The sequence below is a fragment of the Vigna unguiculata genome, chromosome 11, assembly GCF_004118075.2.
Source record: "Vigna unguiculata cultivar IT97K-499-35 chromosome 11, ASM411807v1, whole genome shotgun sequence".
In the NCBI taxonomy this organism is placed as follows: Eukaryota; Viridiplantae; Streptophyta; class Magnoliopsida; order Fabales; family Fabaceae; genus Vigna; species Vigna unguiculata.
Genome location: NC_040289.1, coordinates 33,794,879 through 33,857,801, shown reverse-complemented (window position 1 = coordinate 33,857,801; position 62,923 = coordinate 33,794,879). Strand labels below are relative to the sequence as shown.

At 30.8% G+C, this 62,923-nt stretch overlaps 6 protein-coding genes and 1 long non-coding RNA gene across 10 annotated transcripts; 3 read left to right on the top strand and 4 right to left on the bottom strand.

Moving 5' to 3' along the window:
- Window positions 1–9,896: 9,896 nt before the first annotated feature.
- Window positions 9,897–11,197, top strand: LOC114168955. Its single transcript, XM_028053949.1, has one exon. It carries the CDS (start codon window positions 10,193–10,195, stop codon window positions 11,153–11,155), a length of 963 nt encoding a protein of 320 aa, XP_027909750.1. The 5' UTR covers window positions 9,897–10,192; the 3' UTR covers window positions 11,156–11,197.
- Window positions 11,198–17,108: 5,911 nt separating this feature from the next.
- LOC114169280 lies at window positions 17,109–23,206 on the bottom strand. 3 transcript variants are annotated; one of them, XM_028054353.1, is made up of 4 exons: window positions 19,203–23,206; window positions 18,631–18,923; window positions 17,684–17,835; window positions 17,109–17,350 (listed from the first exon to the last, which is right to left on the bottom strand). In XM_028054353.1, the coding sequence occupies exon 1, from the start codon at window positions 23,118–23,120 to the stop codon at window positions 20,454–20,456; it is 2,667 nt and encodes an 888-aa protein (XP_027910154.1). In that variant the 5' UTR covers window positions 23,121–23,206; the 3' UTR covers window positions 17,109–17,350; window positions 17,684–17,835; window positions 18,631–18,923; window positions 19,203–20,453. The 3 variants fall into 3 exon arrangements, with proteins under 3 accessions (XP_027910154.1, XP_027910155.1, XP_027910156.1); XM_028054354.1 differs by lacking the exon at window positions 17,684–17,835; XM_028054355.1 differs by lacking the exon at window positions 18,631–18,923.
- An 8,104-nt stretch (window positions 23,207–31,310) lies between these two features.
- Window positions 31,311–34,495, bottom strand: LOC114168513 (serine/threonine-protein kinase D6PKL1). The gene is made up of 2 exons (XM_028053362.1): window positions 33,804–34,495; window positions 31,311–32,132 (listed from the first exon to the last, which is right to left on the bottom strand). Exons 1-2 carry the CDS (start codon window positions 34,340–34,342, stop codon window positions 31,334–31,336), a joined length of 1,338 nt encoding a protein of 445 aa, XP_027909163.1. The 5' UTR covers window positions 34,343–34,495; the 3' UTR covers window positions 31,311–31,333.
- Window positions 34,496–38,770: 4,275 nt separating this feature from the next.
- On the top strand, window positions 38,771–40,794 carry LOC114170501. Of its 2 annotated transcripts, XR_003601085.1 has the most exons (4): window positions 38,771–39,108; window positions 39,615–39,917; window positions 39,996–40,083; window positions 40,416–40,794. It is a non-coding gene; the product is annotated as an uncharacterized LOC114170501 (long non-coding RNA). The 2 variants fall into 2 exon arrangements; XR_003601084.1 differs by having other exon boundaries at window positions 39,996–40,794.
- A 2,288-nt stretch (window positions 40,795–43,082) lies between these two features.
- Window positions 43,083–49,146, bottom strand: LOC114168333 (histone deacetylase 9). The gene is made up of 14 exons (XM_028053108.1): window positions 48,947–49,146; window positions 47,864–47,976; window positions 47,633–47,750; window positions 47,086–47,160; window positions 46,780–46,999; window positions 46,590–46,653; window positions 46,377–46,469; window positions 46,120–46,228; window positions 45,901–45,950; window positions 45,731–45,821; window positions 44,998–45,068; window positions 44,705–44,803; window positions 44,067–44,133; window positions 43,083–43,365 (listed from the first exon to the last, which is right to left on the bottom strand). Exons 1-14 carry the CDS (start codon window positions 48,981–48,983, stop codon window positions 43,283–43,285), a joined length of 1,290 nt encoding a protein of 429 aa, XP_027908909.1. The 5' UTR covers window positions 48,984–49,146; the 3' UTR covers window positions 43,083–43,282.
- An 817-nt stretch (window positions 49,147–49,963) lies between these two features.
- On the top strand, window positions 49,964–55,453 carry LOC114168382 (60S ribosomal protein L2, mitochondrial-like). The gene is made up of 5 exons (XM_028053167.1): window positions 49,964–50,142; window positions 50,254–50,323; window positions 51,917–52,056; window positions 54,316–54,413; window positions 54,764–55,453. The coding sequence occupies exons 4-5, from the start codon at window positions 54,323–54,325 to the stop codon at window positions 55,279–55,281; spliced, it is 609 nt and encodes a 202-aa protein (XP_027908968.1). The 5' UTR covers window positions 49,964–50,142; window positions 50,254–50,323; window positions 51,917–52,056; window positions 54,316–54,322; the 3' UTR covers window positions 55,282–55,453.
- Window positions 55,454–60,033: 4,580 nt separating this feature from the next.
- LOC114168907 lies at window positions 60,034–61,512 on the bottom strand. The gene is made up of 2 exons (XM_028053880.1): window positions 60,762–61,512; window positions 60,034–60,282 (listed from the first exon to the last, which is right to left on the bottom strand). The coding sequence occupies exons 1-2, from the start codon at window positions 61,459–61,461 to the stop codon at window positions 60,176–60,178; spliced, it is 807 nt and encodes a 268-aa protein (XP_027909681.1). The 5' UTR covers window positions 61,462–61,512; the 3' UTR covers window positions 60,034–60,175.
- Between the last annotated feature and the right edge of the window lie 1,411 nt (window positions 61,513–62,923).

Genomic DNA, 62,923 nt, shown 5'->3' with positions numbered 1-62,923 from the left:
AAGAAAAAAATTCATAAATTTATTATATTAAATATTGAAATGGTATTAATCTTTCATATAAATTAGGCTCATATTTTGTGTTTTGTGAAAGTTTTATTTGTCTTTGTCATATTCTATGAATCTCTTTCTTTTTGCATATGACATCATCATTATCTTTGGCACCATCTACTAATTTGAAAGTCATATTTCAACTCAAACGTTTTTGAGATATCTCCAATAATCAACGAATGACAATTTCCTCAAAAGATCTCTCTCTATATATATATATATATAAAATAAACTAACATAATTCTTAACAAACTCTAATAAGCTTATAAATTAGTTTCTCTTCCTTAAATAACTACAAAAGAAAAATTCACTCAAGCTATTTATATTATAACTGACATTTCTTGTTAACATGATATATCCAAAATTATGTACATACTAAAGATAATTATATTCGAATATTTCATTTCTTAAATGGTTTCAACCAACCTTATTTGATACATTACAAAGGAAAAGTTTTAATGGTTAGAGAATAATATAAAAAAATCATAGTACATGTATTAAAACGTGAGAATAATAACGTTAGGCGATATTTAACTATCACTCATTGTCCAATAATAAGGTGAATAGTGTCAGAAACAGTGGTAATTGGGTATAGTTTTAAATAATATAGTTGAGTATTAATGTATTATTCCTCTGTTTCTCTATCTGCATAAATTTGTAAAATCTGTCATAGCAAAATCTGTATAATTCTGCAATGAGATGGCGAACTTTTAGACTTAAGAAGATTGAATTTTTTTTTTCTTCAATGAAACAAAGTAGTAATTTAAATATATTTTCTTCTTCGATCTTTCGAAATCTTTCAAAAATAAAATAATAAAAAAATTCTAAACACGAAGCAACCAATACATCAAATTGATGAACCCTAATAATATTATCATATACTTCTACTTTTACTTTTAGTTACCAAAAGTAAAGAAGCTCCAAACTTCAAAAACAAATAATATCTAAATTGAGTAATTCACTTAATAATATTATCTTAACAAGATAATACAAATTGAACATAAAGAAGCATTTTTAGTCACCAAAATTCTTCAATGGATGCCATTGTTTATTCATTTTTAATTGGAAGAGATCTAGAATTTCACAAATTCAAAACTCTCTGTGATTGTTGTTTAAACTTGTTCAATGATTGAGTATATCATTTGATCCGTCCCATCACACGGAACTAGTTGTTGATTTTGCCGACACTGTCAGATATGATATTTTGATTATCTTTTATGATCAAAGAAGGTTTTGAGAAAGAAAAAAAAGAAAAGAAAAGGGTATGCAGAATTTTAAGTGTCACTTTCATTCATCAATCAAGTTAATTAAAGTTGTTGTTAATGAGAAAATGAACCCTTAACCAAACTTCCAAAAAGCAACACAAAATCCCATGTAAAAGAAGATTTTTTTATTCTTAACTGTCGTTGCAACAAAGATTCATTGATTACTTTGAGGTGCCTTATTTGCAGTTTTTTACTCATCTCTGGTTATATTGACGTAGGACTGTTTATTTCTATTTAAATATTGATGCTTTATTACTATTTATTTCTCTCCTCGCATTTTACTCTTAAAAATGTTAATCTCAATTTTTACTAATTCATTAATTTTTTAGTAGAATGAAAAAAATTTAAATGTTTTAAAATTATTCAAAACAATGTTATTTCTTTTACTAATTTTTTTATAACATTGGTAAATCTTAAAAAGAGTGGTACTAAAATGAATTTATAAAGTGAAAGTAAATCCAAGTGGTGAAGTCATGAGACATAAAACCATACCCGTGGCCATTGGATTCTTGTTGCGGAATGCTAGAATCAATTATGGTGAAGTGTATGCACCAATGGCAAGGATTGAAACCATTCAATTGGTAGTAGTAATTGCAACAAATGCTAATTGATCCTTAAACTAGTTTGATATGAAGTTTACAGTCCTTAATGTCCCTCTCAAAGAGGAAGTTTATGCCCAATAACCACAAAGTTTTGAGTGTAAGGATCAAGAACACAAAGTATATAGGCTAAAAAAGTCTTGTACAAGCTTAAAGAAACACAAAGGGCTTCGAATATAAGAATTGACAGTTTTCTAAACAAGTTTGATTTGAAAAGTGAATATATGAGCATGGTGTCCATGTAAAGAGTTGATAGAACAACAAGAAAACTGAAAAGGTTTTGATATTTCTGTATGTTGATGATTATTTGATCACTAGTAGTAGTGAAGATTTGACATACATTGCAAACCCAAATTGTTTAAAGAATTTGAGATGAATGGCCTAGGAAACTTGAGTTATTTTTTAGGAATTGAATTCAGAATGACACGATTTGGAATGGTCATGCACCAATCCAAATACACTTATGAGTTGTTGTTGAAGTTCAACATGCAACAGAACAATTCTGCAAGCACATTAGCCGAGGTTGGATTAAAGCTGAAAAAAAAAACTGATGAAGAAAGAGTAGATCCTACACTGTATTGGAGGATTTGGGAAGTCTGAGATACCTTATGCAATACAAGACTTGATCTCAATTTCCATGTTGGATTGATTAGTAAATACATGAAGGATCCTAAGGTGTCACGTTTACTTGTTGCAAAAAGGATATTGAGGTATCTACAAAGCACTATTAATTTCAGGATTTTGGTGCCAAGGAGATCAATTGATGAATTGGTTGAAGTAATGGGGTATTTTTATTCTAACTAGTGTGGTGATAAGAATGACAAGAAAAGCACAACAAGTTACATTTTCTTCTTTGGATAAGCACCAATCTCATGGAGCTCTACAAATGAATCAGTGGTAGCATTATCTTCCTATGAAGTTGAATATATAACTATATGTAAAGTAGCTCGACACATCCTAGTTAGATTCTTTGATGAGAAAGTTAAATGGAAAACAACCTTAAAGAATAAAGTTTCTTGTAGATAACAAATCAACTATAAATCTTGCTAAATCTAGCTTCTCATGGTAGACCAAACACATAGAAATGAGATTCCACTTCATTTGGGGACAAATCAACAATGAAAAATTGGAGATTGATCACTGCATATCAAAGATGCAGATTGTCGATATATTGACAAAGTCTCTAAAGTGTAAAAGGTTTAGAAATCTAAGAGAATTAATTAGAATTGTAGATATTATACATTTTTAACTTGAGGAAGAGTGTTAGTGTATAATCAAATCAAAGAGTTAGTTAATTTTATTTTTAAAATTGTTCCTATACTATGCTATATGTACACTCTTTTCATACAGAAATAACAACATCACTATGATTTTTTTTTATTATTTATGATACTATCCTCACTTTGTTAATAAATCCATGGATCCATAAAATTTATAAGAATTAAAATTCTTGATGGTAGTACGTGAAAAAAAAAATATATAGATGATCCTAATTGTAAAACGATAATACTTAAGCACTGAAATGTATAATTAAATCTAAACTATGTTTCAAAAATTAAAACTAATAACACTGTGTTTTATAACCCAAAATATTTTATTTATATATATATATATATATATATATATTATGTTTAAAAAATTGTAATTATTTTAACTTATGCACTATTTAAAAAATATAATTAAAAAATCAGTACAAGATCCACAGTTCTGGGCCATTGACTTTGTACTTGCACATGATTTTTATACAATAGATAAAATATTTCAACAAAAGAAAATAAAATTGCCAAAAATAGTCATTTATTTCACTTGCTGGTTGGTTTGTTGTCGTTATCGCCAAAACCAATCGCTGTAACATAATTAGAATAAGAATAAAGTCAATTGTCTATTATTCTAAATAAAGGAATCACATAACCAAACCAAAATCAGTTAAATTCAATTTGTAAGAAAGCTCTCATTTTTTTATTAGTTTACAATCAATTCATTTTTTTTCTTTAAAATCCTTTTTTTTACCATTATGATGTTTTCTTTAACAAATTTAAAAGGTATCTTCCACTTATAATAATGATATTATCACAATTACATATGGTGTATCACTTTAAATTTTTGTGAACTCATTTTAAACAAAATAAACTAAAATTAATGACATTTAAAATAGTAAGATTAAGTTAAAAAGATAAACAAAAAAAAGTTATGAAGTTCTTTTTTTTTAATTTTATTTCACATGTTTGCAACATTCTTGAGACAAACTTGTAACCGAAGAAAATGATGAACAAAACTTTTGTTTAATGTAACACAGACATTACATCAGCATATACACAAATGCATTTAAAATGTTTTTGATGTACCCTTCTAATAATTCTCCCAATTTAACAAAAACATTAATCAAAGATTGCTCATTTAATTTTTTTAAAGGGTGGTTTTAGTTAAACATTCACCTATATCATTGAATGCCATATTTAAAGAACTGTACTCTAAAGTCCATTGGGTTTAAGACATTATAATAATCTGTGACTTATCAAACCCAACATTAGACTATTCACTGTATTATTGTACAATTCAGGAAACAGATGGGTTTTACAAGACAGCTACTTCAAGATATGTTACAATAAATGTTTTTAATGATAAAAATATTTATAAGTAGGAGGGTTTATTTTTATATCAATATATCATAAAATTAAGGTGATGATTATACTCTATTTACATATTATAATTTAATTTGAATTATTTAATGTGATATTTAATTATGTATGTGAGTAAAACACATTTTACTTTCAAATCTATTATAATTATTTATAAGATTAAATAAGTTTTACATTTTTAAATTATTTATAATAATTTAAAGACAAAAAATATATTTAACCTTTATTTTTATATATAGTATTTAATATATATGAGAATGTGTGCACTTTTTGTATTAAAGTATTGACATTTTTGGAGAAGTGCAATAAAAGTAAAACCTTTTTCATGTTTATTAGAAATGATCCATATATGAGTATTAATTCATAAGTAAAAATGAAATTTCTTTACCTTTAAAGGTCAACTTATTAAAAAAGTTATATAATAATTGACTATAAGTATACCATTTTAAAAGAAGTTGGATAATAACTATACATATTTTCATGATCATTTATTTATTTATCAAAAAGATATAATTTTTTTCAGAAATCTTATTCTTGGAGTATTTTCATTTTAAAGTAATTTGAATTTCTCGCAACAAATGGCTTCACTTACTTATCATTTCAATCTATCTTGATAGAAACACAACCAAACTTTTTATTAATATATTAAGCAAAGATTAACTAAAACTGTGGTGGTTTTGAAACATGTAAAAATTTCTCTGGTCAAGATCACAAAAGACAAACATAAATTTCTCTGAAATTGGTTATATGAAGGGTTGTAAAAATGAAAATAAAAAACAGAAACATAAAAATTGCTGTGTACTCCTTGGCTAACAGTGATTTTGCAGAATGTGTTAAATAATGGAGAGAACATGTTGGCTAGGGCAAGGAGAGTTTGCCTAGTCCATAGCCTCATCATTCTTATCGGTTTCAAATTGTTTGTCTGCATAATTCAGTTTCTGCATAATATTAATATTCCTTTTGGAAGAAAAAAGAAAGTGCAACACAGTTTTGATTTTGAAGTTTGAATTGCCCTTGGGAAGGAACCAAAGAAAAAGTGGGGGAAAAAGGTTAAGGCTGGCCCAATTGATTTATTAATTACCAATATTCCCGCAGATAGGTAACAGCTTCCTTCAAGTTTCATCAACAACTTAGGATAAAGTCTAAGATCTATTGGTACCAAGTCTGCATTATTATGTGTCAAAAGAAATTCAAATTCCAGTTTGCCAGGAAAAGGTGTTTGATTGAAGAAAAATTTCTCAGTATTACATTAGGCCAAGGCACAATACTTTCCTTTTCAGTTGAATTCTATTCTTTCACTCACTTTTAAGGAAGAAACTTATTCTCGAAGAAGAGATGGTTGAGAATCTAAGTATGAGTCTAAATTACACATCAGATAAAAATAAAAAGTGTTGAACAACATATAAAGAAGAATACTCATAAATTCATTGTCTCGAGTTTGTCAGAACAATGATTTGAAGATAAATTTCCCGGTATTACGTAAGGACAAGGCACAATAATTTCCTTTTCAGTTGGATTCTATTCTTTCTCTCTTATGGAAAGAGACGGTTGAGAATCCAAGTATGAGTCTAAGTCACACATTAGATAAAAATAAGAAAGTTTAGCGACATATAAAGATGAAGACTCATAAACCCATTATCTTAAGATTTTGGGTTGAAAGCGGTGTCAATTCTTTAAGTGGGTTGACCTCAGATCTCATTGTTTTATCGCGTGAATTCTTCCCTCAAAACTGTCACCAATGGTCACCCTCACACTTATATGTATCATCATAATCATGACCCTTTGGAATCTTAATCTAACTACTCTTTAGCATGAAAAGGGGAAGAAGAAAACAGTGAGGTTACTCTAGAAAAAGAGTAGAGTTTATGGGGTCACATTACTAATTATTGTTTTACAAAGACACATGGATTATAATTGGTTAATCATAACACATCGATTTGATTCATCAGTCCCTACCATGGATCTGTAGTCTCTGTTACAATTACCAGCTAGCTGCTACAATCAACTTTTCAAAAGCTAATTAGATGGGATAGGATAAGTTAGCTATGTGGCTTTCTAGTTCTAAGCAAACAAAAAGGCTCAAGGAATTTCAAGGTTTCTAAATTCTAAGTGGAGACTCAATACAAGTATGCACCTTTTCTCAGGTAGCTTTATACACAAGCTGGAATATAATATAATAATACAATTTTCTTATTTCATTTATGGGTTTACTTGTTTTTGTTTTCATAGTGCAAGTTGTAGCTAGCTAATATTTTGGTGAGAGAAACATATGGTTTGTGAGGAATCTGGTTATTCCACTTTGTTAGGGAAAAGTTCAAAATGTAGATGAAAAGAAAAAGAAAAGTTAGCATGCCTTCTTTATAAACCAGGAAACTCACAAGAAGCATGCATTCTATTCACCTTTTTGTTGTTTCTCTTTTCCCTTCTTAAATAACAACTAAAATTCTTGCTTCTATGAACCCCAAACCTCCTCACAGAATTATGCATATATAGTTGCAATTCTACTTGTTAATGTGTTAGAGAAAGATTTCATTTGAAAAATACTTTGTTAAGAGGGACTATATCTACTTTTTGTGAACTTGGGGTGTACCTTGTCAAAATTCAGAAACTAGCCTTTCTAGTCATTGAAAATCATCTAAGAAGTTGATTTAATTGAATATATTGAACGCATAAAACTAAATATTAATGAATAATCTGATTAAAACAGAGTAACATATGATATGACAGACTCAATAAAAAATAAATTTTATTAGAGCAGATTTCGTAATATTTTCATATCACTTAAAGAGCTTAACTTTTACGTCTATCTCAATCTCATAATTGATTTGTAAAATGAGATTTGCATCCAGTTATATACTAAGAAATCGTCTTATTTTTAATTGATCTGAGATTTCCAACAGATATGTTACATCTTATTTAGTTTTAAACTTAAAATTGGTGATTTAAAAAAAGTGGTCTAGTTGTCCACAGAGGAATACCCTTAATGCACACCAATAAATTAGCTGCAATTAAGCTCAATATTTAACCCCTCTTTGAAAAATTTGGCATGACACTTTATAGTGTGATAAGTAGATGCAGTTGCACACAAAGAATCCTTACGTTTAGCATAAGCAAGTTTGAATGTTCGATTCATAATGAGGAAGGCAGAACATGCCCCTAGCAGGACCAGAGTTTTTGGGGTCCATGGCCCAAAACAACATGCCCTTACACTTGTACCTCAACTAGAGAAAGTAATGATGCCCCTTATGCGCTGTTTCATATTGTTTGTGACAGATTCCATCATCCCCTTAATTCATTTCTCTCTTACCTCTTCACACTTGCAACAATAATTCAACCATAACCTAACACACACACACGCACAACACCTATATGAAAAATCTTCTTCTCTTATTTATTCGAAACATAGAAATACAACATCAATAAAACATGAGTTCAACTCAGACATAAAGAATTGACACTATTTTCGATTTAAAACATTAAGACAATGAGTTTATGGATCTGACGTTCAATTTTATAGACTTTGATTTTCCAAAACATTACTTTATGTTTGGTTTGAGAAAACTTCCCAAAAGTGTAGCGTGAGGGGATAGAAACTGGATGATCAGTTATGCTTTAATACTTCATGTGCTTGTGTTCATTCAAGTGTTCTTCTTTCCCAACCGCGACCACATGATGCTTTGTATTGTTCTGATGTAACGATTAGATCATAATGCTGATTAAGATAGTAACAAACTCCTTTAATTTGACAGTGAATGCTTTAACCTGAAGTTAATTACTCAGAAAGTTATTAGTCCATAACTCCTTCATGCATGGCTTCTTAAATATTTCTCATTGATGATGAGTTCAAAACCCAGATTTATTTTGTGGGACCAACATTCACTATTGCATATTCATGGCAACCCCACTTCACCACTATTGCAAGAAAGAGATATGGAGTTTTTAGTAGCAGAAAGAAAGAAAAAACAATCACACATTTATCCCATCAAACTTTTGCTCCAATGCTTTCCTCAGAAAACTTCAATTTAACAAGTTCCATTGTTTTGTTCGAGATTTTTTTCTGTTTCAAAATGCACTGTTTTAGATATATTGTAACTTTTTTAATAGATTTTAAAACATTAAAATGAATATAAACCAACTTATTTTAAGATTATTTAACCATTTATATAAAAGTAAAATAATTTTAATAAAAATTAACTTTTATATTTTTAAGAAAAAATGAAAGTAAATAGTTACGAGAATAATGTCAGAGATGGTAGTAAAAAAAATGGTGCCACAATATCAGTATCCTTATTTTAATGACATAACAGTAAAAAAAAAAACATCTTACAAACCAAATCCAAATTCCTATTTAACATACTAAAACATGTTTTTTTTTCATTGAGTTATGTCTTTTTTATTTGATGTGGCAAGTGTTAACCAATATTGATTAAAGAATTAAAAAAATTATTGGGTATTTGGAAGAGTTCAGATATATTTATTAAATGGAATTAACAACGCACTGGAGCTAAAACTCAACATATAACATTTGACAAAGGAAACTTCCCAAAAAATAAAAAATAACAAAAACCACTGCTGTCATCTCACGTTATTTCTCTGCTAAATATATGAGTATAATGATTAATTACACATGATAAAAATAACTGATTTTTTTAAATAAACATTCTTATAAAAAAGAATTAGTGTATTAAAGTTAATTCTTTTAATCTTTTCATCATTAATAGATATTAAATTCAAAAAACGAGTCTTAATTAAATGATTAATGCAAAGATTAAATTTAAATTGGATTTTACAAAATTATTGAAGTTAACTTGTAGTGTGATTATTAATTACAAAATGAATGGAACAAAAGACGGGTGAGAAAGGGAAACAAAGGAGATTCCTCTGTTTTTTTTATTAAGCTTATTCATTCTCATTTATGTCACTTTGTTGTTTTCCATCTTCACCACTCATACCTGATGAGGCTAATAAATTGTTCATAACATATTTTATTTAATTGCCGTTATTAATGATCATCAAACCCAAGATATGAACAGTAAACATAAAACAAAAAATAAAAAAAACTGGTGTTGGATTGAAATATGTATTACATATAGAACTTTTTCTTCTCTCATCCTTCTTTTTTTCGTAAGAAAATGATATTTTGAATATTAAATTTTGACAATTTTTTTATAATATAAAATGTTATTTTTTAAATAATTTTAAAATATTAAAATAAAAAAATAATGCATAAAATAATGCATAAAATTATAAAAAAAAAATTGTCAAAATTTGTATAAAAAAATCATTTTCCTTTCTTTTAAATTGCAGTTTCAACTACTGGCAACTCAGATTAAAAAAGAACACGACCCAGGTTTCTCTTCCCTCTTATTAGACGCACAATATTCTAAGAAGAGAGAGAGACATTGTGCCATGTTAAATGCAAAGTCTTCTTCCTCTCTGTTTCCCCTTTCACAAACCCAAGACAAATGAAAATGCAACCATAACCATAACCATAACCTCCATTTTTTTTTTCTCAGACCTCAAAGTTTCTCCAAAAACTTCAGATCTTTGTGTGGGAACTAGAAATCCCACATTGCTCAGATAAAGACAAAAACAATAGTTTATTAACACAGGGGAGAGAGATCTCGGTTAGTTGATCGAAATGAGAGACTTTGTTACTTGCTTCAGCGAGAACGCTGTTAACGTGTCTCATTCTTCAATCTCGTGTTCTTCTTATTCGAACAACGCATGCATTTCTCCCTCCAACGTCGCACCCTCCACCCAGAACTCTGTTTCCAGCGTCTACAAAGTGATTCTCTCAACGTTGAAGCAAATTCTGGTGACGGTCACATGGTGTAGGAGCCACTCCAACCAAGGACTCGCCATAACCTTCAACCACGAGGACCCTCCACCCTTTAGACTCAACACCAATTCACGCTTTTTCAGGAAGAAAAAGGGCACCAAAATCCTCGAACCCTTTTCTTCTGACTCATCCAAGGTCGAAATTTTGTGGGATCTTTCAAACGCCAAGTACGAATCCGGTCCCGAACCGGTTCAGGGCTTTCACCTTGTGATCATCATCGACTCGGAAATTGGTCTGGTTCTCGGTGAAACCGCTGAAGAAACGGTTCTTCTTTCGAAGAAGCTCAATTTCAGAAGCACGGGTTTGGCGGCGGCTAAGGTTTCTCTTTTGTCGCGAACAGAGCATTGTTCTGGGAGCACCCTTTACTCCACCAAGGCTCAGTTCTGCGACACCGGCACGTGGCACGATGTTATGATCAGATGCAGCGTGGAGAAGGAGAATGAAGGGTTGTTCAAGTCACCGGTTTTGTGCGTTTGCATAGATAAGAAGACCGTGATTCGTGTGAAGAGGCTGCAGTGGAATTTCAGAGGGAATCAAACGCTTTTCGTTGATGGGTTGCTGGTTGATTTGCTTTGGGATGTTCATGACTGGTTCTTCACCCCTTCTTCTTCTTCTTCTTCCTCTTCTTCTGGGTATGCAGTGTTCATGTTCAGGACTAGGAGTGGCATGGATAGCAGGTTGTGGTTGGAGGAAAAGAATGCACAGAAAGATAAAGACAGGGTTGAATTCTCCTTGTTGATCTATGCCTGTAAGACTACATAACCATAACGGAACTCAATTTTCTTCTGATTCAGTTTTTCTTAACCTTTTTTCTCATCTCTTAGTTTCTCTTCCTTGCCTTTAACTCTTCTTTTCTTTCCCTTCCTCTCGAAAGGAAACATACCCATTTTTTTTAAGAGAAACACAATAATTTTCAGTTTCAGAAGTTTTAGTCATACGAGAAGAATTTGCAATTTTGATTCTAGTTGAGTTTGGTGTGAAACTGTCAACTCTCATAAACCATTGATATATTTGTGATGTAATTCAGAATCCATAAACTTTGAACTCAAAATTTCTATGGAAATTATCAGATTAACAACTGCAACTTATTATCTCAGATAGTTAGTAATTGTAATTTGTAAAATAATGTGGTTTCTGACCCGTTTGGAGGTGATTGTTTTCTAATGTTGAATTGGTCTTCAACTGAACATGAGCATGAAAAAAAGAGATTAGAAAAAAATGTCCAATTTATTTACAAGTTTTATTCTTTTCTGGTATGAGGGATAAAAAAAGAGAGTGGCCAAACGGGGTTTTCTGGTTTATGACTTGGACAAAAACGAAATTCAGCTAAAGGGGTAATAATTGAAGACTTTGATTATCATGGTTGAATTGCCAAGCCTTTTATGGTAACCAAAGTTAAAAGAGTCTTGTGAGTGGAAATGGAATGAACCATATTTTGACCAGTCTTCTCTCCTTGCTCTTTACGATTCTGTTCCTCACTGTAATGTAATCTTTGGTGGAAAGATGAAAACTTTATTTTGATGATAACCGTTCAAGTAATAAATAAAGGGGAAGATAGATGTTACACAACAAGGTACGATGTGGATCTTTCTTAGCATTTGGTTGTGATAGTAGTTTACTTGAAACCTTAAAAGTGTGGGTAGAAGAATTTGCAGAGGATTGAAGCATGAATGGATTAGTTTAGAGGGAAAAGAGGGTTGGGTTTGGTTTGGTTTGGTCGGGTCACTTTCATGCGAAAATGATTCAAAGGAAGGAAGCTCCAACATTTTAAATGTTGGGTTTGTCTTTACTGAGGTGGTGGAACCTTTGATTTTGCATGATGGTCTATTCCTGTGTCATGAGATGCCTTGGCATGTGTTTATGACTCTTGGTCCCTCCAAAGTTCCACTTCACCCTCTCAACCAAATCATCATCATCACCTACTTTCTCAATGCATGCGTTTCAAAAGAGATGCAAAGTGGGTGAGAAATGGATAGACTTCCGTTTCAAATAACACATTTATCCTTTATCATATTTCATCTTTCAAGTTTTATATATTTTTATTACTTAATTTTTAAAGCAATGTTGAAAATTTATGTATGTTCCAAATTTTGATATGATACGTCTCAAATATTTGAAATTAGATCAATATAATCTTTTTAACTTAATTGCGTTATATTTATTTTATATGTAAGTTCTAGATTGATATTTAAGTTTTTTATATCATTTAGTTCATTTCAGTTTAAATACCAGTCAGAGATATTTGTTTAATACTTAAAAAATTTAATATTGTTAGATTAGAAAGACTATGTTCATTGATTTTTAAATACAAGAATCAAAATATATCAAAATTTAAAAAAATACAAACATATTTAATAGTGTTAACTTCATAGAATTTACAAAGGGATTTTATGTGTGCAACTCTTGTTTTTTGTGGCTAAAGTTTTCCTTTTGATTAGATTTTTGTTTGTTATATGCCTTAGATTTTCCATATTTGAAGTATTATGTGCAAATTATTTGTATTTTTATGGTTTTGTTTGTTTTTAAGCGGTATAAAAATTGTCTATGTGAAATTTACTTGACTTCAATTTTGAATAACTGAGACTTGCAAATGAGATAACTAGTAATATAAAAAAAAATGATGTTAAGTAATTTCTTTAAGAAAACCAGAGAAAATGACAAATATGTAAAAAAACAGAAAATTATTGATAATTGTAAAAAAAATGAAAAAAATGAGTTTGGAGAAGGTAACAATTGTGATATACTATTTTTAACAATATTTTTATGATACATTTAACAATATTATTTTAAAATTTTGTATCTTTATTTGATCACATTGATAATTTTATTTCACGTGTTTATTCCTTCTCTTTCTATCTTTCTTTTTTTGCTGCATAATTTTTCATAAAAATGTAATACATATACAAATTTTGTTCTGGTTTGAAGATATAACCTGCATCTCTCTTTAACTGGTGAAAGGAATGAAAGGATTTGATTGCCTTTCTGGCTACTATTTTGCCTTTTCCTTTCCACTTTGTTCAAAATAAAGTGCAAAGATGTGTTCAGTATTACTACTATTCAGTAACAGTGTCAGTCATTTTTCAAATTTATTTCCTTTCTTTTTTCATTTACATAATAGTTTCTTTCCAACACAGAGTACGTTTCATTTATGCTTTACATGTTACTTTGCTGGTTTTGCATATTGGATGTTATTTGGTGGATGTTACTTTCGCACTAGGCAAAAATTCTTCACACATGCTCCTTCTTCTTCCTTCCCCATTTCTAATTTTGTTCATTGTTTTCTCCTAAAAATTTATGTCCTTAAGCCTAACCTTCTCAAATAACACAATAACTCTAACTTACCAATCATTCAAATTGAATTCTTGACAGATCAATAAGAGTTCGACAATGAGTAACGTAATATCATCTTAATAAGTGAGTTACACTTATAAGATGAGTTACGTTTCTCATTTATATATTATAATCTTGTTTTATATTTAGACAATATAAAACTTTTAAATAATTGAAAGGAAATTAGTTAGAAGTAAAATAAATGTGCTCAAAAAATTGTGGATTTGTAAAAATAGAACTTGATTAGTATCTTGGTTACAACATTTATTGGATTAATACAACTAATACAATGTGATTCCTTAATATTTGTTTGTCTGGTAAAGGTAATATGCAGTTATTTTTTAAATTGTGTTAACACACATCTAAGAAAGGGACCACATTGAATATTTTAAATAAAATGGAGACTAAATTAAAGAACGGAAACCAGGAGATCATATTAAATCAACTCGACTAATATTATAACCAAATTACTAATTAAACTTTAAGAAAAAAAATAAAAAGGTGAAGAATGTCATAAAGTGTAAAACTTAATGGTGTTTGAGGTAAAAGAGTGCATGAAACTAGATTTAAACACTACAAACTAAGTCTTAATTATTCAAAAACCATGACTCGAATTATTAGAATTGTGTTTCAATTGTGCTTACTTTTAGTATGAAATATATGAGAATTCAACATGGTGGAGCCTTGTGGGTGGATCATGTGGTTCCTAGGTGGACCCTTTAGGAGATATTGCCAGGATAGTAATGTTTGTGTTGTGCATGGATCTTATATGATTAAGAATCTAGATGTTTCTACCGGGATTATGTGTCAATAGATTTAGATTCATAGGTTAATATGCCTTTTTTGGAAGATGTTATTCTCATTATTAATAGTTTATAGGATTTACAATATTTAGATTAATCTCATTGTAGTTATGTTGTAGTTTCTAATATTTTGACATCTAAGAAAGCTCGTTTTATATAAGAATTGAAAATAATCTCTAAATTAACTAATATGCTTGATGAGAGGAAAGATTTTAATTCTAAAAAGTATGAATGAGTTTTAGAGGATTGTATCTATTAATATGATGAAGAATTTAATTATTGAACTTTGGTTAGTTTTTGTATAATAGGTATTTTTCTTATGTGTGCAATGTATTTTTGTCATGGGTTTAGTGTGATTTCCCCACATTTTTCTGTTTTTTTTTATTTAGTAAAATCTTCATATTATGACAATAATGCCTAGCATGAGTGCTTATTTAGAGTATTTGGTAATAATTGTGTATATCAACTGAATTATTGTTAAAGATTAACATATGTTAATTTCAAACCAATAAGATGAAGTACATAAAATCTTGTATATGAAGCTAAATAGTACAGAAATAAATAGATAATATATGTGAGGTTTGTTTAGTACCATAATGAATTATCGACTCTAATACTAGTGAATCGTAAATAAGTTTATATGAGAGATTAAGACATCACTTTTGATCTAAAATCTTAAGACAATAAATTTATAGATCCTTCTATTTATATACTAGTTATCTTTTTCATTTTTACACGTAGAACTTTCAACTCCTACCATGAATCTATGACAAGTATGATAATATGTATAAAAAGAAAATAATGGAAAAGTTTCTACCATTGAAAATAATAGCTTGGAATAAGATAATTGATTATTACCCTTGAGAGTGGGGTAGGTATCGGTGGTGCTGAAGGCCAACCAGTGAAGTAAATCATAGTTGGAAGGTTTCACATTAAAAAATGAGACCTTCAAGCTTGTTCAATCTCGCCATCATTTCCCCACCTAGTGTTTCTTCTAATATTTGGACTCAAGATAACAAAAATCTGTTAATAATCTCTTTTCTTGCAGCTCATTGGTGATATGTTTAATTGGTAATGAACATACACACTAAGATGCATTGACTTTCGTCTATATGGAAAATGTTGAATTTGGTGGAAATTAGTTCTGCAATGACTTTTGAGGACATATTATGAATTATGGCATGCTACCAATAAGAATATTCTTAAAAGAAGAAAATAAATTATATATATATATATATAATACTTTATTTTTAAGTCTTTATGAAGTTTTTTATGTAAATAATTGATTAACTATTTAGTTTCATTAGTTATTTTTGAATTTAGATTTTCAATGTGTTTTTACATTGTTTTTATTGTGTTTTTAAAATACATAGATTTAAATTAAATTTTTTATTTTAAAATATATTAAAAAAGCTAATGTATCAATATATTTTGAAAACACGATAAAAATATAATACAAAAAATTTAAGAGAGAATATGAACTCGCTATTTTTCTGATCAGTCAAAATATATAAATACACTTGAAACTAACCAAGAAATTTCATTATAAATGGGTCTGTCGACCTATATCTACTTTGTTAATTTCCTTTCGTAATCCTTGTGTTAATTTAGTAGTGGGAATGGAACAATCTTAGATATTAATGAGCTAGGTGAAGTGTTGGGCTTAAACTTCATTTGTAAACGTGGAAGTTCAAATTACTCCTACAGTGTTTCTACGCTTCTTTTTCTTAGTGAGATGAAAATTGAGATGCAAATCACTCAGTCAATTATTTCCTCCACCCCACATTTTATTCCAGCACCCCATCAATTCCGGAATTTATTTTCCGAAACACAAAAAACAATTCCTGGAATTTTTTTTCTGAAAACCAAATGTCCTCCAGTTTTACGGAAAACACTCTCCGGAAGGTTTGTGATTGGGGTGGGAGAAGAATTGGAGTACAATTGCCAATTACTCATTTTTGTTTTTTTTCTTTACACTTTATATATATTCCAATTTACCATTGAAATAGAAATAGTGACAAAAAACATGAACAGTTTTTGAGTGGTTTCTGCCAAACAATTATTGACCACATGTATATTGTGGAGTATTTAATTTTTCTTTTACAGCATAGATTGATTTTCAATCTATTAAATCCTAGCTTACACTTGTTTTAACAAAGATGGGGATGATTTTACAAGGTCAACATTTTCTTATTTATATGTTCTATGTAGTAGAATATTTTCCTTTGTTCCAAATGTGTTCTAACTTTTGTTCCATGGGTGGGTATGCATATGAAAATACTTAGAGACACTTGATGCTCAAGTTTGTTAGAATTGAGAATTAAAAATAAATGTGTAATTAATGAAGGATTTGTCATCATATTTATAGTCTCTTAATAAGCTTTTATCTTAATAGGCCAAGTGTCCAAACTACCTTAATACATTATTAGTGTTAGTGTGTGATCATCATCTTAGTTGCAGATTATATTAATAGGGATAAAATCCTGTATAGTTAGATCATCAAGGAATTATTAATATCTTAACTATAGACTATAGTTTTTCATACTTAAAATTATTAATATACTAAAGTGTAAGAAGTTGAATATCTAAATATAAAATCGATATTTGAATATTTAGCAAGTACAACTCAAGTAATCAAGATGGAGTGTGTTGCAAGTAGTTAAACTTAATGGTAACTTCTGATAAAGTGTATATACCCAAAAGAGGTGCATCACTTTCATTTACAGTTACAAATAATGTAGCATTAGCTCGTACTGAATTTGATTACCTCAATGTAAATTTACATGTGCGCTGAAAGAAGATTCTGCCAAGGGTTTTAATGTATCTACAAGTAACAAAAGATGGTGATCACCACAAAATTATGGTTGTAAAATCAAGTCGCAATGCATAGGATTGCACAAAATTAAATGCTAGAAATCATTTATCACGGGAGTCTATAATGGCCATGTTCAACGACAAACCAGGTCAGACATTTCCATATAAATATATGCTTGAAAAGTGTATACAATTAAAGACAGTGATATTAGATTGTAGGGCTAAACCTTCGACCATCAAAATGAAATAAAAAATAAAAAATCTAACCTGTAATAATCTAATTAAGAAATTTGAACATCCAAATAATCACGAAGGGGCAAGTATATATATCAAAACAAGATACCTTTCTTCACTCTTCGCTTATATCCAAAAATAAGGTCTATCCAGTGATACAAATTTTCTGAGAAAGCCTGGTTCAAGAGCTTCCCAATGCTGCTTACCGATGAACTCTCGAGGGCTACCTGTGGCCCATGGAGGGAGGGCAACATCCCCAGCCTGAAGAAACATCATAATAATTAAATTTACTAGTGACCTCACCAGCATATTTGGCTCTTAGAATTTAAAATAGAAAAGGATGCATTTTCAACAGGATAGCCTTTTTGCCAGACTGTTTTCTCTACCAATTCAAGAGTGGATAGATTCTCCAAGAACTCGGGAGTGTATAAAATTATGAAATCAATTCCTTCACATAAGAGGTGTTTCCCTTCCCAGCAACACAGGGCCAAGAATCCCTCATGCTATTGAAAAAAACTATCGGTATATCAAACTAGGCACTCTGATGCTTTTTGTTCTCCATACTAAATGGGGGCAGGAGGAGAAGATAGAATAGGTCAATTCCAGAATTAGAATAATTAGATCCATACTGAAACTTTGGGACCTCCAGATCATCCTGGCTCTATCTAACAAAGACTGATAGAGTTAATGTGCATCGTAAGGAAAAGAAACTAGCTTCTATCATCAGGTTCACGGTCAAGTTTCTCAGTTTTTTATGATTTAATTCTTATAACATCTTAGTTCAAGATAAGTGTATAAATTTATGTCTCCAAAGAGCTTACAACTCTTGCAGAAACCAATATTTCTAGTTCTTTTCTAATGGATCTAAATTTGATTGTTTGCTTCATGATGTAAACTCACATCAATGAATGTTGAATATAGGTTTAACACATGAAAACCAGTAAAACATTCAGCACAAAATCCCCAGGTAATGCATGATAGAAAACAACACATCATATATAATGAAAGAAAAGTTGCAACATAAAACAAAACCATACAGCACTGAAAGAGACCAACCATTTTCTAAACTGATCTTCACCCTCTGGAGTCTGGCAGTCCACTGGTTTATCAAGCCTGTGAAATGTTTTTGGGTTGGCCAAAACAAGATTTCCACTCTTATAATCAGCAAGGACTCATGGAAAGACTAGATAGACATTAGGGAAGATACTGTATCCACGTCCTAAAAAGGTGTTTAGATGCATAAAGCACTGGAAATTGCTTATTTCTTTCTCCCTTATGACAACTTTTAGAAAAGGATTCGTTGTTATCTTGAAAGATGGGTACATCGTTGCTTTCTTGCTTTGATGATCCTGAAATCGGATACAAAGCAGACAAACTACATTCAAAAACATGAAATGGGGGAAGAGATACACCCACACACCAAAAAAGTGGCATGACCACCAAATTTAAAAAAAAATAAAAGCAAAGCTCAGATGTGTGCTGCAACACTAAACACCTTTAAAAAATAGCACCAGAGTGACTGCAAGTTCTTAAGGCTTTTTATGCAACAACTCATCGTCAATAATGCAGAATAAATGCCATGGTCATAAACTAGCAATAATATCAAGAGATAAGGAGATAATTCTTACATGCTATTCCGAGAAAGATTTGTGGCAACCAAATATTTTAAGAACTTCTTTCTGTTTTTTGGTGGAAAACCAATAATCATCTAGGAAACTTCAAAATCTCATGAAACAGCATTCACCCACTCTTAAAGGTTCAACAAACAGCTCACAGTGACAGCCGTAGAACTTGCCACCATTAATCAAAAGTTGAAAATAAGGTTTTGACTCTGATGCATCAGGTCCATTTTCAATTTTTCCCGGACAACTCTGGTTTCTCTAATTAAACCATTCATCAAGAATATTGTGTACTGTATCAACTTCATGTTTGCAGTATTTGAGCTTTTTCCACATTCAATACAGACCTTCAGTGGTAGAAAGCTTCCATTTTGGCTCTCAGGTGAAAGAAGGTTTACTTAGTGAGAAAGATGCCGCTTACTCCCAGTGCATACCTTTGCCAAATTGCCTGCACCCAGAGTCTTAAATCCAATTTTGAAGTTTCTAGATATTTCCTTCCCATCTCTTTCTTTTGACAACAATCTATGTCTTTGATTCTTACTCCTCGAAACTTTGGTACCATTAATAAACTTCAAGTCAATAATTTATCAAAAACACCATGGAGCAAATCAAGTTGCTGCCCTTGATCAGGTCTACAAACAAGCAAGTCTTCCAATGCGTCTCTCCTATATACCAGAAGATACTTGAACATGCCAATGGTAATACTTCGTACATTTTGCCTTCTATCACAGAGTAGATATCAGATTCACACATTTTGCCTTGTATCACAGAGTAGATATCAGATTCACACAGACAGCCTTTAAAATCTGTACCGATGTTGCTTGGACAAAATATCATTCTTGTATGAGCAATCAATAATTGATAGACTGTACTTCTGTCAATTCCTGAATCATCTTGAGGGGAAGTAGAGGATAAACTCTTTTTAGGTTCATTAAGTAAACCAGCAAAAAAAGAAGATCATCTTCCCCTATACGGACTAAGAATGATGGGAGGAAGCAGTATAAAATTGTCCAAATAGATTAGAGTTTTTGAGAACTAGCTGCCTACTTCCTCTTCAAATTGATAAGAGCCTCTTTTCAACAAGAGCAGCTTCTCAATTCTACCATCTTTAATTGTCAATTACTTACATAAAAATTACACCGACTATACCTGTCTCCAAGAATCAACCAAAAGCAACATATAGGAGGAGGAGGGGATCCATTTGCTTCTAAGATATCCACGTTTTAAGGGGAAGAGGATGAATAAAGGAGGGATCACCCGTTAACTATTCTTTTCAAATCTAGATTGAATACAAAATTCCTTATACGAATCAAAACTTTGTTGCCATTTAGACATCTGCCTCTTCAATAGATCATATGCCTTTAAACCTAGAGGTTCGAGCTTCTTCGCAGGAGCATCAAATCTCAATTCAACGGGGGAAAGATCATCAAATATCTCTTGGCCAACAGATTCAGTCTGCTCAGTGGACTTCTTCTCTGGGATATGAGAAATGAATGTATCATAATTTGTGTCACTATAAACAGACTTTTCATTTACATGGTCGGCTGCAGACGAGTTGAATGAAACTGGACGGTATAACAAAAAAGACTTTGGTTTCGAATGTCCAGCCCAGGTTTCGTCTCCATCCTCAGCAAGGGAGACTGCATGATCATCAAGGTGCGTAGGCCCATAAGCTGACACAGCAATCTCGCCAGCCACCTGCATAACTTCTTTGTATTTGAGGCTAAGCTCTGTTTCTACTGAAAATTCGCCTTCTTCCAAGTTTAAGCCCCCATTGCGAGATTTATTAAGCACAAGGAGAACAGGAAAGGGAATAACTGGACCCACAATGTCATTATTGCCGTGCGGTGATGATTTCCTTAAAAAGAATGGAGGCAATTGAGGAAGTTCGGGAACAGCTAAAGATTCCAATGCCACCCTAATGTGATCCAGGTTTCCAACAACTTTATGGCATTCAGCACGACTCAAAAACGCCAACTGCAACAGTTCCATAGGTAAGTCAGCCCACAATCTTCTCCAAGCAACCTCATGTAAGCTTTCTGGTAGCTTGACATCATTAAAAACAGAAGTAACTTCAGGACAGGATCTTAATTGACCAAACCCACAAGCATTTAATTTCTCACACAATAACTCATGCACTTCTGCGCTAAAAGGTTCTTTGTCATGAGCATCCATACAGTGTTTTTTTAGTTTTCTAACCAGGAATCGAGTGAGTCCACCACTTGCATATGAGTAAAGGTAATCCAATTTTAAGTAGTTATAATTTTTTGGAAATTTGTAATCCTCATCACTCATGTGATACAGTAAGTGTCTATTCAAACACAATACTTGATCGGGGCAATCTTCTAAGTTTCTCGCCGGAGCCCAAGAGGCATGATATCTCTGCAATTCAAACTTTCCCGATGAAGTAAGCCTTATCAGTGTAAAACCCCCATTTTCATCAGGTTCAGCGAGTAATGCAGCAAGTTTATTGCTTAAAATGCCAAATCCCAAAACTATCTCTTTCTTTTGCTGCCAATCAATCCACTCAGGAAGCGCATCCTTCGAGAACTCTTTCCTTAAGAGACAACTTCCACAATGACACTCATGACCAGACAAATTGATCTCAAGTGGAAGCTCCCAAGCACAAATGGCTGGGTTAATCTTTGAAGTAACAGATCCTTTGCGAAATGGTAATATAGACCCATAGCAGAAGATATTGAACTCACAATTCCAAATAGATCCCAACATAATACAAAACCCAGATTCAGAAGCCACCTCAAAAGCATCCTCCTTCGAATGAGACCTCAAATCAGACAACCTTAATACAGACATGTAGCTAGGCTCTTCAATCCCATGCACCCATTGCAAAACCGGCACCAAAGGCTTCCTCACATCACATAGAAGCAAAACACTAGTAGAAGCCACAGCAAAGTAAAAATTGTCCGGAGCAGCCCTTGACATCGCAAGAAACCGCTCATTCTCATCCGGAGCATACATTCGAAGCGTCTCGATCTTCATCAAACAACTCACACTACATTCTTTCAGCCTCAAATCAACCAAGAAAACAGCATCGGAACGCGCCACAACCAAAATCCTGGGGTGCCAACTAAACTCACAACTCAGCCACACCTTACTATCCGAAGAATCATCCCAGGGCACCTTCAACCTAGTCCCCTTGAAACCAGCACCGGAGCCACAACACTCCAAATCAAACAAAAACAAATGGCCACTCTCCAACAAAACCAAACTCTCCTCCAATATATGAGGACTCCAACAAGCATGCGCCACAGGGCAAGTCTTAAACATCTTATCACCCAAACAAACCACGCCAGGTCTATCCAAAATTTGATTGTGCCTCGCAGCGAACCAATGAACGGAATACAGAGTAGTAGCCAGCAAATACCCGATAGCTCCATCAACCTCGTCATCATCAGAAACAGGGTTAACAGAAATGTTCAAGATACGGTGCGAGGAGCCGGTAGACGCATAAAAAACGTCGCCGTTAGTATCGAGCTGAGTATGGAAGCGCGAGTCCTCGAAGCGGAGCGTGAAAAATGCGAGCTTGTGGTCGTTGTCGCCGGCGGGGAATAAAATGAGGGCGTAAGGGCGGCGTGGGTAGGTGAGGAGGTGGAGGCGGTTGCGGAGGAAGGGGGAAGCAGCGTCGTTTTGGTGGGTGGAGGAGAAGAGGGAGGCGATGGAGGAAGCGGTGGATGGGAGAATGGAAGAAGGGTGGGAAGAGAGAAGGAATCGTGAAGGTAAGAGGTAGGGAGCGTAGTGAAGAGAGGGTAGCAGAGAGGTGGAAGAGAAGAGAAGGGAGAGAGAATTAGGGTTAGGGTTGAAGAGAAGAGGACCCAAAGGGAGAGAAGGGGAATTGGAGAGAAGAAGAGGAGCTACTGTAGAGGAACCCACTGGGAAGAATGATTTCCATTCTTCTGAGAGCTCCATGGCAATTGCACAATCCCTGTAACAGAATCATACAAAATAAGATTTTCAAAAAGAGTAGATGAATATTTTCGAAATTATTAAATCTAATTGCATTGGGCTACAAAAGAATTAAAACATAAGAGAAGTTATATTTTCATAGACTACATAAAATATTTCTTAAAATTCTACGGGCTAGCCGATGGAAGCTTCAAAGTCGCTGAATGAAAACACGATTTTTAATTTTTTTTTTTTTAATTTTACTAGTGAAAAACATTATTGTCTTTTTTTTTTTAGCAATAAGTTATAAAAGTAAATAACTTGTATATTTTTTATTATTAAATAAATTTTCATTATAAATAATTATTTAAATTTAAAAAAGTATTTATTAAGAAAGTAATATAATAAAATAATTACTTTAATTTATAAAATAAATAAAATTTAAAATAATTATTATTAACAACATAAAATTAAAAAAAAATTATACATAATAACAACCTTTATGTAAAATCCTATATAATGGCATCGTAAAAATGATAATGGTTTAAAAATAGTGAGATTTGATTATTTCAAATATTAAAATATTTTAGTATAAACAGTTTTGTTATAAACGAGTTTCATTATTTAATATTTTAAAATACATCATCTTTCCTAAAACCATTTTTTTAAGTTCTCCAACTTCTTCTATCTAGGAGTTCTAATCTTCTTTTAATATGTTTGAAGATCGGAGACCGTTAGAGTGATCCTCTTGACGAGCTCTTTCATCTTATTCGATTTGTTTATTCAACCATATAAATTGAATTTTTAATCTTTTTATTGTGGGTGTTATGACTTGTATATGACCCTCATTTGGTTGCATGTCAGGTTTTAATCATCAATATGAGTCTATTGGTCGATGATCATGACGGTAGGTCTTGGTCGTTTTTGTGTTATTCCTAGGTATAGATAGAGCATCTTGTGGAACTAAAGGTGTTTTGGTGTTTTTAGAGCTGGTTGGGTCGATTAAGCCGCTTTCAGGTAAAAGAAGCTAGTATTGGTTTGTTATGCAGTGTTTTTTTCTAAATTAATGAATGCATGTTTATGAATTTGATCTATGATGAGTATGATTGTTTTTGCTCATATGGTTTGAATTATGCTTCTTGTAGCTAAATCCACAAGTAGTGAAAATTTTCACTGGTTACATGTGAAACTCATTGTCTGAATTATGCTTCTTGTAACTAAATTCACAGGTTATGCAAATCTCCATTGGTTACCCGTGGAACTCGCTATTTGAATTATGCTTCTCGTAGCTAAATCCACAAATTATGGAAATATCCATTGGTTACATGTGGAACTCACTGTTTGAATTCTTCTTCTTATAATTGATTTCACAAGTTGTGAAAATATTCACTGGTTACCTGTGGAACTCGCTTCTGCATCCTTGAGTGTTTGAATTTTGCTTCTTATAGTTGAATTCACAAGTTGTGAAAATATCCATTGGTTACCTGTGGAACTCGCTTCTGCATCCTTGAGCAAAATTCACAGATTATGGAAAAAATCCAAATGTTACTTGTGGAACCTTCTATTTACTTTTTGCACCCTTAACATGAACTCTTGCCTCATTTCTGTTACGTTATGTGTGACATTTTTTTTTTTCATGAAATTTTAATTGTTCATGAACATTGATGTTTCAAATAGCTTATTACATGAAATTGTGAAATATGAAAATGTGATTAAAGATGTATATAATTGTGATAGATTGTTGGTATATACGAAATTCTATGGGTCTCATGGGAAAATTTTATGGTGGTATTATTTTAGTATATGCATTGGGCTATGGATTCAAGTAAGGTAACATCCTAAAACTCTAATGATCGTTCACACTCAAATAGAGTATAATGGTTCATGTAGCCCTAGATGATGATGCATTAATTTTGTGTATGGTAGGGTGAAACTCATTGACAATGGTTGTACATAGCATTAGAGGTTACCACAAGTGTAAGTCTCTAATAATTCTGTTTTCAAATACATGTATCTGAATAATTGAGTTTAGTGTCATTATTTTAGTGTCATTGATAGTTTGTCTATACCTTATAATCAACGGTGAACTTGAGTATAGACAAAAGGGGTCATTACCCCTCCCCCTTTTGGTTTTATATTTATATAATTTTGTATACACTTTTTGAAAATTTAATATTTTAATATATATTATATATTTGATATTTTAATAAATTTTTATATATTTATATTTATGGATGAAAAAAAGTATTTTTTTCACATTTATTTTTTAATTTTATCTTTTAAATATATTTTTTTAATAATTATTTTATTAATATTATTTATTTAATTTAATCATTTTTTATTTGATTATTTTCAAACTTAATTATTAAAAATAAAAATTAATTATAGTAAAATAAAAATTATTTTACATTTAATTTTATAATTATAATAATAACTAATTATAATTTATTATTTTTCTTATCATAAAAAAGTAAATACAATGTTTTTACTAATTTGTATAAAAATTTTGGAACTATTATTTTGGTTCCTATTTTCGTTCAAAAATAATAAGTTGGTCCTTGATTTTTTTTAGTCTCAATTTGATCCCAATTTTTGAAAGAATGATGCAATTTTGTCATTTTTTTTTTTAAATTTCTTGGATCCGACCAAAGTTTTTTCATCAAAATTGGAGTTGTGAATGAGGATAGTTTGTTTTGTTGGTGTAATTGACATAATCCTAATGTAAATTTTGGTGAAAAATTATTGTTCCGCATTAAGAAAATTAATGAAAAAAATCAAATTGCATCAATTTTTTAAAAATCAGAACCAAATTGAGACTAAAAAGTATTAGACGACCAACTTGATATTTTTAGACGAAAAATGGACTAAAAGAATAATTCAACCAAAATTTGGGTACTCCCAACATATGGGCTCAAGATCCACCACCGCTTATAATTGGTATGATTTAATGGTCTTAGGATAACTCCTTTGCATATTAGCTTACCCTTCTATTCTATGGTCTTATGTTGTTTTCTTCTTTTGCGATGATCATCATTTTTGTGTGAGCAGATGAAGATGCAAGTTTAAATACACCTATGAATGATGGAAAGTCTGTAACTAGAGTTGTGTACGAGTTGTTGATACGTCTAATATATGAAGTTTTTTTGTAAGTTTGAGTGTTGTTATATAAACGGTATATTTCTATAGTCTGAACTCTTTGAGGATTGTATGACTGTAATTTTTATTTCTGTTAATGTACTTTTAAATATTATTATGAATGTCTTATTTTATTAGTTTTATACTACTAAAATGAGATGTTACATTATATATATATATATATATATATATATATATATATATATATATATATATATATATATAAATATACATTTTTCTAGCAAAAAATTATTAAACTGTAAAATAATTTTTATTGAAAATGATGATCAAAATAATAATTTATATATTTTATTATTAACAAATTTATATTATAAATAATTATTTAAATTTTAAAAATAAATTATTAAAAAATAAAACAGTAAAATAATTATGTTAATTTAAAAAATAATTTAATTTTAATTAACATTAATTTAAAAAATTAAAATATAATTATTTTATTTTAAAATAGATAAAGTAAAAGAAAATTATGTACACTAAAAATAAATTTTTAATATATATATATATATATATATATAAACAAATAAAGGTATAGATTTTGAAATTGTGATCTCAAACTTGATTTCAATTTTATTTTAAATTATGTGTGGGTTTTCCCTTTTTTTTCTTTTAAATGTGATTTATGTTTTATAACTTTTTTTCATTTAATTTCATTTTTTAATGTGTTAATTGATTTTAAAAAAATGTTTTAACAAAAATTGGAATTAAATTTATGCTTTTGGTTTTTTTTAATTAACTTAAAATAGTTCTAACGACAAAAAAGGTTGTATGTTTTACTTTTGGGTTAAATATGTTTTTGGTCCCTCAAGTTTTAGCAAAATTTGGAATTAGTCCATCATTAAAACTTTTGACCAATTTAGTCCTTCATCTTTCAAAATACGTGAATTTAGTCCTTTTAACCAAATTTTGTTAAGTTTATATGACGTTTCAAGCGCATTTCATGATAGTATTTAAATTATTTACACTGTTTGACACATTTTTGCTTCAATGTTAACTTAAATACTATCATGAAATGTACTTGAAACGTCAGATAAACTTAACAAAATTTGGTTAAAAGGACTAAATTCACGCATTTCACGCATTTTGAAATATGAAAGACTAAATTAATATAAAGTTTTGATGAGGGGCTAATTCCAAAATTCACTGAAACTTGAGGGACCAAAAACATATTTAACACTTTACTTTTTTGTAATTTTTGTTTTTGTAGTTTTTTTAATTTGTTTGTAACAGTTTTTTAACAAAAGTTGAATATTAATTTTCTGTTTTAGGTTTTTTAATTAAATTATTTTTTATTTATTTAAAAATACTTTATTACGAACATAAAATTATTTTATGGTCTTTTAATTTGAGAAAATATTTTTATATTTACTTTTATGTACAAATTTTTTAAATGGTGTGGCTTATTAATTAAAATTTATATGAACAAAAATAAATGCAAAAAAAATTAAAGAGCATTAGATAGTTTTTATATTTCTTAAAACTAGTTTTGAAAATGAATAAGTTAACTAAAAACCAAAACAGAAAACCTTTACAAAATTTGTTTCAAACAGCTCAAAAAAAGTTACAGAAGGAAAAATGCTCTGGTTTCAGAAAACAAAGAACTAAATAAAACATATTAATTATTCCCCCCCTAAAATCTATATCTAAATTCATAAAGAAAATCCAATAAATCAATTTAAAAACATAACATAAATTTTATTTTCCAATTTTGATAAAACTGTTTTGTTTAGGAAACCAATTCTGTAAAAAATGAAAAATGAAATTTAAAACAATTTAAAAACGGAAATCATAAATGAAGAGTTTCGTTAAAAACAAAAAACAAAACAGAGAGATAACTTGTTTGTATAATTAAAAAAAAAAATGTATTAGAGCACGATTTCACAAAATGAAAGAAAAAATCTAAAACATGTTTCATTTTAACGAAAATTTGTGTTTAATAACACAATAAAAAACCTTTTATTAATGTTATAGACATGATAAAGTTAAGACCATGATTACAACAAAATCCTCGATACTACTGTTATGTATACAACCAGCACATGAAAACTACTACTGCAAACCATTTTGCTTTCAAAACATCATCGGTTGCATTTCTCATCTCATTCAAAAACCTTTAAATTTCTGATATCAATTGACCACAAGCAAAAAATATAAGATATCTGGATATTACATTCAACTCAAAATTCTAAAATAAATAATTTATATATTATTGATCTTATTTACTTTTATTCAACAATATACTCGGACTCACTTGGAATCCTAACCATAGTTAATATTTTCCAATAAAATTTAAACATTGTTATATGATTGATACCATGATCTCAATCACAAGGCTCCTTGTGGAGTATGCTCAGAAATATCTCCATATTTTTTGATCTGCATAATGCTATTGTGCAGAAATATTAGAAATATCAGAACTATAAGAAATCAGAATAGCACTTATGCAGATATCAATATCTGCATATTTTTTCATTCGCACAATACCTCTCCAGAGTCAGATATTTGAGCAAATTCTTGTGCCAGAAAATCAACAGCAGAGGGAGAAATAAGTCATTAAACTTAACTTAGTGGAGCAAGAAAATGTATGAATGTGCTAAGGAATTATATGGATTTAACAAGAAAATATCACATAGTTTCTGCTTATATTAAAACTATTCTTCCTGTGTGAGACAGTGTAGTAGCATCCTATGAAGCCCGGATATAGATACAGACACGGACACAGAGATACGACTAAATTGAAAAACATATGACACGGAACATGACATGCATATAGATTAGTTTCAAACTTTCAATTAACACATCGTCAACTAACAAAAAAATGAATCTAATTTATCTATCTAATATCCAAAAAAGTGGGAAGTAGTGATCATATAATATTTTTTTCTTATTTTTATAATCATAATAGAAACTTATGTGATAAATTTACAAGTTTGTGGATTTTTTTAGAAAATTATCAAATTTGTAATTATTAACATTGTATTGAAATCATGTCAAAATCATGTTAAAGACAAAAAAAATGTCTTTCAAATTGAACACTTTACTGATACATGTCATACGAATATCGGTATCCGATAAGTATCGGACAAGGATCACACCATTATTGAGGCGTATCCAGACTTCATAGGTACATCAACTCACAAATTAACAAATCTTATATTACTATTACATTATTTAGAAAAAAGTATTTGTTGCTGGTTTATGTTTCCATGGAATACATAAACTGAGAAACGATGAAACAAAATGGTCCTGCAGAAAGCCATAATATGAACAACTCAGAAATCAACAGTGCAAATCAGTCCCTGCATTAGATGAAACCGTTAAAGTTTAAAATCTGTTAAATTAATCTTCACATAGTAAAAACTCATTTCCTTCAACACTTGCATTCAAGCTAAAATTTCTTAATAGGTACTAGATTTGTTTTATTTCGGCACTGTTCCAGCTCCATGCAGTGTCTACTTAAGATTCACATTTATGGCTTCGTAAATGACTGCAATTTATTTACTACATGATGTTTGGAGTAAAGTGCGGACAAGTGAAAATTAAATGCATTTGGATGAACATTGAAATACATTAAATTTCTCTAGTTGTATATAGTTAAAAGTAATGTCGAGAAGTAATTATGACAAACCTGTGACAAGGTAGGGAAAATAGCTTAGTTTGATTTTAAATTCTGTGGCAGTTAGAATTTACTTCTGCATAAATAGTTGGGGATGTTATTATTCAGGGACCATTCTCATATCAAAACCATAAATGTGCTTGTTGAGGACCATTTTCATGTGTAATGCTCCATGAACATGCCATAATTGTTTTTCATTGTGTTTGGTAAGAATCAAATGGGAAAAAGTATTGATGTAACTTTTTTTAAGTTTTATCTTTTTCTATTAAAGTTTTTGGAGGGAAAAGAGGAATTATGGCAAACCAAAATCGAATTTGGATTCTTTGCTGTATTTTTTTGTGTTGTTGTTTTTATAATACACCGATTACTATTAATTTTGACGTTTTAAAATATATTAAAAAAATATTTAAAATATCAATACAGTATATTTTTAATACTGAATAGAAGACGACATCCAAAAATAATCAGCAGAAAATCAGAACTCACCAAAATCTTACCCAATCAACTATAATCAAGCCGCCACACAAGGTGGCTGTGTGGCCCCAAACATCAACCACCGGTAATTCACATATCTTAATGAGAGTTTTACTTTAAAAAGTTTAGGTAATTGATTAGTTAATTCTATTGGATAACCATGTTTACATGATGATCTAATAGTTACTTAAATCTGCAATGGTGAATAATTATAACTAGTATCTGTTGTTGACTGGTGTCTGCAATTAATTACCTTTTCATAGTTTCTGTTTATGTTTAAAGGACATAATTATTTCCTATAATGAAAAAGAAAAATATATAGTTGAAAGTAAACTAAATTAATTTGAAATAAAAAAGTTACGAGTATCTGTCGACCAAAATAAAATAATAAGTTTACAAATTAAAGTGTAAATATCTCTGTCTTCATTAATACTATACGAGATGTCTTTTAAAGTCTGTTTATTGTTAATAAAAAAAATATAATAAAAAAAATCACTTCTCACTTTAAAAACATTATGTACTTGATTTCTGGAAAATAACACTCATCCACATTAGTCTCTGTTTCTCTTTATTGAAACATATTTTCAAAGAACAAAAAATATAATCACAAAAATACAATTTAACCTTTTTTTCTATCTTTACTATCTCTTATTAAAAAGTTTTAGATATACTTAAGTTATATAAATTCTTCAGATGCTTTCTTAAAAACTATGATTGAATCTGATATATTAAACTATAATTTGTATAGGATAATTCAATGTTCACTCTGCATTAATCACACGTGCTTATGAATTGCACAGAAAACTTCAAATACCAAACATTCCATTATTTGTAGGATTTAGTATAGTTGTGAATATACATATTTATATTATTATTAGTAGTAATATTACATAAAAGGCGATTTTCCGGAATTAGTAGTAAAAAAATGAAAAAAAAAAAAGAAGATGAATGTGGAAAATGGAGGCGTTGTGTTGGGTGAAAGGGTGTGTTTCCATTAATAAGAATCAACGAAAATGTCAGGGGAAGTGTGATGATCATCATCATATACAGCTTTAGCATTAGGTGGAGGAAGAAAGGGTGGAGTGGTACACCTCAGCAACGCCCAATTAACGCCGTCAAAAAAAGAGTGTTGCTTGATCGCAGAAGCACCCATGAGGGACCCTAGCCGCTTGGCGGGGTCCTTAACCAGCAACTTTGATATAAGGTCCTTCATGGCGCCAGAACACGCCGGTTCCTTCGGGAACTCAAGGGCTCGAGCCACAATGTTCGCCAGGGTCAGCTCGTGGTCCATGCCCTTGAACGGTGTCACGCCGTAAAACAGTTCGAACATAAATATCCCCAAAGTCCACCAGTCCACCGCACTGCCGTGGCCCTCGCCGGACACGATCTCCGGCGCCAAGTACTCGTGGGTCCCCACGAACGACATCGACCGAACGTTCATGGGCTCCGCCACGAACGCAGGCCCACTACGCAGCTTCTGCTTCTTCTTTCGCTTGCGTTTTGGCTGGAAACACGACGCCGTCGGGACTATGCAGTTCGGGATTATGCACGACGACGACGCCGCCACGCGTGCGCCTTCCACGTGGCAGTCGTTGCGCGTGGGAAGGGGGTTTTGGTCGGAGATGATCTGAGCCGTTGATGTGGAATCGTCGCATTTTAGTGAGAGATCGAAGTCGGTGAGCATGATGTGGCCGTCTGATCTTATCAACACGTTTTCGGGCTTGAGGTCGCGGTAGATTATCCCTAACATGTGGAGATATTCAAGCGCCAACAACACTTCCGAAGCGTAGAACCTGTCATTAACACCATAATTATTGAATAATGTTGGTTAAACTGATTAATCACAAGTTTTGTTTGTTTGTAAGACAGGAAATGTGGCTTGTTTTTCAACTTGGCATGTGTTGTGCGACATTTTTGGGACAACATCGATAACCTCCATGCAAATGGAAGAAAGTAGGAGAAGTCAACGACACAGCCATATGCATGTCCATAAAAAAAAGTCTTGTGTTTCATGTGAGAGTGAGACGTGCAGATAATGACAAGAGAACAAAAGCAGTTATTAAAGTGACTCTTCATGCAAAGGAAGCATTTTCTTGTGATTTCACCCACAATAAAAATCAAGGGTAGTTGAACATGTCTCTGAAGGATTCAGCTTTGTTTCCATTCATCACTCTGTTTTTTTAACACATCAAAAGCAGAGAAGGAAGAAGGAAGAACATGAAAGAAACATTTTGACATGCGTTGGAATCTTTTGAATCCTCGCCTAACAGACAACCTATAACCATCAATTTTTTCTTTTTCTTTATCAATCTACATTCAAAAAGCAAATTCCATTATATTACAGAAAGATTAACAAACTAATTGATTGATTAATTAATTAATTAATTAGTTAATTATACTCTGCAAAACCATTTAATTAGGAAAATCAATCCCATATCCCCTGTCCAAGGGGATTTATTTCCATAACAGGGACCACTGCAAGATTTGGCTCTCAATCAGTTTACTAATTTTAAGAAATAAAACGCAGAAATCCCGCAAAAATTATGGAATCAAGTTTAAAATGTTTTATCTTATCCCCTACGTATATACATAGAGAGAAAAAAAAGCAAAAAAAAAAGCAAGAAGATTCGTCAACAGGGGTAGATTCTCCCCTAAGAAAAAAAGCTATGAACTTTTTCAGGTTAAAAAACTCTGCGTAGTCCCCACAAACCTGTAAAATTTACATTAAAAAAATAAAAGATGGAGTGAAATTTATCCACGACCTCAAAGGGTGATCATGCGCATTTTATGGTACCACAAAGTTTATGACAAAAAATTTGAACTAGCAGAGTGCGTTGTCGTTTTGACTTTGAAAGTAATTTTACATTGAATGCATAGGCAATCGCACCATCACGTGCCGCCATTTTGAAATCACTTCTTCAAAACGTCATCATCGTATTCTTAATTTCCTAAACCCAGTCCAATATTACTCTCAGTGTTCTTTGTTTAAAATTAATCCACACTTCTTAACAAAACAGTTTTTGTAAGTTATTGTTTGTTTGGTTAGTTAAGTTGTAAAAGTGAAACTTTAATATTTTAATAAATGAAAAAACACCAGATTAAAAAATTAAAATGCATAATCAATTCCTTAATTCCGTGCTAATTCCTTGTGTGTCGATTGAGAAAGAAAAAATTCTATTTTCACCCGAAAGCTTTCTACCGTCTCCAAAGGGAATGGCTTTTGAGGAAAAGCGCGTAATTTTGCTTAATTGAAGTGGAAACCCATTCATAAAACCAATATTATCAAAATACTTTAATTTTATTTAGAATTTAGAATTTATTTATAATTTATACAAAATAATATTATAATTATTAATTGATATTATTAGTGAATGAATATTTTAACCTGAGGATTCTTCCCTCCAGAACAAAAAAAAAAAAAAAAAGATTGCAATGATTTCACTGGAAGGAAACGGCGGGCGCACCTGACGGCGGATTCGAGGAAGCGTTTGTTGGGGAAGCGCTGGCGGAGGACGTGCAAATCACCGCCGGGGCAGAAGGGCGTTAAGAAGCAGAGCCATTTGGGCGCGTGGATGGACGCGTACAGCGTGGGCAAGAAAGGGTGATCCAACATTTCCAGAATTTCCCTCTCTGTCCTCGCTCTGCCTTCCTTGTTCCTCCTCGCCAAGTCCTCCTTCTCCATCACCTTCGCCGCGAACACGGCACCGCCACCTTCTTCTTTGGGCTCCGCCAAATAGACGGCGCTCATGTCGCCGGAGCCGAGGCGGCGCGTGAAGCGGAGGTGCGAGAGGGCGAGAGGCCTCGTACGGTGGATGAAAGAGGCGCAGGGGTCGGAGGATGGCGCGTGCGGCTTGGCGTTAGGGAGTGGCGCGTGGAGGAAGTGGGAGGAGGTGGAGGGCGTGACGGTGGTTGTTTCGGAGCTGAAACTTGTGCTGCGTTTGGTGGTGTTGGTGGAAGCGAAGCTGAGACTGTGAAGGTCGTCGGCTAGATCCTCTGCGTCCATGGTTTGTGTTTGGGAATGGAAATGAAGATGAGAATGGAAGAAGAAGAAGAAGATGATGAAGAAGAAGAAGAAGACGAAGTTGAAGTGTTTGAGAGTGTGCGTGTGAGAAAGAGAGAGGTTGTGATCAGAGAAAGAGGGTAATTGTCGGTTCGATCCTTTCCTTTTTTTATTTTCCAGAGCCACACGCGGCTTTCTATCTCAAAAGGGTTGGGCCGAGAATCTGGGCTTGGCCCACCTTCAAACACTAAAATAAAAATACCTAAATTTTGAAAAAAGTCAAAATAAATTACTCAAATATCAAACAAGTTTTTGTAAACTTAATAACTTTTTGTTTTAATCCTTAAAACACATGTCAAAATCATCTTTTAAGGTGTTAACTTTATAAATATTATATTAAGTTTATATTTTTCTTTTTACTTCAGATATTATTATAACATTATATTCACTTCCTATAAATGTCTCCTGCTTTAAAAGTTTAAATACGTCTCTAATTTCTTTTAAATCATTGATTTATAATTTTGATTTTAAAAAGTAATTTTATTTTCATTTAAAAAAAAGATTTACAAGAAAAACCACCGACCACGTCATTTTAAAACATGAAACTCTGTCATAATGTTGATTTTAAAAGGTGTATCAAAGAACAATCAAATGATAGAAGGGAGATAATATTTAAACTGCGGTTGACCTCGATTGCTAAGCAACGTAAAACTTATTGCATAAATTTGGTAAGTAGTGTTTGGGGGTATAATCTAGAGCTGTCAAAATGGGTTGGAACCCATGAGCCAACCCGGCCCCCCACGGGTTTGGACTAGGTTGGGTTGAAATTTTTTTATAAATTTGAATACGGGTTGATTTTTGATCCGGCTTACTTAGAACAACACATAAATAATTTGATATTTTTTTTATTTTAGTTTGTATATTTGGATGTATTGAAGTTTACTTAGATTTTAATTATAATTATAATTTAGTTTTGACTGAAAAAAAAATGTAGTTTTTTTAATTAAGTGAGTCTGTGAGTCCACCCGCTTAACCCACCAACCTGTAGTGAGTCTGATTGAGTTTAAATTTCTTTGGCTCGCTAATAAATGAACCAAGTTAAGTTGACTCACTAAGTGATCAACCCGTGGTGGATCGAGTCGGACTGGATCGAGTTACCCATTTTGACAACTATAGTATAATTTTAATATATGCGTTTTTAAAATACTAAGTACCGTCTCAGATGTTGTTTATTTACCTCAAAATCAATTTAAAGAAACGAAAGTGGTAATTTTAAATATCTTCAATATGTTCTCTAAAAATTTTCGCATAGATCTAGCATAAAATTTTATGTTACGAAAAGTATGAGAATATTATAATATTAGAGTATTATGAAAATGAAAAAAATTTAAAACCATTGATGTTGGATGTTTGATACAACTGTAAAGGTTAGGTGAGCGTTAAAACATGAAGTAAATAAGCTCTGCATGCAATGCATTCTCATTCACTGTTCTCACGTGCATGAAGAAGCACCATCAAAATGTATCTTCAGATTTCAGGTTCATTTATGTTTTGTCTTTATAAAAGTTTTATTGTTAGTAACAGTTAACTTTAAACGTTTTTGTGTTTATCTCGTGTTCTTAAGTTTCACATCTCTCATAACATCAATGCAAAAAAGTAACTGTATATAATAGTGAAGACAATGGAAGAAAAAAAAAATGGCATTATAACGTTTTCATTCACAAAGCAAAATGCAGATTTAATTCATTTTTATTTTGTATATAATATAAATTTTGTAAATATATATACATACTTATATAATTTATTTATTATGACGTTTTTATTGTGTTGTTTATTTATTAATCATTTACAATGCTTTTGTTAGGTTTTGATAGCTTTATTTTTTGAGTGTCTTTAGAGACACGTTACCCTATCTCCATAAACAAATGAAATGTAGAAAAGACATCACAAATTTATTTTTATGAAGATGAGTAGAAATCGGTGTTAAAGAGTACATGATCATTTGCACAGGGATAAATTTTAAGAATTGATTAAAATGTAATTTATTTTGAAAACTTATATTTCTAAAATGATAAAATATAATGACTTGTGAGAATGAAATCTAAATCTATAGTGTGTGTTTATGCAAAGAATAAAGTTAAGGAATAATTAAGATAAAATATTTTTTTGGTGTTTCATTATTTTTCAAAGAGGTGTTGTTTTCCTCAATTAAATTAGAATAATTGGAGGGAGTGTTTAATATTTTTTTTTGGAATTCGAAATTAAGATTTTTTTTTATGTTGAGTTTATATTTTAAAAAATAATATTATCATAAAACTATTGATAATGTTTGGTAGTTAGATTTTTCCAAAATTATATGAAAATTGGAATTAAAAATTTTCAATGCAAACAAACATAATATTATTTTATTACTAAATTTAATATGGTAAGTAACACAATATTTTTAGTCAAAATATTATGTTGCTTTCATATTTATCGGAAATTTATATGTAGTGAGAGAAAAAAAAACATATTTTATTCATGAGTTCGCATTTTTCTTTGTTTTTATATGTGATTGATTCTATATTTTTTAATATTGTTGTCTAATTTTTAATTTTCATAATTCTATGATTTGTTTTAAAATAGTTTTTTGATTCGTTTGAAAACAGATATTTGTTTTATTTATCTGTTTTATATATATTTACATTAATCAAAATGTTAAATACAACACACACAAAAATTATAATTTAATTTTGATTCATAAATTTAGTTTGATGATATTAAATCTATAAACTCTTGTATGAGTCTATATCATAAATGAATGAAAAAAAAACAGAGTAAAACAAAGTGAAAAAATGGCTGTTGAAATAATATAAAGTGAAATGAGAATGAAAACAAAAGAGATAAATCTTATTCGGTATGAAAGAAAATAAAAAGGTAATTTTTTATACCATTTCTTATGAAATGCATATTATACATAGTTTTTTTTTCTTATTATGCAGCGCATGTGAGAGATACTCCGTGGATAAAACATAATTAAGTTTTTTTAGAATGAGAGTTCAAGTCTAATCTAATTCCACAAAATTAATTTGTAAAAAATTATGCATAAAATACAAATCAGTTTTGTGAGGTTGAGTTAGGCTTTAAACTTACTTCTAACATGGTGTCAGGTTACAATCAATTCTAACAAGATTTCTTGGATATTCTATTTCACCCCTTATCGGACCGCTAATATACCACTCACTAATTTGTAGTCCCACGCGCGAGATGAATATCTGTCAGCGTGAGAGGGTGTGTTGGAAATCCCAGAACGACTAGAGATAAGACCAATTCACAATGCAATTTTCACCTTACAAATCGATTTTGTAGGATTAAGTTAGACTTTAAACCCAATTCCTAAGAGTTTTTTTTTTTTTGAATGATTTTCATTGTGAAGTGGAAGAGATTATTTTAAACGCTTGAGTGGGTGGTGTTAAAGTGAGTGATTTACAATTTAATTTACAATTAATTTAAAATTAAAAATTTTCATTGAGTAGATGATATAATTTATATATTTTTGTTTATGAATGTATAATACCTATTGTACATAAATATTTTGGGTTAGAATTCACTAATATACTTTTTGTCACTGATAAAAAGAATATAATTGTTCTTGTGTTCTTTTTCCCTTTCTTTTTCTAGTTTCTTTAAACTTTTATATGTATAAAATGAAACTTCTAATTCATTTTTGTATTCTCTTCATCGAGGTTAAAATATTTTCAACATATCTATTCAGTAATAAATAATCATATATAAATACATAACCTTTATAGTAATTTTCTTGCCATCATTCCTTTGATTTTTTCTATTATCAATATTAAAAAAAGTATTTTTAGATGGAACGTAACAAATTGAGTACAAAATTCAAATGTCAGCTTAGATTATTATTTAACAAATAAAAAAATTAATATTGTTGAGTTTAAAAACAATATTTATTCATTTTAAAGTTTAAAATTTAAAATATATCTTATGATAAAATTTTAATCTCACATATAAAACATATAAATGTAGGAAATAAAAATATATTTAATCTTAAAAAATTTTCTAATATTACACTGTCACTTTATTGTAAAATTAAATTAAAAAAGATCGTGAAAATGAAAAATACTGATGATAAAATGATGAAAAAAAAATTCGAATGTTAAAATTCACTGATCGATAAAAAAAATTTATTCCAACAAAAAGAAGAACTAAACAGGCAAAGATATTGTAGGAAGGAAACAAATGTTCTACCACAATTAAGCATGTTTACATATTAAACATCTCTAAAAAAGTTTATAAAATAACAAAATAGAAAATGGCACACTATAAAAGACATTAATGAATAAAAATATATAATTTTTATTGGAGGATTTTTCTTTTCTTGGTCTCTTCAAAAACGTCATAGGAGAAAAAAAAAATTGAGAACACTGTCCTTTGAAAGAAGGAAATGAATGTTATGAATTTACAATTTGCCACTCTTCCCAAATTCCTCCATTAACCAAATATCTTCTTATGCATTGTTCTTTCTCCGCAAACTCCAAACATCACTCTGAGAATTTCTTTCAAAAATCGTTTCTTTTCTCCAATTTGTGCGTCCATGGCCTCCTCAGTCTCCGTAACTGAGAACGAAACAAAGCCATTTTCCGTTCTCTGTGTGCCTCAGCAACATCTGCAGAAGCTCTGTTATCGAAGGCGTCTTCACTGACTTAGTCAACAAAAAGAGCCTCAATTTGATGTTCATAATTGCTGGCACCATCGATTACCACGAGGTGGGTTTGTGTTGTGCTTATAACAAACACCTAATGTCATTTCATCCAAAAAGATTATTTTTAGAAGAAAATTTGTGATGGGTTTATCTTTAGTTTAAAAGGAGTGAGCAAAGTTTTTACATTTTAGTTTAGAATATGAGTAAAGTTTAACTCAATCCCATCAAATTTGTTAGTGAGATGAGTGTTGTTTCACACTTATGTATTTTATTTGTCCTTGTTCAGGTAAATGTGTGTGACTTTGATACACCATTAGTGTGTGGATAATATGTTAGATGACCCACAAACTCAATGTGGACTTGAGATTTTCTCAATATGGCCCACCAATCAAAATTTTCACTGCAATAATTCTTAAGATGGGGATTATCATATATGTCTTGTGTCATTTTGTGATTGGATTTCTCTCTCACACACACATGTTTGAGGACTTTTGGATAAGTAGTGCATGCATAATTCTGTTGGAAGAACAAAAATTTCACTAATTCTAAGTCTGCATTTGATAATGACAGCAAATTGTGAAGCGTTTTTCTATAGAATTCAAGAGGAAATTGAGAAAGCTTTGGTGGTGGAAATGACGGGATATAATATGAAGGATTGTGCTGGTTCATTCATTTATAATACATCTTCAATCACAAGTTATCATGGATGATAAATTGGTTGGTTTTTGCAGTGAAAGTTAAAAAGTTATACCAAGCATCTGCAGTGTAAAAAGGTTTTCATAGTACATGGTATTTAAACTCTATAGATTGTTTAAAAAGGTTTTTAACAGATGGAAAGGAAAACATTCCTTACAGGATGATGCACATAAAAAGGTTGGTGCAAGGTCTTGCTCTTCTTTGAGGCTTTTGTTCGGTATGTTTTTTGGTCTAACCAGGATTGTGATGATGCAGAGGCTAAGTTGATGTGCTCTTATTGTAAGAAGCATGATGGAAGTGAAGTTTTGGATCCTATTAAGGTGGAACGCAAGACTTTGAGAAGGTAAAAATTCACGTTGGTTATGGTAGTACTTATTGGAAATCCAAGTGAATCTGAGTCTCACGTCGAAGTAAAAGTAAAAAAGTTAAACATTATATAAATATACATAAAATTATTGTCTTGATGTTTTAGTATTGATTTTGGGTTGGAATAATTTTGAATAATGGTACTACAGAATCTTTGTTTGAAAAAACTATTATATGAATATTGCATGATGGGTCTGGTCTCAAATTGTTGATATTTTCAATGGTAACAAACACTAATGAACGAACTACAGTAGAACTCTTTACTCTTGGTTGATGCTTTGGCTATCAGCATCATGTTGGCACTGGCAGGTGTTGGATTTGCTAGAAGATGCTTGTGGATCATTACTGAAAACCATTTTGGCAGAAAATAAACATGTACAAGAATCCTAAAACGTGTACAGAAGATTCAATCCTGTAGTGAAGTTATAGATCCATTGATTATTGGAAAAACAGATATCATAGTATCTTCTTGTTTCAGTAGTTCACTGTCCTAAATGCAACGATTTTTTACATATTGTTGGAAACTTTTTGCCATAGTCATATAACAATTTGAGTCATAAGTTCGATTCTCTCTTTGTTTTTCTTCTGGTACCTTCAATGCTGAAATTCAGCAGATTATAGCAGATGTATGTCATTAAATTCTTATATTGGTGGCTATTATGTTGACGTACATGTTCTTGAATTCTTATATGGGTGAGGACTGATTTGTGGCAAGTTTGGTTCTGTGTTTACTTGTATGCTTTGCACGTCTTGTTAGAAGCTGTATTATGTCTATGATTCACATGTACTATATGTATATCGGAAATGACACCGGATATCACATATTTTGATATGTTGATTCGTTTATTTGAAAAATAATAAAATATGATACGTGATATAAATATATTAAAAATATGTACAAATTCTTAAAAATATGATAAATATTTTATTATTATTTTATAAATAATATGTATTTAAAATTGTGAAAAAAAGTTATAAATTACTAAAATCATAATAATATTATTGTTTTATAGTTTAAATATTTCATTGATAAGTATCAAAGATAGATATATGTCAACACAGATACTATTTAGTTCAAATCGAAGTTGAAGTATCAGTATATAGTAAGATTATATACTTTGGTGGATCATAATATTATATACTTTTGAAGCAAACACAGGTTAGTTGTCTTGGCCTTTCAAATGATGGATGTTATTATTAGTTGTTAGATGCAACCACTGAATCAAACCTAAAATTCAGATTCATTTAACTTGGTTGTTTAGTGGCATGTTATGTTACACATCTTTTCAGAAGCTATGGATAAAAACTTGTGCATTTTTACATAGTGAACGTGATTTTATAAGTTTAAGAAGAGTGCCAAACAAATATTAGTTCTCTAAGCCTTTTGAAATGAGGCACATTATTATTAGTTGTAACATGCTACAGCATTGAACACAAAACTTCAGATTCATTTAACTTGGTTTGTCAAGGTTTACCTACTACCATTGATTGGGAGTAATGAGGTGATGAATGCATTTAAAAGTTGAATCGAATATCATGTAGTAGGCACGGAGCTGATTTACTGTGGAGAAAATTGAAAAATGGATTTTCAAAAAATGTCAGGGCTGTCTGTTTCGGAGGAGAGAAGATTTTAATGGTGGGTGATATTGATTAGATGTTTTGGTTGGTGTAGAGGATAAGAGTTTTCATAGAAGAGAAAGGGAACATTTTCAATATTCTCCTTTCTTTTTTACATGTCTTTAATTAAAATTACAATTTATTCATTTTTTTTAATATCAATTTATAATGTCTTTTTTCTTATTTATTTGGTTAATTACGTTATAAATCTCTCATAAAATTTTATATCTTTAATTAAATTTTTATAAGTTTTTTATTTATTAAATAGTCAAAACTTTTATATATTTTAATTGATTTTTTGTCACTATAATTTTTTATTAATTAAGTGATCTGGCTATAATCTTTTCTTCACATATTAAAATGTGAAAAAATTTGTTGTTATTATAAAACAATATTGTAATTAACGAGTTATATAAATTTTTAGTTATTTTACATTAATTATAATATTATTATTTTATATTAATCATAAAATTTTATATTTCAGGAAGACAATAAGTAATATAACAAATGAAATAATAATCACCTTACCCAATTTAAAGACTGTATTGAAATTTTAAGTACCTAAATATCCTTGTATTCTTTTTAGTTTCAAAGAACAAGAATATTGTGATCAATATATCCGAAAATCTTTAAATAATTTATAAATCTCTCCATATTGGAGGGGAAAAATTAAATAAGCGAAAATTAGACTCTCTCTCTTTTGTATTCTTCCTTTCTCCAATAAATTGAGTCAAATATCACAACCCCCTTTCTTCCCTTCCGTTTCTTGTAGAAGATACTATCACTTCTGTAATTAGACAAGTGCAACACTGGTGCCAACATTATTTAAGAAATGGCACCTTATTTGACAAAAAGGTTTTTTCGCACCTCCAAAGAATTCTTTGTACCCAAAAGTATTTCTTATTAAAAAAATGTCACTCTTTTAAAACTTTTACTACGTAATATTAACGAAGGTAATAGTAACAAAAAGAGAGTGACATCTTCGACATAAAAAATACATTTGAAGATGCTAAGAGATTATTTGAAGGTGGAGGGAGAAACCTCCTTTGAAAAATGAACAAATAAATAATGCTATTCAAATCGTGTCGGAGTTGCTCCAATAAAAAAAAACATTCCTTAATACAAAGAAGGAAATAAAAGATAATGAACTTTTGAGCAAATATATAAAATTTCGAAACCAAAAATTCTATCAAATATACCGCTTTCATGATACACGTAGGTGTCCATCTCTAATTAGATTTTCTTTCTCTTAAAATGGTCACACCTCCGACAATGGCTACAGAGCTCACTTAACTTTACATACTTTTTTAGAACAATCTCGCTGATTGAAATTTATTGAAAATTACAAAATTTGGTAAATATCGTAACTCAATGACTCTTTTCTGATTTTATAATTTTCAATAAATTTTAACCAATAAAAGAGGGTGTACAAGGAAGAGTGTGTTAAAAAGTGAGATTCTGGCATTCTTCATAAACTAAAAATAAGATAAAAAGAAATAATATCGTGACTGCAGCCCTTGACTCTGAAATGTGACTAATGAATCAAGGTCCAGCTAACTTCATGAAACATCCATTTGATCATTGTCATTGTCAGCTTCATAGTATTCATCATCGCGCTGGATGTGCTTGTCTTGAGTGTGCTCTGAAAAGATAATTGTCATATCCATAAACCAAGATTTGGCAACAAGGTAAAGTCTATATTCAATTTTAACAATTACGGATATTTAGTCCTTAAGATTTTTCATTAAGTTATTTGTCCCAAAAGTTTATCCACTGATTAATATAATAAATATTAAAAATGGAAATTATGTATAATAAAAATGTGATGTGTGAATATATATATATATATATATATATATATATATATATATATATATATATATATATATATATATATATATACACACACACACACACACACAAAATCGAATTACTCCTATAGTAATTTAAGAGTTACTCTCCATCTGAACCCTCTTTAATTTCATTTCAATCTAACTGATAAAATTAGTTGCTTGCAGAAAAAAAAAAGGATTGAGAAGGACAGTATCTCATCTGCTACTCTCTCTTTCTCCCTATACATGTGTGTTTGTACAGATGCATACACATTCATAATATTTTTATTCAAACATTTTACACATTTTTCTTGGCTAATTTATATAAACCAATGATATGTTGTATCTCTATTATATTTATGCTATTATTGAATGGAAAATTGTTTAAGACTTATTTGAACAATTAGAGAAATATGAAGACTAAATGTGAGCAATCAAAATTAGACACCCCAAAATCACAGATCAAAATAGAGATAAGAAATGCATTAATAATTTATTTCTTTTTCCTTACGATCAATACGCTCATCAGGGTTCTGCTCATCTTCATCGAAATCTGGAATGTAGAAGTCAGGAGGGACCTGTGATCCACAAAACGTTAGTAACACCGTTTGGAAAACTCTACCAGTTGATGCATTGTTAAAAGTAGTTGGATCCGACATCATCAAATGGGTTTGAACCCAAATCCAAAACAATTCAACAAAGAATGGAGACCGACAAGAAACATTGAAGAATTAATTATTAGCGAGATTCCAAGTTTACTAACAAGCTTAGCCTAAATAATAGATTTCAATAGTCCAAATGCCCAATTTCAATGGTCATCTTCCTTCAGTTTAACATTTTTACTGAATCAGTGGTTGATATGTTCCTGAAATTCCACCCTACTCTCCACAATCTACCAACGATTCTCATCTTAATTTAGAAGCATTATAGGAAGGAATATTTTTCACTTCAAATGCTTAAAGGTATACCTCCCAAAAATTGATTAGTAACCATTGGCAACAGATTTTTAATACAAGAAAGTTGAAGAGCTTGCAACATAACACCTCTAAACTAAAAACAAAACATTCACAAGAAACAATTGTATGATAAAGTAATGGAGTCTGCCTACAAGATGGGGTCCTCCTATTTCAAGGATGAACTCACACTCACCTCCTGCATTTGAACACTTGGAGCATGTTGGATGCAACGAAGATTTTCCAAGACTTGCATTTTAATGGTGCTAAGATATGATTTACTATTTAGGTTTTCCTGATCAATTTAAAGGAAAGATTAGTACAAGCAATATTGTAAAGAGGAAAGATAGCACTAGATGCAAATTAAACATTCTAAGGAGTATTTAATTGTATCCAATGAAATCGGAGACATTAAATGTCAAAAAGAAATCCAAATCGCCAAACAAATTAAATTCAATAGCAGAGAAACCCCAAAAAACAAATACATACTATCTGCCCATTTGGAATCTTCAAAGAGAACTCTGGTGCAAAATATTTAATATAATCATTTTCCGGAATCTCTGCAAGAAAGAACAAAGCAAGTAAGAAACATTTTCACTCTGAAAACAATAAGGCAGAATTTAAATCTGGAATGCTGAATCAACTATATTGGACAACATGTGTATGGTATTATTTAGGGGCTTGTAGGGTTAAGGCGGATTATATTGTCTATCAGGACATAAACCTAAAGCAGAAAATTATAACTAAGCTAGAAAGCATTTTGGGGATAAGTTATTCTCCGGGCAAATGTTGCAAGATAAATATAATGCAACAATTACTAAATTAATGTACTGAAAACTCTCCTATGCTCCTGAGGGAAAATTAGTATTGCATATTCTTTTCACCCATTCCAAGTGTTGTGTGCAACTACCGAAATCCTATGCTCATAGAAATTATGAGAAAGGGGCAGAGCAGGGGTCTTGGTCATAACAAGGAATAGGCAAAGAGGGTGAAAAGGGTGGGAAAAATGGAGAGGAGATTCAGTATTCAGTGAATTTGGAGGGGGACTTTACATAGCATCAAAGGTCTGTAGTGTTCAAATCACCATCACTTGATAATTCACATGACAATAGTGTTTTAGTTTCACTTTGAAGCTTGAACAAAATAAATGTTCCATCCCGTTAAAAAAAAATCTTGGTATAACATGTCATAATTCAAGACTTGAAAAGAGGCTGACTAATACCATTAGGAAGCTCTGTATCTAGAAGAACTCCTGTTTCAACAGTCCAACATCGAGCAACATTTTCTTTTGTGTATCCCCCACCTCCAGTGACCTGTGATAGAAGTCCATTCTTGTAAAATCATCCATAGCACATGTGACTGGAAGGCAAACATAAACTGATATAAACTCACCAGCAATGGCAAATTGAATCTTTTCACAAAGCTAACACATTCGGAGTGACCTATTAAAGAAACAAAAAAAATCTAATTAAGCTAAACCATCCACTAAGTAATACAGACCAATATTTGAAAAGACAGACTGAGAACATAAACAAGAACAACCGGGATTTATCCCTAACAATGAATGGTGATATTTTCATCAGAATAGGAAATTTACAGGTAGATAAGCACCATCAATAGAGAGATTGAAGCAACCCAAGCGATCTCCAGCAAGCGAATCCGCTCCACACTGGAGAACTATTGCACCAGGTTGATATGTTTCAACTACTTTGGAAATAATCTATGGCATAAGTATTTAAAAAAGTTCAGACAAATTACCACCAAGCAGAAATAATGCAATGAATATTAAAATGAGAAGCTTTATAAATTAGGTTGAAGTTTGGCAGAAAAAGAAAAGCAAAACAAAAAAAAAAAAAAATTGAACTTACAGTTTTGAAGAGTCGCGTGAAGCTAAGGTCATCTATTCCATCCTTCAATGGGACATTTATGGCATAAAACTTTCCTTCTCTTTCTCCTATTTCCTTTAATATGGTAAAATCAGTTCAAATCATTCCAATCTATATAGAGTATTTAAAAATAAGGTTGTGATAGAATAGACTAATTGGCACAACCAAAGATACAAACAGAATAAAGAAAATTACCTTAGCATCACCGGTACCCGGGAAGAACAGGTCTCCATACTTATGAAAACTGACAGTCATCACCCTGTAATGAGAAAGTTACCATTTAACAAGGTAGAGAAGTCATAAGCAGTATGGCTAAACTCCCTATATTCTCAATCGTTAATAGCTTCACCTCATAAGCCTAACATGATATTAGAAACCAACTGACCTATCAGTGAAGTAGAAGGCTTCTTCTACGCCATCACCATGATGCACATCTATATCAATATACAAAACACGGGCATGATATTTAAGAAGCTCCAAGATTCCTAAAACCAAGTCATTGATGTAACAAAACCCAGATGCCTCGCATTTCTTGGCATGGTGAAGTCCACCAGCCCAGTTTATAGCAATATCACAAAGTTGGTTGTTCAATCGGCGTGCAGCATCTGCAGGCACATAAGTCAATCAGCATACATATAGCAAACTAGGCATAACAAAAACTCAGAGAAGCACTATTATAAACATATTATACCTATAGTTCCACCAGCATAAATCTGACAAAATTCAAATAAGTTGTCAAATACAGGACAGTCTTCTCCAAGATTATCTGACACAAATGATTAACAAAAATAAGAGAAACGTGATTTTAGCCAGTAGCTAGACAGTAAGTTGATAATATATAAGAAAAATAACTATATAGCCATTGTGGTTGGAAAACATTAATTTCATAAGTCAAATATCAATAATTTATAGAAAGGACTAGGGAGGTAACCACATATTTGATGAAAAGTAACAGGAATTATAGGTAAAACATTTACTATATTCTACAGTACTTTCGAAAGCCATCCTTTCCCCCCAAGCTTAACTGCCATGAACATTAGGGTTGGATAATGTTCATCCAAAACATTTATGGAATTCTCCTCCTCCTCTCCCCCCCTCCCCCTCCCCAGGCGAATGTTTCTGGACATGGAACCCTAATTTAGTGACAGCTACATCTAGAACAAATTACCATTCAGTATTTGGGCTTTATCGCAACACTTAAAATCATATCTGAATGCCTTTAAAACTGAATAGCATACATTTTGTCAGTTCATTTAAGAACAAGTGCTGAGTGTCAGGCGTAATCCTGTGCAAAAACTCAACATAATCAGCCGAGTGAAACTGGGCAAGCTCAACAGGATAAGCCTTATGTGGACGCTGGATCATACATAAAATAGAAACCATCAGAACAATATTATGCAATCAACAACTTGGCAACAAAAAGACAAACATATTAAAAAAATGCAGAACAGCCTATATATGTAACTAACATAAATCTCCATTTTCTTATGAAGGTCATATGAGAGAACAAGATGATGTGTCATGCAAAGCCGGTGCGGCTTCATTGGATGCTTTGCCCCAAAGTAAACACTACCGACATCGCCTGCAATATGAACATTGAAATACATGAGTAGACAAAAAACATGCAAAGAAACAAAACCTAGCAGATAACATAAATATTAATCCGACTGTCATGACACTGTTAAGGATTCAAAAATAAACAGACATTAAACGGAAATTGAAAAGCAAAGCTTTTCTAAGTTCTCAATCAACTAAACATTGCACTTTCATTAAATAATTTCACTTTTCAATTTATACTAAAGGAACTTCTTGACATGAGCCAAGGTTTTAAATTGTCGTCATACCGCAAATAAACGTGGCTGGTGTCCCCATGTGGTTGTGAAAACCACAAAAACCTTGATGTTGTAGCCACAATTTAAAACCTAGAACCCGATAACTAATTGGTATTCAAGATCGAACAGCTCCTCACAGAACTCGACTGTCATTGCAGATGCTGATTTTCTTACTGAACAGCATGAGTAATAATAAAAAAAATATGCAAAACTAAACTCCACAGTGACACAGACAAATAGAGGTTTTTAAAGTGCAACTATCGAAAATTCTCTACACTGAATTTTCAGAAAAATACTGAGCCAAGCATGGAGCAGATTCAGAAACCTAAAACAGTTCTAAAGACAAATTCATATCCTTATTGTCAAGGAAACTTGTGAGTTGAAACTTCCAAGTTATAAATTAAGTAAAATGAATAATATATAAATAGAAAGAACTATAAACTCATTTTCTTGATTTTAGGTTGAAAATAGTTCCGGTGCTTTTATATGGTATTGCTCACAACTTGCTGCACCGGTTAACGAATCTTCGGTATCTCCCCACGAAAAACCTCACATGACTAGGGTTCGATATTCAAGAACGAACTGAGCTAGGAATTTGAAAATCGCGTGATACGAAGAGCGTTGACGAACATCATGAGTTCAATTTCGTGAGAGAAGAATCGAACAAGAAAACAAAGAAACGAAGAAACGCGATTTGAAGAATATGAAGGGAAAACGCACCGTCGTAGAAGTAAGCGATTCTGTCCTTGGAGCGCATGTTTTGGAGAGAGCGTTGAAGAGCAGTGGCGGGAATTGATGAAAGAGAAAATGGCTAGCATGGCAGTGTTAATGGAATTAGCTTTCCCTGCTGTGACATTTCGCCTCTTGTTTTTCTTTTCCTTGTCTCTTCTCTCTGTCACTGAATCACCGTGTTTTTGTCTGGTTTTTAATTCACAGATAAATAATTTAACTTATTTTTTACAACTCCTTTTCTTTTCAAGTTAAATATATTTTTTCTTAAATTATTATAAAAAGTAATATTTTTGTGTTTAAATTAAATTGTTGTTGAAAAAAATGTTTTTACGTGACTTTCAATAAAACATGGAAAATAAATATTTTACTATTTAGCTTAAAAATAAATATAATTTTTTATAATAGTTTAGGGAAAAGAATAACTCTTGTTTTTAAAATTTTGGGTTTTACTATTATCACTTTTAACACCAATTTTGGGTTTGCTTCTTAACTTGTTTCAATTTTATTTTCTTTTGATAATGTGGGCATCTCATGTCCATATTTATAATAATACTTATTATAATTGCCTCTTTTTTCTTTTATTTGAACATTGATTTTTGTAATATGGTTTCAAATAAAATGTTAGTTTTGATGGATAGTAAAAAATAATAATCCTTAAAGGTAAGTTGTAAATAAATATTTTTTTAATCTTAGTGAATACACTTAAAAGGTTGCTAATGGAAAAGAGAAGAAAATTTTAATCAAACTTAAATTTTACATTAACCTTGTCATGTCATAAATAATAACTAAGGGTAGAAAAATGTTAATTCTTTATTCTTATACCGGGTGAGTGAATTTTATTAGACAAAAGGACTTTAGTTCATTCATTGTATTTGACTAATTTACATGATTTAATAGATTTTTATATTATTGTTATCTTAAATATTATTATAAATCATGTGAGAACCCTCTTTTATTCTTTTTTTTCCCCTTTCTAAGAACACTCTCTGCCAGCACACAAGGAGATATACTCCACTCACCTACATCTCTCTACTTCACAATTCTCCTCCTTCTCTCTAACCACCAAAGAAGTTCAGATTTTCTAAATTCAATCCCTAAATCTGTTTTCATTCTTTCAGCAACAGCAACACAACCTGAGATCACCACAGAACCTCCTCCCCAAGCTGTTCGATCCATCCTTACGCGTAAGTCGAATTTCAATTTCCTCAGTTCACCTTCCTTCTTTCTGATTTTAGGGTCTTTAAGTGGTTGGGTCGAAATTTGGGAATAAACTCATGTCTAGAATTCCCTTTCAGCTCCTTAAGTGTTGAAGTGGTACCATTCTTCTGTTGAGAGCTGATCTTGCTTGGGCTTGGTTGTGGGAAGGTAAGGGAAGCTAACCCTCTCTTTAAGGTTTTCTAGAAAATCCGTGAAAAAAGCTTGAATTGCATGTTTGATTTATGGATTTGGTGTTTGAAATTGTGTGAATTGATGAGTATTTGATTGGGTGCTAAAGGGAAACTGGCTTGCTGCATGAAGGAACAGGTTCGTGACCTGATATTTTCGCCTAGGCGAGTACCGCTCGCCTGAGCGAAAATACCAGGAAAACGCACCTCTGTTCCTACGCGAAGCCTCGCCTAGGCGAGCTAGACTCGCCTGAGCGAGATCACGATCTCGCCTGAGCGAACCAGCCTAGCCTGAGCGAGGGTTCGCCCAATTTTCTATTTTTGCCACTGTTGGTGTCTCGCCTAGGCGAGACTGACTCGCCTAGGCGAGACTGACTCGCCTGAGCGAGATAACCTTTCGCCTAGGCTAGACTTTCTAGCCTAAGCGAGAGGCACTGCAGTAGTAGTGTTTCAAAATTTGTTTCCTTGGTACAAATATATATTTTAAAGCATCTTTGTGCAATTTAGACTCCGTATGATTGGAATGTTACCATTGATGTATAGAATAATTTAATTGGATGAATGTAAGTATGAAGAGATGAAGTTTGGATGGAATTTCAAGGGAAATTCGAGTAGGAATTTTTAGTGTGTGTAAGGATGTAAGGAATCTAAAATGGTTGGTATCCTGAAACTCCAATAATCATTCAAGCTCAGATAGAGTAGAATGGATTATGTCGTGAGGAGTAGCAGGAGGTCCTCGTCGTCGGACTCGATCAAGTCTTAGACGTGGAGGGGACTTACCCTGGGAACGGTCGGGTGAATACTCCATGTGTCCAGACTCTGCAGAGTCTGGAAACCGTTACAGGTGCAAGCCACCAAGAGCTCCAACGTCACTTACACAATCCGGATATAGAGTCTATAATTTATGATTGAATTACATGCTATAAATGATATCTTTTATTGTGAAGTGTGTTGATATTTACTTCTTTCAGTTAGCTTATCATTCTTGTTGTGTGTCTGCTTTTTGCATATTATCCCTTTGCAATGATCACCTATGTTTGGTGGGAGCAGAGCTGAAACCTGATGGAGACGCTTCCTCTTGAGCAGAAGTTGGAGTTTGGCAAGGGGTGCCACTGTAGTTAGACTTTTATTGTATTATTTTGAGCTTTTGGGTGTAGTCTATAATCCCTTCTACCCACTCCTATCTGATGTATATGAGTTCTTCGATGTTTACGTGTGAAGGACTGTACTAGAGATGTTTATTCCACGCGTGTTTTGTTTGCTTTTACTATCTGCTATGTTTGACCATAATATAATATTTTTGTTTGATAGTATGGAAAACTATTAAATGGGATGTTACAAATCATATTTAAAATGTTAAATAATTTTAATAAACTTTAATTAAAAAAATTAAATTTATGTATTTTTAAAATTAAGAAACTAATTGGATCAGGATTTTAAAAGAAATTAATTTAAATTATCAAGAAGTTAAACCACTAAAATCATACTTAATCGATAAAAAAATTTGAAAAGCTTGGTTCGGAACATGAACCTGAAAGGGTAAAATAATTATTTTGAAAATTTGGGGTTGCAGAAAGTAAAAAGCCTGAGATTGCAGAAGCTTCCCAGGTGAAGGTGGAAACGCAAAACGACCTGAGAAAGACGCGTCACAGATCTGTTAGTGCGATAGGAGGACGCAGCATCCACACCCGAAACGGACACAAACTTGCCTAGGTACGTTCTGCATAAATCATGACCTAAAAACAAGAAAATGCATTGTCGTTTTTTGATTTTTCTTTTCTTGAATCCAACCGAACTCGCTGAATCGTCTCTAAAACCGTTTTTTAATCGAGTTCACACGAGCCTGCTGAAAAAGAAATGATTATGCGTGCGAGATATTTAAGTTAGAGGATGTGGAGTTGGCTCGCAAGTTTGATAACTGGGGTTATACTATATAACAGTTAGAAATTATGTGGGGTAGTCGTTGTAATTTGTAGAACACTGTCGTCTTGGACCGTTTGGAGCTGATTGGTTTGAATGTTATTAGAAATGTACGATGTTGAATTGATCTTCTACTGAACATATGCCGAAGCCATGGAAAAATGTCCAATTTGTTTACTAGTTTAGTCTTTCTTGCAAGATAACACATTTTATTCCTAGAAAACCATTAGAGTTTTTTTTTTTTTTTTTTTTTTTTTTTTTTTTTTTAAAGAAATCAGTTCCTACATGTATTATTTATGAAAGAAATTGATTCCTATATGTTCTGTTTGGTAACTTGTTTTTTTGATCCTATTCAATTTCTAGCATATGTTGATTTATGGTGAACTCAACAGGGACACCTGGTTGAAAGAGATGGTTATTCAGAAGATAATTGATGGTTATCATTTTTAATTTATCACAATTGGGCAGTGCTCTATGGCAATTGTTAAACAATAACAATGATTATTTCTGTGAGAGATGTCTTTTAAGATAATTAATTAAATGGATAATAGATATGTTTAGAGTTAAGGCTTTCTCCTCCTTGGTATTCTTTTTCAAACGTTACAGCTTCTCGTGATTTCAAGTTCAATTTTTATTGTTATTGCTCGATTCTCTTGTTGCCTGCAATATTTTGTTGCTTCACTTTGTTTTTTCAACCTGTTTCACCTTTCTCTTGAAATCAATGCAAACCTCCCATAATTCACCATGGCTAGCTTGAAAATGCACCCATTTTGTACACAGCTATCCATGTCTACAAAGGGATCCCTAACATGAATACTAATATTTTTGTACTGGGGGACATTATGCTCTGTACATTTTGTTATGAATAAATATCGGGTCAATTGTTTTTTCGGTTGAAAATTTGGATATTTAGACATCCACTATTGTGTATTTTTTCTTCCATATCTCTCTCCGTCTTAGTTTGGTGCTGTTGTATGAAAATTGTGTGGTGATTCTTGTAAGAGGAAAACAAATTATATTGATCTTATTTAATGAAGGCGTCTGGTTTTTCCAAAAAGAAATCATACTGAGAAGTTGGGTCAAAAGGTTGAAAATTGAAATTGAAGAGCTGTGTGTTGTAGAAATAACATGTGATACTGCTGCTAAAACGAGGACCCAATTAGCTGAAGGAACAAAATATAGTTGTGTTGGTAGTATATATTGTTTTTGGGGCTAATCCACATAACTAGTATAGTCAATTTCTCATTTTATTATGTTCATATATCCTGTTTTTTACTTAGAAAAACTGGGTAGTGTTCATAATTCATAGTATGTGCCCTTTCTGTCTCCCTGTGAGGCATGATACCATCAATTATTTTGACTCTCGGGCCTTTAACTTTACCAATAGCAATCATATTGGTATAATGAGTTCTACTGAAAAAGAAGTGATGGTTATTGTTCCTAAGGAGGAATCACGTAGAGACCAGTGAGTACACACTACAGACCCATTTTTCATGTTTTCAGAACATATGTTGGGTATTGGTTATGTTTGCACTATGTACACCTTAATTTACTTGCAAGAAAATGGAGAAAACAAACAACTGCTTCCCACTTTAACATATACTTGACTTGTTCCATGATACTAATTATCTTGAGTTACAAGCACAATGAACAACATGAAAGTAAACAGGCTTACAACTTGCACTTGCTACTGTGAAATACTGCTGTACGTGAATGTATATTGTGGATTTTCTATACAAATGTCATTGGCCAACTGTTTTTCATTACACAACATTATTTAATTGTACTATTTTTAATTTTCTGTAAATACTTATGAATGTAATTGTGGTTTACATTTTTAAATTTTTAACCTGAACCAAAAGAAAACATTTTTGAATCCAAACTTATTTCTTAAGAAATGATATGTAAAATCACTTTTCTAGGTATGTTTTTTTATATGATTATATCCAAATGTAAACTTCTGCTTAACATAAAACCTCTATAAATGTCATTTTTTCTTTATATAATTTACAATCTGTTATAAGCTTAAGCAAATAGGCCCTGAATTTGTAGGCACTGCATGTTTGAAATGGCTTTGTCACTGTGGAGAAGTCGCACTGCTTCATCAACACTGAACTTGTTAGCCAATACTCTTCGCAGATTCTCTTCTGGTACATTCATTTCTCCTTTAATTCTCAACAATAAGAACATTAGTTTTGTAGTATTTTGTAGCAATAAGAACAAGTAATAGCCTTGTCCATGCCCTACTTCAAAATAATGTTGTTTAAGGTAGCATTAGGTACACTTGTTAGAAGACGAACCAAAGAAAATTTACATGGGTTGCGTTTTAAAATTAAAAAAAAAAAAACATGGGGTTTGAAATTTGTACATTTTATTTGGTCTATGGGCTAAATGCTATCTTAGACCTGCAAGATCCAAATGGAAATTATGGCTTCTATGCTACCCTTGTTACTTCTTTCTATATCGTTTAGTTACATGTGTTTGTTCTGCCTTTTCTCAGAGGTAACAAACACCAGTGCTCAAAGAACGCGAGAGAGTATGATGAATCAAATGATGTATTCTGACATAAACTCACGAATTGGGAGTTGCATGCCACTGTCTGCAATGCGAATTGGAACAATCATTCACAACATTGAGTTGAACCCAGGGCAAGGTGGCAAGCTTGTCCGAGCTGCAGGAACCAGTGCAAAGATCTTGAAAGAGCCCACATCAGCATACTGTTTAATCCAGATGCCCTCCGGTGTTAAAAAGTTAATTGATTCTCGGTGTAGGGCCACCATCGGTGTTGTATCTAATCCAAGCCATGGAGATCGCAAGCTTAGGAAGGCCGGTCACAGCCGATGGCTTGGTCGGAGACCGGTTGTTCGAGGAGTGGCAATGAATCCGGTAGATCATCCTCATGGAGGAGGAGAGGGTAAAAGCAAGAGTAGTGGAAAATGGGGGAAAGGATCTCGCACTCCTTGGGGCAAGCCAACCAAGAGTGGCTATAAGACAGGACCCCTAAAGCGCAGAAGGTAGTATTAGTATATGCAACATTCATTATAGCTGCTTCTGATGCTTAACATGCTTGTAATAAGTGTGGAAACTGTTAGAAAATTCATGGAACTGATTAGATTCAGATAATGTGAATGTTATGGGTTCAGATTTTATTGTTGCTTAAGTAAAATGTTTTTGCATTTTCTCTGCACTAGTCTTGTATTCACTCAGCTTAATTGGTTTGGATTAATTCTGTTTACTCGCTTAAATGAGAGCGTTTTTTTGTTTCTTTTATCTTTCTGTTTGGTATTGGAGAGAAAAAGAATATGTTGATGCTCTTTGATATTGTTCTTGAGATAGGCAAAGAATGTTTGTGCATAAAGTCACATTCATATCAGCAAGGAAACTAAGTTCGGTCTATCATAATTCCAATAAAAATCCATGTTAATTTTAAATTTGTATTATTTTTTAACTGTTTTTTTTCTCATTTTTTTGCTAATTACTGCTACCTTAAATCTAAACATAAAAATATTAATTAATATAATTAAGATAGAAAAATATATTTCAAATTAAAATAATTATAGAATTTAAATATATATATATATATATATATAATTATTTTTAATTTTAGTTTAATAATTTACTTTTAGTATTATAGTTTATTAAAAATAATTATATTTCATTTAGAGCTTATAAATTATTTGTTATATATTAATTTTGATATTATAATATTAAATCAGTGCATACATTATTTTTGAATTTATAATTCAATTAAGTAAATTAATCTTTTCATAACAAAATCACATAATTAATTTGCATTTGCAATATATCGTGAACAATATTTTTCCAGAAAATAATAATTACTTTTTTATTTAAAAGTTACTTAAATAAAAGTGTTTCATATAATTATAATTACAATTTGATTTTTTATATTACATGTAATTTTAATATATAATGATTAGTAATCTAAATATATATATAATATTCCGTGATTCTTTTTGTTTGAAATAAAATCTTATATATGATGTGTTAAAAAAAACGATTTTACAATTATTTATAATTTAAATTAATATATGGGAAATAAATTATAACTGTCTAAGTAAATTATAACGAATTTTAATAAAAAACGTTCTAGGAGTAAATATTGAATAAGAAATAATATACATAATTTATATAATATAGTAAATAAATATTTTCAAATATATATTATATATGATTTATGATAAATAATTTATGGTGTGATATAATGTTATTTTAATGATAGAAATATTTAAAGAGATTAAAATATAATTTAGCAAAAAAACTATATATTAAAATGTATTAAAAGTTAGTAATTATATGAGAAAATGTTCTAGTGGGAAAAAGAAATTTTAATATACTTTCTTAAAGATTAATTCCTAAGGATTTTTTTATTCAAGCAAATTATTTTAATTTAGGGTTAAATATGTTTTTTGTCCCTTAACTTTCAATGCATTTTGGAATTAGTCCATCTCGAAACTTTGGACCAATTTAGTTTTTTATCTTTCGAAATATGTGAATTTAGTATTTTAATCCAATCTTGTTAAGTTTATTTGACATTTTAAGCGCGTTTCATAATAGTATTTGACTTAACATTTAAACAAAAATGTGTTAAACAATATAAATAACTCAAATACAATCTTTAAATACGTACACAACATTAAATAAACCTAATAAAATTTAATTAAAATGACTAAATTTACGAATTTCGAAAAAATGAAGGACTAAATTGGTTTAAAGTTTCGAATTGTTTTTTATCTCAATCTGGTCCCTATTTTCGTAACAAAATTTGAATTTGGTCCCTATTTTCGTAGCAAAAAATATAAAAAAAAAATTCAAAAATAAAAAAATAAAAGAAATTCAAAAAATCCAGAAGCTGACATGTGGCACCCCATTTAACACCTTACTACACCACTACACCACTAAGGGAAAGAACTTGATTGGATCAAATTTTCCAAAATAGAGATTAAATTGAGATAAAAAATAATTAAGGGACCAAATTCAAATTTTGCTACAAAAATGGAGACTAAAAATATAATTTAACCTTAATTTATATAAAAAGTATGTCGAAAGAGTTATAATGTGGATAGATAAACTATATACTCAACTAATAATATATATTCAAAGATGGAGACTTATAAAAAGGAAAATTAAATACAAATATTTAACCTATTTTTCTTTTGTGAATTTTTACAAAATATTCTTAAACATCACTTAGTTATACAGGAAAATATTTACCCTAGTTCATAATTTATATATTTTCAAACATAAAATCATAGACACCTTTATCTTACCTACAATCTCTAAAATTGTGGGATCCATCTACACTTTTTTGTGCCCTATTTCTTTTTCTTTTAATTAGGTTATCCATTATCAATAACTTCATATATATATATATATATATATATATATATATATATATATATATATATATATATATATATATATATATATATATATATATATATATATATATATATATATATATATAATATACCCCACCATTTTTGTTTTTCATGTTTATCATTCAATTTTACAATGAAATGGCCACTTCCTTCATCCAGAAATGTCTAAACTCATCTTTTTTTTTTCTTTGCTAAACTTAATCTTTCTATTCTTCTTTCGGTGGAGACACAATTGTGTCCAAAAACCATGAAGTTATTGCAGACATAGTTTTTTTATCCTATAATGAATAATGTAAGATATAATTCTTATTTTTCTCTTTTTAAGTATTACAATAGTTTAATTTTAGTTTTATAGGTCTTAGTTGAATCCTTTGAATATCTACAAACATATGTATAATTTAATGGCTTAATTAACTTATAAATTTAGTTATATTTAATTAAATTTTAATTAAAAAATTTTGTCCATTACATACTTAAAATATTTGTTTATTTATTTTCGTAAAAGTGTATACTTTGTTTTTATGTTAGTATACTATATCAATTTATTAGCATCTTTCTCTTTAATTTTATTGATCAATAATTGAATAGAAAAATAAACGAGTTAATATGTGAATTAAAGACTGGAGAACAAAATAATCACGGACACAAATCAAATAAAAAGATATTTATATAAAAATAACAAATGTCTTATGCAAAATCGTATTTTTAAATATAAAGTTAATTAAGCAAAATAATTTTTTGACTGAAAGTTAATTAAAATAAAATATAATTAAATATAAGCGTGAGTTTAAATCCTACGTAAATATGAAAAAATTAACTATCATGTAAAGATGAAGTTTTATAATCTATTGTGTTAATTTATTATGAGTTGAACCTTTGTTTCATTATTTTCGAAATTGTCCAATAAATATTTTCTTCAAAGATCCGTTAAAGCTTAATTTAATTAAATCATAATATTACAATATAAATAATACTTAAAATCAAGACATCCCTCTAATTTGTATACTTTTATTGTTTTTCTTAAGGCTTGCATGATTGCTATTTTTTATCAAATATTTTTAACCTAATTTGTTTTGTTGTGAGTTTCTATGTAATTTTTTATTTTTCTGTTTTGAATTGGTTTTTCAATTAAATTTGTCCAAGATGCAAGAGATTTCACAAATAAGGTGAAGGTTCTTTTATCCTTTATTTAATATTTTATTAACACTTTATTTCATATTTTTCATTGAAATTGACTCTTGTAACTTTATAACATGATTTGAAATCAGGAATTCTATATTAAGTAGAGACGAGTGGGATGAGTTGACAAAAAAAAATTCAATTTATCACTTAAAAAATTTGAATTAAATATAATATTAGGTCTTTTATATAAGTTAACTCATATTTCAAAACTCATCATATCTTACATTTATATGGACTCTCTCTAATAGATTTAGTCAAAAGTTAAGAGATTTCAAATCAAAACAAAAACTGGAAGACAAAATACACATAATTGAGAGAGAACACGACAACTTAGTGGCTTCTTCCATGTCTGAATGTTACCGAATTCAGTCATGTTTTGTTTCATGAAATGATGGTGCTAAAATTGTGCTTTATTTTTTATCTCCTCATTTTTTGTAATCATTGTTTCCGGCTTGTGTGGTTTTTAATTTAATATCAAATGTTTGTAATTCAATTATGTCTAAAATTAACTGTGTAGAAATGAGACATTAAAGTATTATTGAAGACTCATAAATTTATTGATAAACTCGATAAAAACTCATAACCAACCATGTGACTTCAAAATTTGTTTTAGTATTTAAGTTTGGTAGTTTCAACCGATTAATTCTGACTAATTAATTTTGTTTCATGTGAAGATTAAGTTTGAGAATATTGAGTTTTTTTTTTTTTAATTTAATATATTTTAATTTTTTGAAATTGTTTCAAAGTTCTGTATCCTAACAATAAAAAAAGGTAAAGGTATTTTAATAGATCTCTTAGAGTCGAAGAAAAAACTTTTTTATCATGCCGTTATTCAATGTTTATGCTTCAGTTTTCTTTACAGGACAGTAAAATAAAATAAAAAATTATATTTCCTATAAACCCCTGAAAGTTTTGTTGCAGATTTTATCTTGGACCGTATTTTTACTCCTTATAGGCAATTTTAGTTCTAACAATCTTTTTCTGGTTACTATTTGCAAATTTCATATAGAAAAAATAATATTAATTAAATTTAAAATTTATTTCCTAATAAATTTTATAAATGTTTGTTTTATCAGAATTTATTATTTGTTAAATCTATTATTTCATTATTACTGATAATTTCATTTTCCATTTCTGACAAACTTTCAATCTAAGCTTAGTTAGAAAATCCTTGAGATAAAATATACAAGGTTCATGTTCAATACATGTTAGTTAAAATTAACATAACATGTTCAAAGATTATGCATATTATATTAGATTTTAATAGCAAATGACAAGTGTACAACAACAAAGCACTCTTAACTAACAAACCAACCCTTAGCTAAACTTTCTTAGACACAAATGATTAAGGCAACAATAACTGAACCAATGAAAGAAAGCAGACAGAAAAAAACACTACCAGTAGATTTTATCACAGCCTTGGAGATCACCTTGTCTTCTGCAAAATTTTCGTTAGTCACTGAGTCAGAGTCATCAAACAGTTCCCTCATAACTCCAACAAAAGGATAACAAAAAAATTAGGCAAAACATAGACAGTTTTATAAAATATTCTTTCAGTATTTCCTTTGATCAAACCTAGAATTTTTTCTTAATTTATATAATGTAAATTTGTTTTATCTCTGGTTGATGTAAGATTTTTAATACATCTACTCACGTTGAAATATATGCATTCCGAGTGTAAGACTTGCATGGGACTAGAAATTAGGACTCTGATACCAAGTTAGAAGTGAGTTTTAAGTCCACTCAATCATACAAAACCGACTTGTAAGATGAAGATTACATCCAGTTATATATAATAAATTGACTTTATCTCTAGTCGACGTGAAATTTTAAGCCTAACTAGAAAACAACTTATAAGTAAGTTTTGTTCAACAAAAATATGTATATACATGTCAAATGATGAAGTTAATTACTTACTGCACTCTTTAGGGTGACATAAACAATTCAAACCAGCACCACAGGTTCCATTAGGCTTTTCACACCCTTGACAAATTTCAGGAACACGAGGAATGTCGACAGATATTCTTGTTCCAACCTTAAATCCATGATCATGTCCACCATGTGGTGTTCTTCTATGCACCCAGCTGAAATGAGAGCAGTTCAGATGCCGAGGGTGAAAATCCCTGTCAAATTTTCTGAGATCTTCAACAACTAAACATGGATGAGGGTAGTTGTTGTTCTCTTCAGCACCTCCACATGTGTATAAGTTTGTACAATTTTGCATGGTTGGTAAAATGGGGTGTGTTCTTCTGCTTGAGCAATTGAAGAGAAGAAGTGAGTTAGGCTCAGGAGGAGAAGGGAAACCAGCTGTGACAGCCATGGGAGAAACATATTGCAGAGAAGAACAAGAAGAGTGAGTGATGGTTAGGAATCTACCATTGTTGTCTAGTGACGAGACATGAAAAAGACCAAGGGATGTTCTGAAATACAGATTCTGAGATATGCACAAAACGATGCTGTTTAATATAGAAGAATTTGGATTCAAGAAAGGTGTTTGTTTTGTGGTGTTTTCACAGTAGTTTGCATAATTTTGCTGGGGTATAGAAGAAACAGAAGAACCTAATAATATGATATTGAATAAGAGTAAAGAATGAAGAATTTGTGGCTTCATGTTCATCCCTTTTCTGAATCGATGCAAAGAATGTTCACTAAGTTATTTTAATATTTGTATTGGTGATGATGAGAAAGCATGGTGTTAATAACTCTGGAAAACACTTTTTCTCAAATCTCTTTCTATGTTGGCCCCATGGATGCTTAGTGACTTTTCTTTTTCCTTCTTTTCCTTTCCTTAGTCACTAGAAAAAGGTCACGTTGCTTTGAGAGGGAATCTTAGGCTTCAAATTTAATAACCTTTTTTTCTTTTCTTGTCAATTTACTACTTTAATTCTCAACTTTTTTTTTTATGTTTTTCCTACTTATTAACCCAAATTTTATTATTCAACAAATTCTGTTATTTTTATATTACTTTAGATGGTACTAATCTTAAGTTATCTTTATATCTGATTAAATGTTACTTTGTTTTATTCTTCAAACTTTTAAAATCTAACCAATTGGTATCTTCGTTTGAGATCACTAGTTTTGTTGTTGCTTTTTTTTTTTTTTTTTTTTATGTGTAAACCCTTTGATAATGTTTAACCATATATTGTTTGAATTTTGATTTAAGAAAAAAAATATACAATCTCACAAATTAAACTTCTATAATCTTTCTATCATACTTAGAAGTGTTTTTTGAACAAATTATTGAACCAAATATTTTTTGGATATTAGTCCCAAGTAAATTAGAAAAACTATCCAATATAAACGTTCCATTTGCTCAAGTTTGATCTCTAAGGAAAAAATAATATTGTTTCAAAGTTTTCTAATACTTCTTTGTCACCATGTTTATTTTTAATTGTAATAATTTCTATATATGGTAATTGGTAAGTTTCTATATTTTTTAAAGCATTTGTATTTATAATAATGTATAGGTTTTTTTTACTTATTAGATAGACATGCATATACGCACACATCCTAAACTTTCTTTCAGGAAGACTTTGAAATCACTGAGTCTTTCGAGGATGATTCATTGGGGAGACTAGAAATGACAATTCAGGCGGGCCATGCATGGCGAACTGAGTATTTTAGTCCACTAGCCCACTTAAGTTCGCCCCACGATCTGTGTGGACCAATGACGAGCTGATTCGCATATTTTGCATTAACTTAAATTTCTAAAATTCAACAACACCGTATGTCATGAGTGTTTCTTCTAGTCAACTTGCTCATTCAAGCTTCTTCTCTATTCCATCCAAAAAAGTAACTTGTTCATTTGTACTCAATTCATCCAAAAGTAGTTTCATCATTCACTTCTCTTATCTTGTTTCAATCTAGTTCAAAGTCTTTTCTATTTTCATTTATGCTTAAAAAATAGAAATTATAAAATTGTGAATATTACTTATTTTAAGAAATAGAATCATAATTTATTACTTCTACTAATTAAATTAAATACAAAAATAAGTTATTAAAATCTTGCACACTAATATTTTACAAAAGAAAAAAAATTACAAAGAAAATAATTCCTTATGTGGACTATGAGCTAGCAA

Bases quoted from the DNA above. Each gene is read 5' to 3' on its own strand.
- LOC114168955 (XM_028053949.1), top strand. From the start codon at position 10,193: ATGAGAGACTTTGTTACTTGCTTCAGCGAGAACGCTGTTAACGTGTCT.
- LOC114168333 (XM_028053108.1), bottom strand. From the start codon at position 48,983: ATGCGCTCCAAGGACAGAATCGCTTACTTCTACGACG. The intron at 47,161-47,632 runs GTATGCTATTCA...CATTTGTGTCAG, and splicing joins CTTAAATGAACTGACAAAAT to ATAATCTTGGAGAAGACTGT. The intron at 46,229-46,376 runs GTAAGTTCAATT...CTTATGCCATAG, and splicing joins TCACGCGACTCTTCAAAACT to ATTATTTCCAAAGTAGTTGA.
- LOC114168382 (XM_028053167.1), top strand. From the start codon at position 54,323: ATGTTTGAAATGGCTTTGTCACTGTGGAGAAGTCGCACTGCTTCATCA. The intron at 54,414-54,763 runs GTACATTCATTT...GCCTTTTCTCAG, and splicing joins TCTTCGCAGATTCTCTTCTG to AGGTAACAAACACCAGTGCT.
- LOC114168907 (XM_028053880.1), bottom strand. From the start codon at position 61,461: ATGAACATGAAGCCACAAATTCTTCATTCTTTACTCTTATTCAATATC. The intron at 60,283-60,761 runs GTAAGTAATTAA...AAAATTTTGCAG, and splicing joins ATGTCACCCTAAAGAGTGCA to AAGACAAGGTGATCTCCAAG.
- LOC114169280 (XM_028054353.1), bottom strand. From the start codon at position 23,120: ATGGAGCTCTCAGAAGAATGGAAATCATTCTTCCCAGTGGGTTCCTCT.
- LOC114168513 (XM_028053362.1), bottom strand. From the start codon at position 34,342: ATGGACGCAGAGGATCTAGCCGACGACCTTCACAGTCTCAGCTTCGCT. The intron at 32,133-33,803 runs GTGCGCCCGCCG...TGTTAATGACAG, and splicing joins TTCCTCGAATCCGCCGTCAG to GTTCTACGCTTCGGAAGTGT.